Below are 71,303 nucleotides of genomic sequence, written 5' to 3'. Positions count from 1 at the left end.
AGACCTCCAAAGGCTGTCTGTCTATGTGTCAATAGCTCACCTAATAACCTTCTTATTCAGTGTTCCCCACTCCAAGCCTGAAACCTTTGAGAACCAGCCAGCTCCTGAGTCTGCATTTCTTCCCGCCCTCCTCTTCTAACACTTCCTGACCCCTCACCTTCCTTCTCTGTGACAATCAGGATGGTATCAGACATACCATGCATGCTAAGACAAACTATCTACCACTGAGATACATACCTGAGATACATACCCAGTCCCCCCTACCCTTCTTTTAGTAGTAGTGCTATTCTTCTGAGTCTGCTATTTCTTCTTTTTCTTCTTGGAGGAGGAGGCGGAGGAGAAGGAGAAGGATCCTTTCTTCTCTTCTCTTATCTTCTTCTTCTTCTTCTTCTTCTTCTCCTTTCTCCTACTCTTACTCCTTCCTCCTCCTCCTCCTTTTTCTTTGGTTTTTGGTTTTTCGAGTCAGGGTTTCTCTGTAGCTTTGGAGTCTTTCCTGGAACTCATTCTGTAGACCAGGCTGGCCTTGAACTCACAGAGATCCACCTGCCTCCCAAGTGCCAGGGATTAAAGGTGTGTGCCACCATTGCCTGACTTCCTTTTCTTCTTTTTAAGTTGACTACATCAGATCTTTTGTCACAACAGCAGAAAGTCAACTACCTCAAACTATATGAAAAATGTCTACTTGCCGACCTGAAGTTGAGAAGTAAGGGTGGCAATGATGTCACAGGGCTGGGGGTGGCTGTGTGGGGGGGTGGTCCACTGTTGAAAGCTGGAGGCAAAGCTGGCTGTGATGCTGTATATACCAGTAAGCTGCTATTTTGGAGGCTAAAGTAAGAAGACCATGAGTTTAAGGCCAGCCTTACATGCATAGACTCTGTCTCAAAACAACAACAACAACAACAACAACAACAACAACAACAAAAAAGCCAGAAACGGAAGGCAGATGTTGCTAGTTTTGGTGCTTCTTCCCTAGGTCAGCTGTTCTTAACCTGTGGGTCATGACCCCATTGGGGGCTGAGTGAACAACCCTTCACAGAGTTTGTTGCCTAAGACCATCGGAAAACACAGATATTTACATTATGATCGATAACTGTAGCAAAATTACAGTTAAGAAATAGCAATGGAAATAATTTTATGTGTGGGGGGCTCACCACAGCATGAGGAACTGCACTGAAGGATCAAAGCATCAGGGAGGTTGAGAACCGTTGCTCGAGAGGACTGTGATACTTCTGGCCAGGTGTTTGGAGAGGATCATCTTTACCAGTAAGGCAAGCATGCCTTCCTCACAGTAAGGGTAGAAAGTAGTAGCACCAAAATAAAACAGAGACCTTGCTCAATCAACAGAAGAGGACATATACTGTGCCAACAAAACTGTCAGGGATTTAGAATTTGGAGTTGAAAGGCCTCCCTACAAGAAAACTTTTAACAAGGAACAAGGAACTCGTGTCCCTTGCAAAATTTTTAAAGATTTATTTATTTATTTTTGTATATGAATGTTTTGTCTGCATGCATGTATGCACACCATATACAAATCTGGTACCCGGAAAGGTCAGAAGAGAGTGTCAGATCCCTTGGAACTGGGTTACAGATGGTTGTGGGTCACTGTGAGGATGCTGGGAACAGAACCCTGATCCTTTGCCAGAATCACAAGTGCGCTTAACTGGTGACTTCTGTCTCCAGGCCCTCCTTGCAACATTTTAAATTCTGTACATAGAAAAAACAAATACAGGTTAAATATTACCTGAAATTCACAAGATCAGGAGTGTTGCAGATTTTGGGACTTTCTGGGCTGGTGGCACAGCTGAGTTGGCTGAGTGTTTACCTGATGTGCACAAAGCCGAGTCTGATTCGTAGTACAGCACAAACAGTGTGGTGGTTTGGGCCTGCGACCCCAACACTTGTGAGGCTGAGGCAGGAGGACTGAGTGAGTTCTAGGCCAGCCTGGATTACAGAGAGACCCACCGTGAAAACAACAGCATCAACAGTGTGTTATCTTTAAGTACAGCATCATTTAGAGACCATTCCACTATTCTAAGTGGTGAATGAAGGGTGCATGTGGCCTCGGATGCTGTAGAATATAGGTCTCAGAGGGTGGCAAAGAGTAACATTTGAAAATGATGACTTGGGGCTGGAGAGATGGCTTGGTGGTTAAGAGCACCGACTACTCTTCCAGAGGACCTGGGTTCAATTCCCAGTACCCACATGGCAACTCACAACTGTCTGTAACTCCAGTTCCAGGGGATCTGAGAACTTCACACCAATGTATATAAAATAAAGTTAAATAAATCATAAAAAATTCTTTTAAAAATGATGACTTAATGGAGAAGTGGGTGGACTTACTACAATTCCGGAACTTGGCAGCTCTGTCAGCGCCTTCTGCGACACAACGACAGAACTCCTGGCAGAAAGAGTTCACGAGAATAAAGAATTGTCTGGGTCGTTTAGACTCTCAGTCCACCATGCGGAAGGGCAGGGTTGGAGTACAGGAAAGTTTTGCCCACACTGCACACAGGGAATCAGGGAGGATGCTGGAACCAGGACCCTGGTGTCTTCAAAGGCATGACCTACTTATGCCATGCAGGCCCCACATCCAAAATAGCATGTCCAGGACGAGGAGATGGTCCAGCCAGTAACACGCTTGGTGCATGAGCATAAGAACATGAGTGGATGCGCCCACGTAAAATTCTAGGAGCTGTGGTACATCTACATAAAAATCCAAGAAGCAATGTACCTATGATTCTACAGCTGGGGAGGGAGAAACAGGAGGGTCCCTGAGACTCGCTGGTCTCTTAACCCAGTCAACTGGTGAGCTCCAGGTTTAGTGAAGGGACCTTGTCATTGATGGAAAATAATAAATAAGTCGGAGGGCAGGCAAGATGGATCAGAGGGTAAGGGCACCTGCTTCATAAACCTGGAGACCTGAATTCAGTCCGAGGCTGTCAGGAGGGAAGGAGAGAACCTGACTCCCGAGAGGCTCCTCTAACCTCCACATGTGTCAGGGCACATACGCACTCCCAGTCTTGCACACAATAATACTAAACAAAGCATAAGCAAGTTAAAATAGAGTGCAGCTATTGAAGAAGACGCCATGTTGGCCTCTGGCTTCCACACTTCTGTCTGCCTCTGCACACTGGAAGTGGTTCAGACTTAAACCATCACTACACCCAAAAGGAACAAGAGGGGGTGAATGAAAACAACAGTTTATTCTATCAGCACAGCAAACAGAAGAATATTATCCATTATCAATGGAAGATATTCCATTATCAATTGGCCTGGCGCATGCTACAAAATGGGACCAAATAAGGGCCATAGCTCATAGGTTGCACTGTGGCTGAGAGCCCTGAGCTAAGGGCTTGGTGGTTTTTCACACTAAACAGTAACCAAACTTACTCTCTTCCAAGAAGAGAAAATGTCATAAAGTGACCATCCTATGTCACTTGATCTCTTTAATTGTCTAACTAGCCACTGGGACAGCTTTTGGTGGCAGAACTTGAAATTTGGCATGCTCTCAAAGCCCACGGAAGTGGTGGCTCAGGTTACAATCCAGAACTTGGGAGGTTTAGGAATGAGTCTCATTAGCTCAAAACCAACCCAGGCTCCAGGGTGAGACCATCCCCCCCCCCCAAAAAAAATTATAGGGCCAGGTGTGGTGGCATGTGTCTTTAATTCCAGCACTTGGGGAACAGATGCAGGTATATCTCTGGTAAGCCTGATCTACCCAGAGTTCCAGGTCAAACAGAGCTACACAGAGAGACCCTGACTCAAAAAAATTAAGTAAATAAATAAAATTACTCATTTCCCCCCACCACACTGGACATTCGCTATCAGCCACCAGAATTCCATTTCTCTGTTTGCTCCTTTGTAACAATTTAAATTTCCCTCCAAAAGACCATCTGGCATAGTGCAGCCTTTGACCGAATGACCAATTATCCACCTCTCCCTGACTCCCCAGTGACGCCTTGCTGTCTCAGTGACACCCTGCTGTCACACTCTGAGACGTCTTGACTCTCCAGTGCTGTGCCGGTGTCCTTCAATTGTCCCTTTGGTTTTGTGATGGCTAAAGAAGCTCCATCTTATGCTAGGCATCCATTGTGGCACCCACTCGTCATTTGTCTCAGACTCCAGTCCCTGGAAGGTAAGTTCCCAGCCACCTGATTCGGTGATTCCACCCAGAAACGTACAGCTGTGATTATCTACTTGTTAGGATACGACTAACTGCTTTTTTTGCTCCTGTAACTTGCTTACACAGATACCCGAAGATTGTTTTGGATTGCTTTAACCACTTAACTTGGCAGAACAGGCTAGTTTTTGCTTGCTTGCATAGATACTGAAAGTCATCTTGTGGTGTTCACAAATGTAATTTTGCTACTGTTATGAATCATAGTGTAGATATCTGTGTTTTCCGATGGTCTTAGGTGACCCCTGTGAAAGGGTCATTTGACCCCCAAAGAGGTCGTGACCTAACCACAGGTTGAGAACCTCTGCTCAAGGACAAGAGAGAAAACAAAACAGTCCGAGAAAGGATACTATATGCTTTAGAACAGTTAAAATATAAGCTTTCTGTACTTTAAGGTTTGTAAGCTCATTGGACACAGTTAAAAGTCTGTGAAACAAAAACCTGTAAAAAAAAAAAAAAAAAAAAAAAAAAAAAAAAAAAAAAAAAACCAAGAACAATATCAGGCGTGGTGGCACATGCCTTTGATCCCAGGACTCGGGAGGCAGAGAGGTGGGCAGATCTCATAGAGCTCAAGGACAGCCTGGTCTATATAGAGAGTTCCAGGACAGACCAAGGCTGTTACACAGAGGAAACCCTGTCACCAAAACAAAACAAAACAAAAAAACCACAAAGAAGGACAAAAACAAAACAACAAGATGCCAACATTTTCTGAGTTCCTGTACTTGTTTGGTTTTTATAGACTTATATTTAATGGCTTCTAGGTTACAGACACTTATATTACTATGCAACTTAATGACTTCATAAGAAAAAAGTACTTATTCAGCTTTCCAGGTCTCCATATGAAGACACAACTGGTTATAAAATAGAACCCTGTTGTTTTAACTTCGGCACAGCGGCTGCATCTTAATCTACTGACATTTCAGCCAGCAATTGCCATTCCATAGTTCCTGCAGGCACTGCTCTGTTGCTGCCGCCAAAGGTGGCTTTAATTAAATCTCTATTGTTTTATTTATAAATAAGACTCCAGATTTAAAGGCTGCGGTAAAAATCTGCTAGCTCAGAGAGGTTGAGTAGCAACTAGCTAACCTTCTCTCCTTGCTGGCAGCTCCCCAAGAGAGCACCCTTCCACCCTACCAAAACAACAACAACAGCAAAAAAAAGCTGCACCACCCAAAAATCCCTCCCTACTCCTTCTGGGTGTCTCTGTCTCTTCCAGATGCCCTCTGATACGCTATGATTACTTTCTGTCAACTAGTTACTAACTCAACCTCCTGACCCAAGGTTAATTTTATTTAATTAATGCAAATGCAAACTTAGGGTTCACAGTGTTATGGAATGTCCCCCATCAAAACCTTCTGTCTAAAATCTCTCAGCAATAATTCCAAATATGTCTGCTTTAAAATAACCCAAGCTGTACTTGTTAAAATTGATATTCCTCCAAAAAAAAGGAGATAAGCAAGGTCATTGGACCTTCACCTAAGCATCCAGTTACAACTCAATTAGGCCCTGATTGCACGAGGCCTCAAGGTTTTCTGGAGAAACTAGGGTACACAGGCTAAAAAATAAGGATGAGCTCCACCTTTGCAAAAATTGAAAAACTGTCATATATGCCGGGTAAAGACTCCAAATATTGTCTAACACCCCCTTAGGAAAACTGTCATATATGCTGGGTAAAGACTCCAAATATTGTCTAACACCCCCTTAGGAAAAAACTTTTACAACAAATGGTAAACTTATTTTTTATTGTTATGTCTCATGTTGTTTAATTTTTTAATCAGAAAGGCTTTATATAAAAATTAGGATGTCTAAATGAAATTGAAGATGCTGAGCTCTTTGACCTCTCCCTCTTTTTTTTGTTTCCTCATTCGAGGCCATGGATATTCAAATCCCTTGCTAAAATGTAAATTCTCTCTCTCTCTCTCTCTCTCTCTCTCTCTCTCTCTCTCTCTCTCTCTCTCTCTCTCTTCCCCCCTCTCTCTCTCTCTAGATTTATAAGACAATTGTGGGGGTGGGGTGGGGTGGAGGACTGGGTGGACCTATAAAATTCCAAGCATAAAAACTTAGCTTAAAACTTGTAACAACAACAACAACAAAAAAAAAACAACTTGTAACAAAAAAGGGCTGGAGAGATGGATCAGTGGTTAAAAGCATTGGCTGTTCTTCCAGAGGACCCTGGTTTAATTCCCATCACTCACATGACAGCTCACAGCCGTCTGTAACTCATGTTCCAGTGGATCCTGACTCCCTCATATAGACATACACACAGGTCAAATATCAGCATACCTGAAATTTAAATGAATAAATAAACAAATAAATAAATATTTAAGTCATGTGTTGGTGGCACATGCTTTTAATCTCAGCATTTGGGAGGCAGAGGCAGGTGCATCTCTTTGATTTCTAGGCCAGCTTGGTTTCCAGAGTGAATTCCATGACAGCCAGGGCTACTTAGAGAAACCCTGTCTCAAAAAAAAAAAAAATAACAAAAAAAGTGTAACAAAAAGGTTAATAATTAAAGATCTATATGTAGGTGGATGTTTCTCTCCTGCCCACCAGTTCCCAAATAACCACTCAGATGTTGAATATGAATTATAAATGCTTGGCCAAAAGCTCAGACTTATTACTAGCTAACTCTTACATTTTAAGTTAATCCATATTCCTATTTACACTTTGCCATGAGGCAGTACCTTTATTAGCATGGCACATTTATCTCCTGCTCCCTCTGCGTCTGGTTGGTGACTCCTGACTCCACCCTTCTCCTTCCCATCATCCTTAGTTTGAGTTTGGTTGTCTGCCTCTACTTCCTGCCTGATTACTGGCCAGTGTTTTGCTAAACCAATTCGAATGACAAATCTTTCCAGTATACAAGAAGATTATTTCACAGCATTTCCCCTTTTATCTAATTAAAAAGGAAAGTTTTAACTTTAATGTAGTAAGACTATATACAACAAAAACAGTTATCAAGTAAGAATTACAACATCCAGTCTATCTGTATTTGGCAAAACTAAAGAAAATACAGTATTATCTATCTGATCTTTGTGAGTCCAAAATTTTGCACCTAATTTATCTTTTATCATAATGACAGAAAATTGTAATTATCTAGTCTTCAACTCCATCAAAGACAGCAGAAAGGTGAAATGTTACCTCAGGACAAGAACATCAGGCTGCCTGGACAGTCACTCACACTTCCTCTTTGAAGTGCTCCCAGGGGTAGACATATCTCACTGTTGAGAAAAGTCCAAGTTCTTAAAACATTTTAAATGCTATATTCTGTAGGTCTTTGAAATATTTGAACGTTGCCTATCTATCTAAACTACATCTCTGTATGACCTTGAAAAACTGACTATAAGTTTGCTATTGTAATAAACTATTAATCTGTATTTAGTAATTATATATTACATTTTTAAATGGGCTGCATAAACAAAATACCCTAAACAAAAGTATAGATATGCCTTCAGTATAATAGAGATTCTAAAATAAATAGCTGGGTTTTTTTTTAGTTTATTTATTTATTATGTATACAACATTCTGCCTCCATGTATTCTAAGATAAATAGCTGGGTTTTTTTAGGTTTATTTATTTATTATGTATACAACATTCTGCCTCCATGTATGCCCGCCTGCCAGAAGAGGGCTCCAGATCTCATTACAGATGGTTGTGAGCCACCATGTAGTTGCTGGGAATTGAACTCAGGACCTTTGGAAGAGCAAGTGGTGCTCTTAACCACTGAGCCATCTCTCCAGCCCTAAATAGCTGTTTTTTTGTTTAAGTAAATTTGATAATCTATCCTTTTATTCTATTTCTAGATATCCCGCATTTTCTTTTTAGAACAAGATCTCTGAATCTAATCTTCTTTGTTTATCTTTTTTCCTGGTCATTACTAACAACAACTTGTAACCAACTCTCCTAAACAACGACTAACATTTATAAGCAATATTTTGAGGGTAGTTCTCTAGACTACTTCCTGTTGATTGGCGGTGCTGGCAGTCTTTGAGGGACCCTGAGAATATTTAGAATAATAGTTAAATCTTGGCTGGAGTAGCCTGTGAGGCTGGATCATCTCAGCAAGCAACCCTGAAGGTTTTTTGGATGTAGAACTCTGAGGAGACTGCAACAGAGGCATTTTAAGATGCCAGATCACCTGGGCCATCTGTTTTCATTGATGTCTGGTCTCCTTGCTCTGAAAATGCATAAACTTTTAAAGGTAACATACATATCTACATTAGTACAAGTATAGACTGTGCATTGTACACAAGTCAGCCAAAGATGATTTTTTTTGTTATGTGTTTGAGCAAGTAAAATATATATCATGTGTTTTGTAGTTCTTCTAGGTGTACTTTTTTATTTGTAGCCAGGATTTTCAGAAGGTCTTCCTCTATCAAACATGATTTTTTTTAACCCAGAATGAATATTTCTCATTTCCTGTGGAAATAAAAGCATAACCTCTACCCCAAAGTAATAGATCTTTTGACTTAAATTTGAAGTCAAGATAATTTTCAAATATATAGGTTGGTTTAATATAACAGTTTTCATAATCCAAGGTCTTTTAGCAGTCCAAAAGTTTAAAGACAACACAATAATATACATAATCCAGACTCTATTTTCCATCTTTATGTGGCTTATTGTATTTTTTCAACTCTATTTTTTAAGGACTTTCTCTACCATTTTTCTTTTCTCTCCCAAGCCTATATAGATTTTTAAACACACTGTAACCCATATAGAGGCTCCTTTTTGTTGGAGGAAGGGTCACTTGTCTGTCCCTGCTGCTCAGCCCTAAAATAACCACACAGAAACTGTATTAATTAAATCACAGCTTGGCCCATTAGCTCTAGCTTCTTACTGGCTAATTCTTTTTTTTTTTTTTTTACAGCTTGTAGGAACTTTATTTTCCTTCCACCTTTTTTCCCTTTGCTCAGGTGTCTGCAGAGGAGCTCAGGACCACTCAGTGGTGGCTCCAACCCACTCTGTGGCCTGCGCTGTGGGAGCTGCTGACCAATCCTCAGTGGCTGGCTGGGCACTCCAGTCTTCAGTAGGGAACTGCTGGATGGGCACCGAGGGCACCTGCACACCCTCAGACCAGTCAGCCACCTCTGGCTGAGCAGCAGTGAACTCAGGAACTGGTGCAGTCCATTCGCCCTGAAATTCCTCCTTGGTCACGGCCTTCTCAGCAGCAGCCTGTTCTTCCTTCTCAATCTCTTCTGGGTCTCTGTAGAAGTAAAGATCAGGCATAACCTCCCATGGGTGCTCATGGGAGATAGTGCCACGCATGCGGAGTACTTCCAGGGCCAGCATCCACCACATCAGGCACACTGAGTGAGCTCCCTTGTTGTTGCACGGGATGGCGATGTCCACGTAGCGCAGAGGTGAGTCTGTGTTACACAGGGCAATGGTGGGCAGGTTCACGTAAGACGCCTCTGTGAGGGGCTGGTGGTCAGCCCTGGGATCAGTCACCACTAGAAGTCGTGGCTCCCTGAAGGCTGCCTGGATCTGGTTAGTAAAGCTCCCTGGGGTGAAACGGCCAGCAATCGGAGTGGCTCCAGTGGCGGCAGCAAACTTCAGCACGGCTCTCTGCCCAGTGTTCCTGGAGGAGATGATGCTGACATCAGCAGGGTTCTCAATGGCAACAATAGCCCGAGCTGCAAGCAATAGCTTCTCCCAAGTCCTCTTCAGATTGATGATGTAGATGCCATCGCTTTTCCTTTTGTAGATGTACTGCTCCATCTGAAAGTCGAGGTTGGTGCCACCTAAGTGGGTGCCTGCAGCGAGGAACTTGAGGACATCCTCCTCCTTCATCTGCAGGACATCAAGGGCTCCGGACATTGTGTAAGTTTCCCTTTAAGTTACGTCGGGAACCAAGAACAACGCCGTATGGACCCGTCCCGGGGCAACGCGGAAAGCCTTATTGGCTAATTCTTACATATTAATTTAACCCATCTCCATTTATCTGTGATTGCCACGTGGCAGTGGCTTACCAGCAATGTTTGGCATGGCTGATTCTGGCAGCTCCATGGTGTCTCTGTGACTCCACCTTCCTCCTCCCATGCTATAGGCCAAGCTGGTTCTTTGTTCATTAACCAATAAAAGCAACAGAAGGACTTCCCACACCACCTTTTGTCTGAATGTCTCCTTACTTAGAGCATCTGTAACCTTTTCTGCCTACATGAGCAAAAACAATAACAACAAAACAAAACCCTGCTATGTAGCTTAGATCATGGTGTGTTGGTGACTGGATCATCTCCCTCAATTCCCTGAGAGACTAGTCTCATGGCTGAGGTATGTTTACTTACTGTTGTCTGGGGGACCAGTCTCCAGTAGCACAGGGCCTTGAAAGGAATCCATGAAGTTGGCAAGGCTAAATTTTTCTATCTGAGGCAGGTTAGGGAAAAGGGCACTCACAAATTCTCTTGAGGTTTTCCTTCTTTATTCTTATTCTTCTTTTTTCTCTTTTTATTTTCCCTCTTCTAGCTCATGTTATTTTACAGCTTTTTTTTTTTTTTTTTTTTTGGTTTTTTGAGACAGGGTTTCCCTGTAGTTTCCAGAGCCTGTCCTGGAACTAGCTCTTGTAGACCAGGCTGGCCTCGAACTCAGAGATCTGCCTGCCTCTTCCTCCCGAGTGCTGGGATTAAAGGCGTGCGCCACCACCACCTGGCTTATTTTACAGCTTTTATATCCTAATAGAATCTTCCAGGAAGTACAAGAGTCAAAACAGTTGCATTCCATTTCTCAAGTGAATGATTATAGGTAAAAACATGCTTTTCATCTCTCTAACATGATTAAGCATTTTATGTATTACAGATGAAAAACAAATTATCCCAAGAACCCACATACATTCATACCCAAGCAACTTGTTAACCACGTGGCAAGCAAGGTCTTTTTGTCAGGTCTTTTAATGGCAGGCTGCATTTTGCAGTTATGAAGAAATGACCAATTACTTTATTATCTTGAAAGGTAATCTTATAAGAAATCTTAAAGGAATCACAAACCTAAACTTTTATATATGAAAAAGAATCAGTCAGCCCTACTTTAAATCTTTAGGGTACATATCCATTCGCTAATAGCTTTTTTACATCAGGAGATTGAGCAAAGGAATGGGTATAAGAAATTAATCATTACCTTTGGTCATCAAGGAAAGTATGTCAGCCAGTAATAAATGGGCTGCTTTGTTCTTGTTCCCTTACCTTAAAGAGTTCTGCACTCAACTAAGTACCTTTCTAAGACTATTATTATTATTATTATTATTATTATTATTATTATTATTATTATTATTTTCTTGGGTTTTCCGCCTCAAAGTTATTTAACAAAAACATCATAGTCTAACTTTGTTGTTTTCAAAGCTTTGTTTCAACTGTGATACACTCCAAGACCTGTGAACACATCTCCCAACATTAAGGTTAAAAGAATTTAGACTAGCTAGACTATTGGGACTCAATGGTTAGTCATTAACTTGAGCTACAATCCATGCAGTTCCTTAGACTCACAGACTTTGGCTATGAAACATATACTTGTGTTTATTTTTATTCATCAAAACTTTATATAAGCTATCATTGTTATTATCAAATTAGACAGTATAGCTTAGGGAAAGGGCATCTTCTTGACGATCCACAGGTAAAAATGCCCAGTAGAATGGGATGTTTCTAAGAGTTAAACACACTATATTACAGGTAATAGAGATCTCCCCACATCCGATACTCACACCATGCTAGATACCAGAGAAAGAGAGCCGCAGCAAACATGTAAAGGCACAGCAGAAACAAAAGACACTCCAGGATCTGTAGTCCCATGGCCTTGCCTAACCGAGACTGGCCCATCAAAGGATTCCCTTCTGCTGGGCTGACACTGGGAACTTCAATTACAACTTGCTAAACTTCTGGCATGGGCCCACAACATTTACTGCCAGCTCTGGGAGCCATCTTCACCAATGCAGGAAGTTCCTGGATCCATGTTGTCACCAAGTAGCATGACACCTGCTGCTCATAAACCCCATTTAGGTATCTGGTAGCAGGACCTCTGAAAAGAGCCATATGATTTTGGCCACTAATGCTGAGTCAGGAAGCCGTTTCTTAAAGGAACAGGGCCTCTACCCACCACCAGCAAATAGAGCCACCCAAGAAAATGCTGCTGCCAAGAATCTGTGCTTGACTCTGTTCTTTGGTGTGTTTAGAATCCTTTTTGAAGCTTTCTTAGGTTTTACGTGGAAATTCTTGTCAAATGTTTAGGAGCCATACATATATAGGTGGATCCCACCAGTTCCCAGATAACCAATGCTCTGCCGATAGCTCAGGCTTTTTACTAGCTAACTCTTACATTTTAAGTTAACCCATATTCCTTATTTACACTCTGCCATGAGTCAGTACCTTTATTAGCATGGCACATTCATCTCCTGCTCCCTCTACATCTGGCTGGTGACTCCTGACTCAGCCCTTCTCCTTCCCATCATCCTTAGTTTGGTTGCCCACCTACACTTCCTGCCTGGCTATTGGCCATCAGCATTTTATTAAAACAATTCTAATGACAAATCTTTCCAGTGTACAAGAGGATTATTTCACAACATCCATACACAGGTAATCTTAATTTGCTATTGCATACTTATATGTAACTTAAAATCAATTCTTGTTGTCTCCTTTTTAAACTAAGGAGACAACAGCAGGCCTTCAAAAAATTTTAGATTAGGAGACATTTTTATATAATTTTTGTTCTAAAAATTTAAGTAAAAAACATTTTTAATAATAAAATATATTTGACAAATAAAGTTTATGAATTCCTAAGGTCTACTCAAGTTAACAATACCTGACTTAAAGATATATTTCTAGCTTCTTTGCCTTTGCTAATTTCAGTAAACTTTAGCTCTTTGGATAAACTGAAGAAACTATACATACAAGAAACTATAATATTGTGTAATGGTGCACTATAAAAGAATAAAAAAATAAGGTTTCCAATCTCTCTGTACTATATTTATAGTTTTATAAAATTTCCAGTCTCTCTGTGTGCTGCACTGACAATTTAACATTTTATTTTGATACTAAAAGAGTTTAGATTCAAAATTGTAATTTTTTTTTGGTTTTTCGAGACAGGGTTTCTCTGTGGCTTTAGAGCCTGTCCTGGAACTAGCTCTTGTAGACCAGGCTGGTCTCGAACTCACAGAGATCCGCCTGCCTCTGCCTCCCGAGTGCTGGGATTAAAGGCGTGCGCCACCATCACCCGGCTTCAAAATTGTAATTTTTAAGGCTAAAACCTAACAGGGTTAAAACTGTAAAATCCTAATCTTATAAACTATTAAAGATAATTAGGACATGCAAGTTAATATTCAGTCATCTTATAAGTGATCAAATTCTTTAATGAGCTCAAAACTATGATTGTAATCACGTTAAGTATAAATAAATGTAGTTCATTTTTTGGGACAAGCTTTATTTAGCCTTCTATGTATGTTTTCAAAATTAAGCCTACAGCAAGTAACTGAAAAACAAAGTTTATTTAAAATTAAGAATATTTAATAAATTAAATGTTGGCCATTGTATTGGTTGGTTTTGTGTGTCAACTTGACACAAGCTAGAGTCATAAGAGAGGAAGAAGAAGAAGAAGAAGAAGAAGAAGAAGAAGAAGAAGAAGAAGAAGAAGAAGAAGAAGAAGAAGAAGAAGAAGGAAAGAAAATGAAATTTATAAAGGTTATGGGGTCTATGAAAATGATTTAGAATGCAAGTAGTAAAGGTCTGAGGATAGAAAAGCTTAAATAAGTTGCAAGGGTCTAAGAAAGTAATTTACGGTATATGAAGATCTGAGGATATGAAAGAGGAAGTTGTGAGGATCTGAGAGGATGACCTAAGGATGTAAATACAAGTCACAAAAGTCTAAAAGAATGATTCAAGATTTATACAAATCAGTTAACAATGTTTCCAAATTTCTTTCCCTCTTGCTACGCTATTGTTATATTAGGATTTCAGAAGATCAGAGTTTTAACATAAATGGAGTTAAGATTTTCCCCTAAGCTCCAGAACTTCACCTTCTGTTCCTAGTCTATATTTGTCCCAGCAGATTTCCAATCAACTAAAGATTGCAAAGCGCTCCAAACACACCCGCCTGAAAGCCTGAAAGGTGGGCCTTCAAAACTAGCCAACCCGGACTTGCTGAACGTTGCCTGAGTGCCAGCTTTGGACCAGCATTCCAGATGCTCCAAAGCTACTTCACTAGCCCCAGATGGCCCACCAAAACCTGCACAGCACACCCAAAACCTGCCATGTTCCCTCCCGGCCTTTGTCTGCTGTCCCAGCGTTCCTGGGCCTGGCAACAATGTCCTATTTCAGCTGAGAAGCAGGTGCAGAAGAAACTGTATTGCCCCTTAGCATTGACAAAGTTGGAATGTTAGGTCCAAAGGAAACTAGTTCCCCTCTATCGAAGCAGCCATTTCCCTAGCACTGTCAAAAGACAGATGACTGTCTCTGGTGCTTATTCATATTACAAATACCTTTAAAAATCTGAGAATTAGAAAAAGGGTTACTCAAGATGGGGTTTGGGATCTGATTTAATAGCTGGCTTCATAGTTATCAAATTTTACCTGGATAAAGCAACTTTCTCTGTCTTGCTGCTTTGTGCATCTTAATGCTCATTTGTAATGTCAGTGTCAACACTACAGACACCTGGAACCCTAAATTAGATTCCCTGGCTTATTCTCCTGGAGTCAGTGGGGAATATAATGGCTACATATATATTTTTTCAACACAATTAAGGTATCAACCTTTGGCCTTACATAAATGTGAACCAATGATTTAATTAATATTATCTAGGACCAGTGAGGAATGTGGTGGCTAAAGAAGCTCCATCTTATGCTAGGCATCCATGGTGGTACCCACTCGTCATTTGTCTCAGACTCCAGTCCCTGGAAGGTAAGTTCCCAGTCACCTGATTCGGTGATTCCACCCAGAAACGTACAGCTGTGATTATCTACTTGTTAGGATACGACTAACTGCTTTTTTGCTCCTGTAACTTGCTTACACAGATACCCAAAGGTTGTTTTGAGTTGCTTAACCACTTAACTTGTCAGAACAGACTGGTTTTTACTTGCTTGTGTGATCCTAAAGGTCTTCTTGTGGTTTTCCCCTTTTAAAATTCCTCCCTTAGCTGTGGGGTGGTGGCACACACTTTAATCCCAGCACTTAGGAGGCAGAGGCAGGCAGATCTCTGAGTTCAAGGCCAGCCTGGTCTACAGAGCGAATCCAGGACAGCCAAGGCTACACAGAGGAACCCAGTTGAAAAAGAAAACAAAACAGCTCCCCCCAAATTCTTCCCTCAACCCCCTTTCAAGGTAATCTCAAATTTGGCTCAGAGACTGTTGTCCTTCTAGCAGCTAATCAATAGATCTTTTAATTATAATTGGGTTGAGTTTATGGTCTTTTCCCAGGGGTCACAAGCTCCATAAAAGTTTTGCATGGCAACCCGCATCCTTCCGATGAATTCCTCTCCTTTGAGTCAAAGTTAGCTTCTCTTCTGTGTATCTAATTGATTCCGAAATGGCATCTGTTCTTAGAGTTCCTATACGGAGACAGACATGGAAGAAATAGCTACGATATGGTTAGGAATGCTACAATCCAATGCAAATGAGTAGCAGGATATATAGCACACTAAATACCAGAATCTTGGGAGGTGTAGGAAAAGCAAGGAAATGAATATTGGATAGCGTGAACGTGTGTAAAATGCCTAGGTAGTACTTAAAGACAATGCAAATTTAGGAATCCACAAGGAGCTTGGCATGATGGGTGCATAAGATTCCAGGGGAACTGCAGCAAATGCAGAGCCTGTGGTTATTGGCGGGGTGTCAGTCATTTCATGTCAAAGAGTCTGGGTTTATGAAGAAGGAAGCTCTGGCAGGCATATATATAATGCTTCAGAAAGGTTGCTGTTGGACATGTATAAGAGGAACGGATAGGCAGAGGGTCACAGGCTCATCCAAAGTGTGGGCTGTGGCGCATGCCGTGTAAGCCCAGAACCTGAGAAGCAGCAGCAGTTTGAAGCCAGATCTGTCTCTATACCAAGTTTCAAGACAACCAGGATTATAGAGAGAGACCTATACAAATGTTGAAGGTTAGATTAGACAGACTGAGTTAAAATTCTGGCTACTTGCTCCCTGTGTGACCTCAAATGTTCTCTCTGTGGTGTCGTCATTCACAAAATGTGCTAACGAGTATCTGCCTCCTAGTGGGTTGTGGGGTGGACCGAGAGATCTTTGTAAACCCTTACAGATGTGAGTATCCAATGATGCCGTCTGTTAATGTTATGGTGGTATTAGAGTCTGGCCAATGGGATTACCACAGCAGGTCAAGTGAGAACTGAAAGAAACAGAAACCCAGGCACTAGAGGCTGAGTGTGGTGGCCCATACTTGTGAACCTAGCATTTGGGCAGTGGAGACAGGAGAATTGCTGTGAGCTCAAGCATAGACTGGGCCACAGTGTGAGACTTTGTTTAAATGGAGTAAAGACAGGCATTCTTTAAGTGCTTATAAACACAGGACGCCATATGATTTAGCCCCACAAGGACAACTTTGAGAGTTATATATTATATATTAACGATGATACTAGTACAGGCATACATTGAGGAATATGGTCACTCTTCATTATTAGCCTCACATGGGTTCAGCTTCTAGATGTCCTTTTACCAGCACCGGTAATGCCCAGCTTATTTAGTAGCAAATATGTCTGCCCTAGCTTCCTTTCTATTGCTGTGATAGATGCCATGACCAAAAGCAGTTAGGGAAGAACACGGTTTACTTCCATTTACACCTTATAGTCTATCATCAATGGAAGCCAAGGCAGGAACCGAAAGCAGAGGCCGTGGAGAAAGGCTACTGGCTTGCTCAGCCTACATTTTTACACAACCTGCTCAATAGACTGGGCCCTCCCACATTAATCATTAATCAATAAAATGCCCGACAGGAAAAAAAAGTGCACCATATGCCAATCTGATGGAGGCATTTTCTCCTTAGTGGTTCTGTGGTCCCATATGACTCTAGCTTGTGCCAAGATGACAGGAAACTAGCACAATGTCCAAAAGAAATTTGGGTTGCTTGTGTTTTTCATGGGGGGCGGGAGGAAGAAAGTCACTGATGTCAGTATCTCGTATAACCCAGTCTTGCCAGGATTTGCTCCTCAGATTAACCACGCCTTCCCGGGAAGGGGACAACCATGCTCTTCCTCCCGGCATCACACAAGATGTGAGATACAGGAAGGCAGGTCCTCCAACTTTTATTTAGGGACTGAGTGACATAAATGTCATGTAAACAGCAATGGCCTTCCTTCACCTTTACAACAGAGGCCAGTAGCTGCCCCACGCTGTATCCAAGGACAGGAAACTTACCCTCTTGTTCTCTGATGAGCTCAACATCACACACCAATCAGGGCACCAAACAGATGCCATAAATGCTTATTTGATGTTTTTCTGTCAGCTTAGCAACTGAACATGAATCTACCGATATTTTAATTAGTGTCTGCGGCCCCACGGCCCTGCATTCAGCACCCTGCCCACCATTTAGGCATCAGCCATGGCAGAACCTGGACCATATATAGTTGTAAACTAAGTCTCTGTTGTTCTATTTACCAGCAAAGACTTGGAAGTCAGATGTCGGGGTGAAAACCTGCTAGATCAGAGAAGCTGAGAAGCAACCAGCAGACCTTCCTTTTCAGCCAGAGACACTGCAAGAGACACATCTCTTCCCTTGTCCCAGAACCAAGGAAGCTCAAACTCACTAGGTTCCAGAAGGGAACAATCAAGGCGGTGAGAACTCCTTTGCTAGGGAGTCACCACTACCCTTCCCAGAAGCCACATCTCCGTTAGTAACCCTTGTTCATGGCCAGGGGCATGCGGTTGGGCTTTTGCCCTCACACAGGGAGATGAGAGAAATGAATCCTCCGTTTCTTTCTTGAAATGCATGAGGTCATCTCCTAGCTGGCTGCCATCATCCCAGGGTTTCTGCATACCAAAGTCCTGCCTCTGGGTCCCGTTAGAGCTCTCCTCAGAGATCATTTCCTTTGCGCTGGATAGCTCAGGTTGGTCTAGATGCTTTGGACTTGGGCAGGCCAGAGCTTACTTCGCATTTATTTTTCTGAGTAGTAAGCGGTGATTTCCAGCCAGCCCTGAGCCAGCTGCCCAGATGCTTCCCTCCCTCCCCCGCCAAAACACAACCTGCAACGACGAGGACTCCATTGGAGGTTTATTGGTGGAAGTAGAGGAGCGTCTTGGCATAAGCACCATCTCATCTCTCCCGTGGTTACTTGGCCCACTGTGGGAAGCAGCATTATACGAGGCAGGGCTGGCCGACACGCGTTCTGGTTAGGTGTTAGGGTCCCAAAAAGTTCTCTCCTAAGGAGCTGGCTACAGGAACCTGCAGGAAGCTCTCATTTGGGTTCTCTTGTTCCCAGAGGCTGTGGGTCAAAGTAGCTCTCATGGGCATATTAACTGAAGATGCCACCAGTGGGGGTGTCTTGCAGCTGTTGGACTTGTCGATTTCTATAGTAGTCTCAGGGTGTCTATGGGAGTCCAGAGAGTCCCAGGTTATAGAAAACAATAGAAAGGAAAGAAAACAGTGTTAGACTCCACTCAAGGGCTGGAACAAATACCTCAGCAGTAAAGAGCACTTGCTACGCTTTCAGAGGACTTAAGTTTGGTTCCTAGTATCTGCATGGCATCTTACAATTGTCTATGGCTCCAGTTCTAGGGGGTCTGATGTCCTCTTCTGGTTCCCACAGGCTCTACAGGTAAAACACTCTACAGGCAAAATACTCATACACATTAAAAAAAAATCTGCTTAAATAAACTGTTTTTTTATTTTTTTATTTTTATTTTATTTTATTTTTTATTTTTTGGCTTTTCGAGACAGGGTTTTTCTGTAGCTTTGGAGCCTGTCCTGGAACTAGCTCTTGTAGACCAGGCTGGTCTCGAACTCTGAGCAAACAAGCAAACAAGACCAAAGGGCCAGGACTGGGATGTAGCTCTGTGGGTTGTCTCTGACTGGTACACATGAAGCCCTGGGTTCGAACCCTAGCACTTGGGATGTGGAGGCAGGAGGATCAGGAGTTTGAGGTCACCCTTGTCTATATAGTGAGTCTGAGGCCATGGGGCAATAAGAAGCTCATGGGGGAGGGGAGGGGAGAGCAGAGGAGAAGAGGGGACTGGGACCAGGTTGAGGGAATCAAGAAGGTAATCTAAGGTACCAGACATTTTAACTTCCAAAGTGAGGCTGTTTTTGCAATCTAAAAGAACCAGATTTTCTTTTCTAAAAGGGCACCATGTTCTGTAGGGACTGTCCAGAAAAGCAGCTTTTAAAGCCATGCAACAAAAAAAACTCCTCCCAATGGAAAAAATCACAAATTAAAAAAAAAAAAACAAATTATGCGATGATGGCAGCATATGAGTTATATTTGCCATGCATGTGGGGGTTCAATCTGTGGCTGCTTGTAAGGGAATTAGTTGAAACTTGGAGCTAGGAGGAGTCTTTGGTCACTGCCCATTTTATACCAGAAGTAGAGAGGACAAAGGAGAGGCTCTCCCCAGGGGCCTCTGGGATTAGCGAGTCAGTAGCTAACTGACTCATTTACTAACTCACATTTCTTGGAATTAATTTACCCATTTTTCACTTCTATTGTGTATCTGCCATTTGAAAACAGAGGAGTTTATCCATAGAGTGAACATTCAGATGCCTGGCTGCCACAGAACCTGCTTTCAAGCACAGGCTTGGGTCCAGTGTTGTGTGGCTGCCTAGAATAAAAAGAACTCGAGCTGCCTGGACAGTGAGTGTCATAGGCCCCATGAGTCCAGGCTAGGGCGAGGACTCAGGCTAGGGCTGGAGCTAACAACACGGGACTCACCTGTCTCCCGTGAGCTGGTGTCTTTTTGAGAGCCCTAAGAGACTGCCGCTGGTCTGCTCAGCCGCCAGCAGCATTACAGTCTCACTGGTCTGGGAGGATGCTGGCACGCTGCTTTCAGGCTGTGTGGGGAAATCCAAGTCAGAGGGTCCTGCGGCTACGGGAGCATCCACGCTCTCCCTAGAAGGGCCTTGAAGGAGTCTGTGTGACTGACTTCAGTTTCAGGCCTATAAGCATTCATTCACAATACTGCCAGGCCAGTGATGGGGGCCGCTGGCAACAGCACACTTTCTCTGGTGTGCTGTGGAGGCTACGCTCTCCAGAGGGCACGAAGTGGACCTTAGAGCAGCTGATCTAAGGTGATTATCAAAACACCAAAACACACACCTTAGTGAAAGCAGCTTTAAGATCTCACATTCGGAGCAACCATCTGCCAGACTTTGCACCGGCACTTCTTCACTGGGCTGGGAAGTCCTCACACCCCAAGGGAGCTCAGTGTAGTGGTGTGTAGTTCAATCCTAGCAACTCAGGAGGCTGAGACAGGAGGCTAGCCCAAAGCGTGAGGGCAACCTGGGCTACCCTGTGAATTCCAGCCCAGTCTAAGCTATAGAGGGAGACCTGTGCCAGCGATAGCACACATGCACTAAATAAGTAAATACAAAAAGACAATAGCTCAGTGGTAGAGCAAGCGGAACACTTGTGAGTACGCGGAGGCCCTGCATCTACCCACAACAGGAGGGGAAGCTGTGGGAGCTGAGGCAGGAAGATCTTGAGTTTGAGGCCAGCCTGGGCTATGTAGCAGGATCCCATCTTTACAAAAATGCAGAAAGAATAAGTCTATCAAGACACATGTAACTATGTTCATATTTACCGAAAAGTAACTTTCATAGTAAGAGTCATTCAGAGATATTCCACCGTGGTCAGGAAATGATGTCTAAATGAGGGGAAGGGCCCATGAGAGGACATAATGTTTTAAAATGTCAATGGCATTGCATTCAGTAACATGCATTCTTGTCCCTAAGATCCACGGGGATCAGTTCCAGGATCTACCATCCAATATCCAAATCCACTATACTCAAGTTCCTTATTCCAAAGATGGAGTTTTGGCACATGCCTCACATAACACAACGCTATGCAAGTAGCTGCTCTCCTGTATTGTTCAGGGAACCACGGCAAGGGCACAATATTTTCTCCTGAATATTTCTGACCCAAGGTGTGGTGTGGATTCGTGGATGGGGGACCTGCACATATGAAAGGCCAAGTGTCCATTTGCATGTGTGAGCAGTCTGTGTGCAGGAGTAGGTACACGGAAACACGCCTCTCTGTTTCCTTCTCTGCAGACGCTGGGGGGGGGGGGGCGCCCCACTTACTGTTGTTGCAATGGAGGAGTTGGGTATCTTGGGCACCAGGCAGTGAGTGAACTGGATTCTCGGGTCTTTGGTGGTGATAGACAGACCTTTCTGCAAAATTTTCACCAAGCGGATCCAGAACTGAAACACGGCCTGTGGATGTTTCTCGTGGAGCCTCAGGTAGTAGATCTTCTCCGTCACTGTCCTAACCCGAAGGATGCGCTTGGTGTGGTCATAGATCTGGAGTTCCACATACTTCAGGGGAAGGATCCTGGGCGTGATCAGGAGGTTTGTGTGTTGGCACCTCCCGCGCTGCCTGGAGGGCGCTGGCACCTCCCGCTGCTGCCCGAAGGGCACTGGCACCTCCCGCGCTGCCTGGAGGGTGCTGGCACCTCCCGCTGCTGCCTGGAGGGCGCTGGCAGTACAGAGCTCCTGCTCTAAGGGTAGGGACTGATTCCCCTCCGATCATTTGCAGGCTCTTTGTCCCTTAGGAAAGACTTTGCATAACAGGGAGCGTATGCCTAAATCCCGCCACCTGGGAACTGAGGGCCTGAGCTACGTGACTTTGTCTCGAAAAATATTAAATAAAAATAATCTGCCCCACATCAGTCACCACTACTGTTACTGGTGCATACTGTCTCCGTTCTCATAAAACCCTTTCATGAGGGAAAGATAAACATCACTAAGTATGTATGCATTTGTAACAGCGGCTTGGAGAAGTTTGGTGACTGAAGGAAGAGGTGACTCAGAAGATTTTAAAAAAAAGCATTTGCTGGGCAAGCATCGAGGACTGAGTTTGAATCCCCAGCACTCACGTTTATAAGAAAAAAAATTCAGACATTGTCATGCGGGCCTATCACCTCAGGACTAGATGCCGAAAGAGGTGGATCTTGGGAGGTCACTGCCAGCCAGCCTAGCCAAGTCAGTGAGCCACAGCTTCAGTGAGAGACCACCTCATGGGAGTACAGCAGAATAGGACAGAGCAGGGCATCCAACAGGTCCTCTGGCCTTGCACTCTGACGCAAACATAAACATGCTTGTATCTATCCAACATCACACACATCTGCACACACACACATGCATGCACATACACGCACAGTGAGTTGGGCACAGTGGTCACCCTTGCACTTGGGAGGCTAAGGCAGGAGGATTAGGTGTTTAAAGTCACCCTCAGCTACCCAATGTGAATCAAGCATTAACTACAGGAGACCATGTCTCAAAAAACAAAACCCGAATTAAAAATCTCAAGATTTGTTTACACTGAAATCTTCGTAAGAGGGAAATAGAACAAAGATTTCTTAATTTCTAAGCCTTTCCCTCCATCTTTGATTCCTGGAATGAAACAAGTGAGAAAGGCGGATGTCTCATATATATTGAGGTTTTACTGAGGTTTTATGTTTTTCTGTTCTTTTCTATGATCCCCTGTCCTCATATCGCGAGTTCTGGGATGAAAGGTTTGTATCACTGTGCTCAGGTTATTCAATGCTGGGGGTCAAACCTAGGCCTCTGTGTGTGCCGGGCATACACTCTGCCAACTCAACTATGGTTTTCCTTTTTCTTTAAGGTTTAGTGTCTGTGTGTGTGTGTGTGTGTGTGTGTACGCCATATATATGTAGGTATCGTGCAGGTGGTTGTAAACTGTCTAACACAGCTGCTGGGAACTGAACTCAGGGCTTCAGGAAGAGCAGCAAGCCCCTTATGCACTGAGTCCTCGCTCCCTATGTCCCCCCCCCCTTTTCTGAGACAGGCTCATCATTCTGGGATTTGTGAGATCTTTTTTCAAACTTCAATATCTCATAGCCCTATTTGATTTGAATATCTCCATCTTTGGGCTGGCAAGATTGCTCCGAGGGTAAAGGTGCTGGTTATTAATTCTAATGACATGAGATCAATCCCCAAAACCCACATAGCAGGAGAGAAGCCTCTCCCAAAAGTTACACACACACACACACACACACACACACAGAGAGAGAGAGAGAGAGGCTCTAGGACAACCTGGTCTATATCATGAGTTCTAGGCAAGCCAGGGTTACATAGGGAGACCCCATCTAAAACAAACAAACAAAAACAAAAAAAACCCTGAAAAATAAAATAAAATAAAATGAAGCCAAGATTCTCAGACACTGAGCTGCTGGACAGGAGCTGTACTGCACCCCTGCTCCACAGCTCTGCACTTGTTGCAAAACCCACTAAGTAGACATGCATCACATCAACAGGTGGATGAACTCTGCGGAGCTTACGAAGAGCACTGCATTTTCTTCTGATCTGAAGCCCACCCGCACAGTATACATATACCTGTCAATCATCCCACAGCCCCGTCCCCTCTATCCAGCCTTTACCTGCTGAGTGTGATGACAGGGGCACCAGGTGTGCCACAGGTGGATAACGGACCGTGAGGCCAGGTGACATTGGCCATTAGGAGGATGTTGGGGAGTGGCAAGGAGGGCACGGAGGAGGTTACCCCGATGATCATGGTGGCAGATTTTTCATAGGCATCCATCCAGTTTCCTTGCTTAGTGACCTGGAAACCAAGTCCAGACACACGGGTTAAAAAGAGAGAGCAGGCAAGGAGACAAGGGGTGGAAGGACACAGACACCAGACAGGGCCACTTTGGCTAGACGGTGACCTTTCATAGGACTCTCCAGTCATAGTCTGTGGACAACAACCCTGTGAGGTACTGCTTTGTGTAGAGAAACACATCTAACTGAAAAGATACACTTGGGAATTGAGGCAGGAGAATCAGCACTCCAAGGTCCTTGGTTTCATATGGAGTTAGAAAGCAGCCTGGGGGTACATGTTGTTTGAGACTCTGTCTCAAAACAACAAACAGAAGGATATTTAGTAAGAATAAAAAGCTGAGTGGCATTGGAAATTTTACACTTCCCTCCCTGGACCAGAGAAACCAGCACAGCTTTCCTCTCTCTCTCTCTCTCTCTCTCTCTCTCCCTTCTTGGTTTTTCGAGACAGGGTTTCTCTGTGTAGCAGCTCTAGCTGTCCTGGAACTAGCTCTTGTAGACCAGGCTGACCTCGAACTCACAGAGATGGCCTGCCTCTGCTTCCCAAGTACTGGGATTAAAGGCGTGTGCCACCACCACCCAGCTAGCACAGCTTTCTAATGACCTGTAAGGGAAGAAAGTTCTACAGGAGAAAGAGAGTAGAGTGGGAAAGACCCAGGAAGCTCCAGTGGAGGAGGCTGGAGAATTTTTCCTCAGACAAGAGAGGGCAGCTTATTGCAGGACCTCAAACATCAGAACTTCCTTTGCTTCCCAAAATACATGGGGACAGTGGCAGGGCTGGGGCAGTGAACCACCTGCACAGGGGCATTGGCCCAGCTCACCCTAGAAGTGCTCAGAAGCTGTGACCATTAAGGAGCCATTGGTAACGTGGAGACACCTGTGTTTCCAAGGCCAGCGGCCTTCTCCAAGTGTTCTAGCCAGTTCTGGCAACTCTACATCCCATGTGGGAACTGGAGAGGAAGAGAAACCCCTAGGAGGGCAGAAATTTGATTCCTACCAGCCTAAGTAATACTTCAAGAAAAATGAATTCTGGCCGGGAAGTGGTGGCACGTGCCTTCAATCCCAGCACTCAGGAGGTGGGATAGGTGGATCTCTGTGGGTTCAAGGCCAGCCTAGTCTATAGAGCAAGTTCCAAGACAGCCAGGGCTACACAGAGAAACCCTGTCTCAAAAAAACAAAAACAAACAGAAACAAATCTGATTTTAAAGAGAGAAAAAGAAGTGACGTCTCTGAGACCCCATGCTCTGAAGTAGAATCTGTAGTCTTCGCAGAACAGAAGACAGTACCCACTGAGAATAAGTGCCAATAAATGCTGGAAACTAGTCCTGCTTTGGGGAGGCCATAGGGGGGCAGTGATGTAGAGAACAGAGGAGAGAGGAAGAAGTGGATCCAACAGAGGAGTGAATCATTCTAAGTAAAGGCAGGGCTCTGTTGGGTCACGTCGAGCCCATTCAGAGACAAGTCCTCTGCCAAGACCCCCGCACACACAGGGATGACCAGGAACCGCAAAGGTCTGGATCCCACATTACCGCTCTCTCACCCCAGGCTTGCTAGCTCGTCTCCCAGGAATACAGGTGTCCACCTGGGGCAACACAAGAAAATGGGATACCAGGAACCCTGAACGTAGTTTTCCCAAACTGGGACCATGTGGGAAGTAGCTCATTGCTGTGAGTCTCACATTTAATTCCTAGACCTGCCTGGAAAGGTTCCCACCATCTTCCCTACGGCTCCCTGGCTCGTTCCGTGGGTCCTGACATCAGAGCCTTGATTCTGCCTAGTCTCTCCACCTTAACTTGGGAACTTCCAAGTCCCTCTGCCTGCTCGTTTTCTTACCAGAACCTCAGCAATACCCACAGAGAGTGGCTGTGGGACCCCTGCTGTCTGGCACACCGTTTTCAACCGCCAAAGTCCAGAGAGAATGCCCTGGGTGTCTGTAATCATGCATTGCTGGTCCAAAGGGTCTTGGATAGAGCTTGCTTAGACAGTTACCACCCATCACGGTTGAACGGAGCTCCTTGTACACCGTGAGGCTCCTTTCAGGGCTAAAGAAACAGCTGCACCACGAGGAGTGTTTGCCACTCTTAGAGGATGTGGAGCTCAGTTCCCAGCATCCCAATCCTGCAGTTTACAATCACCGGGAACTCCAGCGCCAGGGGATCTGATGCCCTCTTCTGGCCTCCCAGGGCACTGCACTCATGTGTACAGATAGACACAAAAAAATTAAATAATAAATCTTTAAACAAACAAACCCTTTTTAAAAGATGCTTAAGTTGAGTGTAGTATCACATACCTTTAATTCCAGCACTCAAGAGGCAGAGGCTAGAGGATCTCTATGAGTTTGAGGCCAGCCAAGGCTACACAGTAAGACACATCTCTTATGACAAATGAACAGCAAAAACAAAACAAAACAAAACAAACAAACAAACAAACAACCTTCTTTCTTGTACCAAACCACTACTTAACTCTTTGCAGGACGTCTGCAGGAAGGTCCTCACACTACAGGCACAGAGGGAGGTGATCTTGGGACTTAGACCCTCTGGTTCCCTCTGGTCTCCCCACCTTCAGGACTCATCCCTGGGATGCAGGAGGTACCTGGATGAAGGTGCTTTCAAACACCACTGAGTCAGAGAACAAGTTGAATTCTGGAGAATGAATGAGTTGACAGAGAAGGCCATCTTCTACTCCAAGTTCCACTCCAGGGCCCGGGTCTCTGACCGCAGGAGGGAGGCCCCTAATTTTACTCATTGGTTCTTAAAAAGAATGGGCTGGGGAACATCTCTGGGGCTCCACACAGACCCAGCCCAACTCCAAGATGTTGTTGGGACCACTGCTCCCCCCACCTCCCCAGCTCCAGTTCCCCGCTTGCTTATGGTTGATCATGTCCACCAGAGATGGGAGGGCCTGTCAGCTCACAATGGCAGCAATGACATCAGAGCATGCGATGGCTAACAACAGGGAAGAGAGAGGAGGACCGGAGGAGGATGTCTAGGGCCGTGCGCTGACTGCAAACCAGAAGAAAAGTCCCAGATTCTAAACATTCACCCTTACCCCAAGCAGGGGGAGAATGACCTTCCCAAGTGTATGCCAAGCCTTTACCAAGAGGCGAGTCTTTCAGGCAAACTGGGGATAGGTCTCTGGGAAAGTCACAGGCTTTGATCCTCTCTCATCACTGGAAGCCTCATACAAAAGCTCTTTGTAAGTTCAAATTGTTTACCTAAAGTCAGGCGTTGGGGACTTGCAGGAGGGCTCAGCAGGTAGAAGGGCTTGCAGCCAAGCCTGAGGATCAGCATCTGATCCCTGAGATCCACAGGACAGAAGGGAAGAACTGATTCATCATGTCATCCTCTGGCCTCCACATGCAGCTTTGTGCAGATGTTCAAACACACACACACACACACACACACACACACACATATTTAAAGCAACTAAATGTGGTGAAGAAGAAAAAAAAAAAGCCAGGCTCTGACCTGCCCAGGATAATGGAAGGGTGGGAGAAAGGGAATGAATTTTCTTTACCCCATCTTATGGGGGAAATGAGATTTTAAAAAATAACAACCAGACTGTTACTTGTTTATAAAGTGTGAACAAAGGAGGAAGCAACGAGTTGATGGTGTGTCTGTTGAAGCCAGCTCAAAATGGGTCACCCAAAGAACTGGGTGGGACATGTGCCCCTGTAGTGTCAGGTACTTGGGAGGCTGAGGCAGGAGGACTGCTCAAACCCAGGGGTTTGAGGCTGGCTTAGATCTCATTCAGAAAACTTTAATGAAATATACAGACTATTTCACAAATCTGTCAGGGCCCATACTAGTCTCTTTCTTTTCAACCATACTGCTGAAGTAAACCCCAGAAAAACTTTTTTGGGTGATGCGGATTTCAAAGTATTTCATAAATAAACACTTTTCCTTTTCTTTTTATGAAATTATTGTGTAGATGGAGTGGCGGGCTGTGTCCCACCACCCGGCTAGCTTTACCCAAAATAATTACACGGAAACTGTATTCATTTAAACACTGCCTGGCAGATTAGTTTCAGCCTCTTATTGGCTAATTCTCACATCTTCCTTTAATCCATATTTAGTAATCTGTGTAGCACCACGAGGTGGTCGCTTACCAGGAAAGATCTTAACCTGCGTCTGTCTTGGAGAGGAGAAGCATGGCGACTGACTATGGCGACTGCCTGAAACGTCTGCCTTCTCTCTCCCAGAATTCTGTTCTGTCTACTCCGCCTACCTAATTTTCTGTCCTATTAAAGGGCCAAGGCAGTTTCTTTATTAACCAATGAAAGTGACACATAGACAGATGACCTTCCTCCATCATTATTGGCACAGGGTCTCACTATACAGCCCTGGCTGCCCTGGAACTGAGTGTGTAGATCAGTCTGGCTTCAGACTCAAAGAGCCGCCTACCTCTGCCTCCTAAATGCTAGGACTAAAGGCATATGCCACCACACATGGACATTGAACACATTTTAAAATAATGCATCATCAAAGAAATTGTAAAATGTCTAGACTGGGTGTGTCAGGAATTAGCAAAATGAAAACAACTTGTCCAAAAAGATGGGCGTTAGCAGTTGATTACAGAGTGGTGACTCACTCCTGTAATCTCAGCACCTAGGAAGCTCAGACAGGAGGATGGCCAGGAGTCTGCGGCCAGCCTGGGTTGCTTATTTGAGGGCAGCTTGTACTCAGAACGAAGTCTCAGAACGAAGACCAAACCAGATAGGCAGCACTGAGTGTACCTGAGCTCCGTTCAGTCAACAGATCGTGCTCTGAAAGGCCAGTTCACACGCACTTAGGGCGAAGTGGGTACCATGGTACAGACCCAGGAAGAAAAAAGAAGGAACTACTAGCAATCATGAAGAAACACACAATTCCTTATTAACCACGGGAAGAGAAACATACTACATTTGTGGATTTAGTTTCAAGATGCTTACCACACACACACACACACACACACACACACCACACATAAATTTTTATATCTTCATAAAGCTAAAGTGACCATCATATTTATAGCACATCTTTTCATCACTAAGGTGAGATTTGTCTATGTAATAAATATTTATTGAGCATCTACTATGTGCTAGGCAGTATTCTGGATGCTTGGGATACATCAATTAACAAGAGCTATTTTTTTTTTCTCCAGTACTGAGGACTATACTCAGAGCCTTGCTCTTGCTAGGCGAGTATTCGACCACAGAGGCAGACTCTTACCATTTATTTACTCCCATTTCTGTTTCTTTAAGATAGGGTCTTATTGTGTAGCCTTAGCTGTTCTAGAATTCACTATGTAGACCAGGCCGGCTTCACATCACAGAGATCTGTCTGCCTCTGTTGAATGCTGGGATTAAAGATGTGCACCACTACTTCTGGCCCCAAAAGCTTTTTTGCAATTTCAGACAGAAAAAAAAAATATTATAGAGTGCGCTGGAAGGTTCTATAGAAATAAAAGAACTAAGCCAGGTGGTGGTGGCTCACACCTTTAGTCCCAGCACTTGGGAGGCAGAGACAGGTGGATCTCCGTGAGTTCAAGGCCAGCCTGGTCAGTGGCACCTTTGTTGCAATGAAAACTCTCATGACCCAACTTCAGCCATATTTTATCCCCTTTATTTCCATGTCTTCCTTCCTTTGCCCTTTTCTTTTATTCCTTTCTGTGGTTTTGAGTGTGTGACAAGTGACTGTATCTGTGTGTGTTTTCCTATGTGGGGTGTAGCTGTGAACATGGCATTTGCGGAGAGGACAGCCCTCAAGGTATTGGCCCTTACCTTTCACCTTGAGACCAGGTGTCTGTGCACTGTGTACCCCAGGTCAGGTAGGCCAGCCAGCTTCTTTCAGCTCTCCTGGGCCTCGGCATCGCAGAAGCTCCCGCTACTCCTGCTATGGGCTTTTATATGTGTTCTGGGTTCAGGATTCAGGTTGTCAGCTTGCCAGGTCAAGCATGACACTGAGCTTATTTGAACTGTCTATTCATAGAACAGCCTCATGCTGTTCTAAAGGATGAAGTTTTACAGAACTGATAAGATCAATTTGAAAATGTTTTTTTCCTTCTTCCTTCTACCCGCCCCCTTCCTTCCCTTTCTAGTGAATATGGCGCAACAATCCCTTTCTCCTCAGCATCCACTAGATGGCAACAGAGCCCAGTCCGCCAGTTAACATTTAAAACTTGCTAGCGTTTCCTGTGCCTTGGCGGCTCGGCACGTCTTTGCTCACGTGTTCCTACCGCTCAGACGTACTTCCCAAACTCAGCAGGCCCCCAACTCTTCATTTCAGCTTGTCCCAGTACACGCTTGTAACCCCACTACTCAAGATGCGGCAGAGGCGCCGGGAACACAATTTATGGCCTACTTTAACTACATAGACAAGACTGCCTTGTGAGATGGTTCTCTCCCCACATGGTGCGCGCGCGCGCGCGCACACACACACACACACACACACACACACACACATCACACACACGAAACTACAAGGGAAAACAAATCAGAAGACGCTCTTCGTTAACACCTACCTCCAAATAGCTTCCTGTACCTCTGTCCTATATTTGTCACAGAATTATCATCTGAGTTGGGTTTTTTGTTTGTTTGTTTGTTTGTTTGTTTGTTTTAACCTGCTTTTCCCTCTAGTGTCTTATTCGCTATTGGAGGAGGTCAGTGAGGACAGGGTCAGAATTCCGGAGGTGCTGTATGGACTGTGTCCGTCCAGCTGAGCAGCTATATTGCTGTAACAACGCCACCCCTACCCTCAACCTCTTAGCACAGTAAAGGCTGGTTTCCCTCTCTCCAGGGGTCAGTTGAGGCTCTTCTCTGTGGCATCCTCATTCCAGGGCTTACACCAACGGAGAAGTTCCATACCGGCCAATCCTAGTTCCCCAAACACGGTAGGGGGACAGGGCAGGAGATTGGGGGGGAGGTGAGGAATCAGTCCTTACGTGTTCTAAATCTACTCAGAATTAGGCAGAATTAGTTATATGACCTCGTTCAGCCACCAGGGGTCAGGAGTGAGCTTCTAAGCAGGAGTGGTAGCGTTCACTTGTAATCCCAGCGCAAGAGGCTGAGGCAAGATTGCAGTACCTTTGAGTCCATTCCGGACCCCACAGTGCGAGTGTCTCAAAACAAACAAAGGAATGCGGGAATATTTGGAGACTACAATGACTACCACTAGTGGCCTTCCTGGTAGGCAGGCCATTACCAAATTCACATCTCTCCTGCAGGTAAGACACCCTTACTTTTTGTTTTGTTTTGTTTTTATTGAACTATACATTTTTTTTCTCCACTCCCCTCCCTTCCTATGAGTATAGTCCTCAGTACTGAAAAAAAGAACAGCTTTTGTTAATTGGCTCCAGGCTCCTGCCACGAGCTTTTGCCAAGGCTTCCCTCAATGGGGGACTGCCAGCTGTCCTTTCTCCCTAAGTTGCTTTTGGTTATGGTCTTTATCACAGTAACAGAAAGGAAGTTAGAACACTAGGAAGCACTCTGCTGGCTGAGCTACATGCCTAGGCCCTAACTTCTCTCTCTCTTTTTTTTATTGTTTTTGTTGAGCTACACTTTTTTCTCCACTCCCTTTCTTTCCTATCCCCTTCTGCCCTCTCCCGTGACCCCAGGCTTCTAATTTACTCAGGAAATCTTGCCTTTTTCACCTCCCTATACAGATCTTCTTTGTTGTCTAGGTTCCCTGGGGTTGTGGCCTGTAGGCTGCGTTTTCTTTGCTTTATGTCTAAAAGTCACTTATGAGCAAATACATATGATATTTGTCTTTCTGAGTTACCTCACTCAATATGATCCATCTATTTGCCTGTAAATTCCAAGATGTCATTATTTTTTTACCTCTGTGTAGCACTCCATTGTGTAAACGTACTACATTTTCTTTATCCATTCTTCAGTTGAGGGGCATCTAGGTTCTTTCCAGGTTCTGGCTATGATAAATAATGCTGCTATGAATATAGTTGAGCACATGTCCTTGTGGTATGAGTGAGTGTCTTTTGGATATATACCCAACAGCGGTATTGCTGGGTCTTGAGGTAGATTGTTTCCTAATTTTCTGAGAAATCACCATACTGATTTCCAAAGCAGTTGTACAAGTTTGCACTCCCACCAGCAATGGATGAGTGTTTCCCTTACCCCACATCCTCTCCAGCATAAGCTGTCATCAGTGTTTTTGATCTTGGCCAATCTGACAGGTGTAAGATGGAATCTCAAAGTTGTTTTAATTTGCATTTCTCTGACAGCTCAGGATGTTGAGCATTTCCCTAAGTAAGACACCCTTATTCTTCCCTCAATGGGAAAAAAATAAAATAAAATTTTTACCTACAATTCAAACTTAACAAGTTCTGAGTGGGGCACAAATTTTTCTGCCAGTGTGGCTGAGCTATCTATGTGACATGCTTCCACACATCTAACACATGGTAACAGGAGGAGGCCTGGCTAATAGCAGTCAGGCAGATGAGGAGGAATGGGAGTGAGGCACAACAGCCTGAGATGGTGGACTACCAACCAGCCAGAGTGGTGTGGACACCTTCCTCTGGAGGAAGGGGGAGCACTGTTTAGGCAACTGTTTCCTTTTGGGAGCTCAGGTCTTGCTACAATATAACCTAATATATCCTTGACTGACACAAAAATTGGAATTAGCTGGGCATAGTGGTGCAGACCTGTAATCTCACCAATTAGGAGACTAAGGCAGGAGGGTTGCCAAGAGTTCAAAGTCAGTACAGACTATGTAGCAAAACCCTGTCTCTAAATTAGTGTGCATGTGTGCACACAAACAAAGCCAACAAACACAGATATGTGTGACATTAGCTTACATGGAGGGCAGGTGCATGCCACCATGCTGGGTTTCCAGTTATATTTTTTACTTGTACAACTATTAATTTATTGGGGGGGGCACATTTGTGAACATCAAAGAACAACTTACAGAAGTGGGTTCTCACCTTCCACCATGTGGATCCTGGGGGTCAAATTTGGGTCATCAGGCTAGGCAGCAAGAACTTACCCACTGAGCTATCTTGCCAGACTTCCAATAACATTTTCTTTTCACTTACATTTCTGGGAGGGTGTGCCAGCATGCCACAACGTGTGTGTAGACTTCAAAGAACAACCTGTGGGAATCAGTTCTCTCTCTCCACTCTAGGTTTCAGAGATCAAATTCAGGTCATCCTACATCTTGATAAGTGCTTTACCTGCTAAGACCTCCCACCATCCCTCCAAACGCAATGACAGTACTGCACTAATGAAATCAGCTGTAACCTCATCTGTGTCAAGGGCATCAGATCTCAGTACTGATGTGGGAGGGTCTTCTGTTTGAGTTGATTTCATTGGTTAATAAAGAAACAGCCTTGGCCCATTTGATAGGCCAGCCCTTAGGTGGGTGGAGCAGACAGAACAGAATGCTGGGAAGAAGGGAAGTTAGTCAATCGTCATGCCTCTCCTCTCTGAGACAGTCGCCAGGAAGCCAGCCACCAGGTCAGACATGCTGAATCTTTCCCGATAAGCCACCACTTTGTGGTGCTACACAGATTATTAGAAATGGGTTAATCAAGATGTGAGAAATAGAGGCTGGAACTAATTGGCCAGGCAGTATTTAAATCAATACAGTTTGTGTGTTGTTATTTTGGGGCATAAGCTAGCCAGGCGGCCGAGGGCCGGGCGGGATGAAAAGCAGGCTTGCTCACCTCATCACTACGCAGTACAGATGGTTGTGAGCCACCATGTAGTTGCTGGGAATTGAACTCAGGACCTCTGGAAGAGCAGCCAGTGCTCTTAACCTCTGAGCCATCTCTCCAGCCCCCATGACAACATATCTTAAACCTCAGCAATTAAATCACAAGTTTGAAGGCCAGCCTGGGGTCGAAAGCAAGACCCAATAAAGAAATCGCTTCTTGAACCTTTGGCTAAAAAAAATGCACTATGTACCTAGAGGGAGTTTGGCAATACACTGACTACCACACAGCATAGATAAAATGAATCCTATGCCGTGCTTATCTGTCAGTTGTATTAAGAGCACCCAGAAAGCAGGGCTGGTTGAACAGGATGCTGTGTTCCATTCCTTTCTTGGGGCAAAAGGAAATCAAATTCATAAAGTAGTGTATGTACAGAGATGACAGAAGTGATAAAGTAGCTTGAGGCAAAGCGAACACTTTCACATGCAGCACGTGGGATGGAGTGGCAGAATGGGGGAAGGAACCCTCTCTGCCTGTCACCATATCACACACCCTTAATCCCAGCACTTGAGGCAGATGGGGCTCTGTAAATGAGAAGAGACTGGGTCACTTCAGCTACACAGAGGTCTAGGCCAGACGGGGCTAAGTGATGAGACTGTTCCAAAACAAAACAAAATACGCTCTTCCACAGTTCTATAGAGGTGAAGCAGCTCGAATCTGGGCGAGGGCAGAAACATCACCTGCAGTGTAGCTAAAATCCCAGATCCTTGAGGCTAGGGTGGAAGGATCCTAAATCCAAGGCCAGTCTGGGTCCCTTCATGAGCTCCCACAGCACATACTGAACACGGGCACTTGCAGACAGTAGCTGACTTTAGCTGACAGCAAACAGAGTTAAACAGCCGCACGGGTGAAAAAGACAATGAAGAGGACAGAATAGCCAAGAACTGCAGGAATGCTTGTCTGCTTTTAGACTCAAGGAAAGGCTAGGACAGGGCATTTTTTTCTTAGAGATGGATCAGTCCCAAGAAGACCAAACGGTCCTTGGGGGAATTAATGCAACAACTCTGCCTTGAAGACAAGTCTCTTACATAAAATGGCATGCCATCTACAGAGGAGCCAAGTATATCCTAACATATGCTTACCTCTGAGTTACTTACAGTACCTAACATGATATAAAAGTACTATATTGCTGCTCTATTTTATTGTTTAGGGAAAAATAAAAAATGTCTTATCGTGGATAAAAATAGTTCATCATGGGCATAATTAAAAAAAATATTTTGGGGGCTGGAAAGATGGCTTGGTGGTTAAGGGCACTGACGGTTCTTCCAGAAAACCAGGTTCAAAATCCCAGCACCCACATGCAACTCAACACTGTCTGTAGCCCCAAGATCTGACACTCACACACATACCTGCAGGCAAAATACAAATGTATATAAAAGTAGATAAATATATAAAAAATATTTTCCAGGGCTGATTTAGTTGCAGTGGTATAGTGCTTATCTTCTAGTACATACAAAGTCCTACGTTCAATCCTGAGCACTAGTAATCAAAAACTCAACTGGTTGAGTCCCCGCATGCGGTTATGAAGGACCAATTATGATAGCCTATGCTCATATACCTAACTGGCTGATACAGGGCTAACCTGAAAGGCCCTGTCCCCGAGTATGTTTAAACAAAATTTGTTTGTGCTCAGTCTTGCTACCAGCCTTGGCTGTCCTTGGAACTTTTGGCAATCCTCCTGCCTCAGCTTCCTAAGTGCTGAGGACCTTAGGCATATTACAGTTCCTAAACAAATCTCTGAGCACTTTCTTGCTCCTAAATTTGAAAACACTAAGTTTAAGCCATCCCATCATTTAGAAGGTGAAGGCAGGGAGATAAGAAGATCAAGACCAGCCTTAGCTATAGGAGATGATTTCAAAAATAAAAATGGCCAGGTGTGGTCGTGGCGCACACCTTTAATCCCAGCACTAAGGAGGCAGAAGCAGACATCTCTCTGTGAGGACAGCCTGGTCTACATAGGGACCTCCAGGATAGCCAGGGCTGCACAGTGAGACCTCATCTCATAAACAAATAGATAGATAGATAGATAGATAGATAGATAGATAGATAGATAGATAGATAGATGATAGACAGACAGACAGACAGACAGACAGACAGACAAGGTTTACTTGAAGATCTAGGATTTAAACTTTTCCTTACTAATTTCCAGGGCAGACATGTCAACATGACACATAGTGGAAACACACAGCCACATTTATTGCATTAGAAAAATTCATTTAAGCCACACAGTGGCCGGATCTCCCACACCCTGAGCGGGTCTGATCATCCCACAGCCCTCTTTAGACATCATTTACAAATGCATGCGGACTACATTGGAGGAAGAACTTAGTGTACAACTGAGACCTGGACGCTGGATATTCCAACCTCTCTCCCTTTATAGCCAGCCCATAATCCCTTAACTGCTGTCCAAACAGCTCTCATGGAAGAGACTCAGTATCAAACCAACCAGAAGATACTTAGGTCCAAGAGTCCTTCAGGACAGAGGACTAAAAAAACCTGACTCTCCCAACAGCTGAAGCTGGTACACCTTCATCTGAGAGTCACACTGCAGAGGACAGCAAAGCATTCAGCAAACGTCGGGAGAGTGAGATTCCATCCCACAGCCGGCCGGACAACCCACACACACTTCTACATTAAATAGGCCCCTTTCCAGGCCCAGTGACAGTTCTTTGGAGACACCGACGCTGCCGCTTCGGAAATGGAACACTTTGGTTGGACATGCTGAAGTTAGTGTGCCACAGTCTGGCTGAAGCTTGGTTTTACTGTACTCCTCCAGATGGATGGTCTGGAAGGCCTTTGGGAGGCTCTGTGTTGGCTAGCTGACCTCTGGCGATCCAGGGGCTCCCAGGCACTGGGCTCTCCAGTAAGCTCCCGACAGATTCCATCAGTCTAACAAAGATGGATAGCAGGGTCAATATGACCCCCAGCAGATAGAGGTTCAACATGTACTTCATGGCTGCAATGCCCAGCTCCCTTGTAGGGGAGTAGAATTGCCTTCTGCTTCTAGATCCTGTGAAGAGAAAAGGAAGAGTCCATAATCTAGTATCTGGGAATGTGTATACATCCTTCAACCCTTGTTTTCACTGGAGCAACAAAGGCCCTGCCAGCCAGGGAGCCAGCGAGCCTGCATGTTTGCTTACACCAGCGTCTCCAAGTATATTTGCACTACAAACGCCACGGCTGAAGAACAAATCACACTCTGGAATATTTTCAAGAACACTGTATAGAACTGCTTGTCTGTCCTTCTTCTCACTCCCTTCAGAAGCCTGCTATGTAGCCCAGGCTAGCCTCATATTTGAAGCAATCCTCTTGTCCGTGCCTCTCAAGTGCTGGGATAACAGGTACAGTCCACACATCCAGCTACCTTTACTTCTCTTGAAGACCATTCCTACCAAGAGCAATGTACAAACCCTATGTTACAGTGCCGGTACTTACCTTTATATAAGGGGCAGATGGAAATATAAGAAAATCATGCTGGAGAGATGGGGCTCAGCCATTAGCACTGGCCCATCTTGCAGAGGACTGGGGTTCGAGTCCCAGCACCCACATGGCAGCTCACAATCATCTGTAACTCCAGACCCAGGGAATCTGACACCATCTCTGGCCCCTACAGGCATCATACCCCACGATGCATAACAAACATGAAGACAAAACACGGAGGCGAAACGCCCATCCATACATAAGATACAAAAGATAATGCTGGATGTGACCAGTGGTGTGTGCCCGGGGCTACACAGTGAGTTAAAACCTAGCAGGGCGCCGCGTGGTGGTCGCGCATGCCTTTAATCCCAGCACTCTGGAGGCAGAGGCAGTCGGATCTCTAAGGCCAACCTGGTCTACAGAGAGAATTCTAAAGAGAAACACTGTCTTGGGAAAAATAAAAGAGGCTCAAACTATAACTCAAGTGGTATAGAGAGCTTTCCCAGGCTGTTTGGAGCACCACAAGAATAAAAAGAACACGCCCTAAATAAGGCAACCTGTACAGTTAGTCTCTTCTGAATCACCCATCTGATTATAAACTTCTTGAATGTCACTATAAATATAAATGATAAGGGTGGCAAAGGCCTGTAATCCCAGCTGTGAAGGGGCTGAGGCAGAAGGAATGCATGTTTAAGGTCTGCCCCAGCTACAGAGAGAATCAGAAGCTACTGTCGTGAAGCCTTGTCTCAAGTAAACCATAAGAGCTGGCAACATAGCCTTAGCATACGCGAAACTCTAAACAGCAATCAAAAAATAACTGAAAGTTAAATCAAGTTAATTTGTCCAAGCATACTTAAATGCTTTCAAGTAGCTTAGGCATTCTGGAAGGTACTCTGGGCCACGCGATCGTCCTCCAGACAAGAGCACAGACTTCCGAGGGGCAGTTACGACACAACACTCGTAATACATAATACATTAGAAAAGGGAAAATAAGGGTGTTTCGGGCACACGTGATGGGCGAGCATTGGTGGCTCAAGGGGTTCATAGATTGGGTCAGGCCAAGAGAGCCTAGGGACGCTCTGGAGGCACAGTCCTGAAGAGAGTCCAGGCAGCCCGATCGATGGGACAAGGGATCCAGGACTCGCCCTCCGGTCTGGAGGGTCCTGGGCCAGTTACCTCAGGAGGAAGAGTCAGGAGACGGCTGCTCGCTGTCACAGCAGGTCGTGCAGGCTCAAGGAGGAAGGTCCTTGGAGTCGCAGCGTGGAAGCTCCACGCAGTCACTGCTCGGGCTACGAATAAGTAGCAGAGGAAACGACACCTCGAAGCCCCGCCCACCAATGGCCGAGGTCCCGCCCTCGGGAGCCGCGCATGCGTACCGAAGCCGCACGCACGCTTCTCCGGGGCACGTCCGCTGCTCGCCCTGCCCCTGCCTCAGCTGGACGGGTTGTCGCGGAGTCCGCAGAGAGTCGCGGCGAGGACGCGGCTTGCGGTTGACTCACTGCTATCCGGAATGCGTCTGGCGTGAGGATCAACCCCGCCGGCCTTCTAGAAAACCAGAAGCCAAAGGGCGCCTTCACGCCACCCTCCCCGCCACCATACTTGAAGTGACACCACGTGGGGGCATGTAGAGAGTGAAGGCCCGGCAGGGGTTCTTTTTTAAAGCTGGTTCTTACTGCGTTTCCCGGGCTGGCCTCGAACCCTCCCGAGTGAAAGTGAACTATTCTCCTGGCGTTAAGGCGTTTGATTGCTCAGTGGATCCGGTCCCCAGTGAGGGCATTGACCCCTAGATGCTTTTTGTTTTCATTCATTTAAAATAAACGACTTGCTTTAAAAGTTGCCTTCTAGCTTGAACTAGAGAGGGAGGAAGTGATGGTCTAGGTTTCAGACCTGGAAACTGATCTATCTGTCTGCCTTACTTACCCGCCAGCCCCGACCAAGACAATGCAGACATTTTGTCTCCAAAGGGGAATCTCAGAAAAGATTTCCTGGGGAAGCCGAAGAGTGGGAAAAGAACCCCCGCCCCCGCGCGCGCGCCCCTAGAATTACGGACAGTTCTAACAGTGAACATCCATACATGGAAGGTTGTGGGTGGCCCTATGCCTTCCCGGGGTGAAGGGTGGACTGGGATCGGAGGCAGGGATCGAGAGGATCCCCGATCTCTAGGATCGGCGAGGCAGTGTACCGGGCAAGAACCAACTCTGTGTGTGGGAGAAGCCCTCACCTCTGAGCTAACCGGAGTCGAAGGGAGGAAGCAAACTCTTGCCGTGACCTTTCCCCTACTTTTCAGGATGTCTAGTCAGTCGCAGAGGGGGCGGGGATGCCCGGAAGAAGAGAAACGTGCTGGCCGGCAGACAGAGGTCCGTGGAATCGGTTTTCCTTGAGCAAGCCAAATCAGTTTTGGTTCATCGTTATCCATAGCGTCTGAAAGATGGGAGGTTTTTCCCCTGCCTCCTTTGGTTTTTGATACTTACTGTGTGATAAAGTTCTCTCTCTCTCTCTCTCTCTCTCTCTCTCTCTCTCTCTCTCTCTCTCTCTCTCTCTCTCTCTCTCTCTCTCTCTCTCTCTCTCTCTCTCTCTCTCTCTCTCTCTCTCTCTTGCTGGCCGTAAATGTTCCATCTCATCTTCAGTCTTCCAAACGTTGTGATCAGAGGCGCAGGCCACCCATGCCTGCGGAGAACGTTATTTGTTTTTAAAAGAGTAGTTAAGGACATCTTCAGATAAACAAAAACAGAGAAACACCACAGGCCTTTACAAGGGAAACTTCTGATGTATTTAAAGAAGAAAATGAAGGTCAAAAGGAAATGAGCTGCCAAAAGAAAGTGGCCAAATGTTTAGAAAACACATGTGTCTATCTAAATAAATTATGGTTAGTCAAAGCTATTTTTAATAATAATGATTAGTGTGGGAAAGTAAAATTAGATGAACTGAGAAAACCCTGGTAAACATTTAAGATGGGAACAGGAAACTGGGTGTGGGGTTGAGTATCTACAACCCTAGCCTGGGAGAGGTGAGGCTAGAGGCCCAGTTCACGGCAGCTTCAACTGTATCACAAGCTCAAAGCCAGCCTTCTGCTGCTGGAGCCCTCTGTCTTGGTTAATCTTGATCATCAGCTTGATAGACTTTATAATCGCCAGGGAAACAACTCCTGGGAAGGTCAGTAAGGTGTTTCTAGATTAGGTTGATTTTAGCAGGGGTCCTGGACTGAAAGAAAGGAGAACAGAGCTTCAGCATCCCTGAAAAGTTACCAGCTGCCTCATGGGCCTGCTGCCAGCCTTTCCCATCTGGGCTTGATAGACTGAGAACCTCAAATTCTACACCAAAATAATCCCTTCCACGTTGCCTTTGTCAGGATACTTTATTACAGTAATAGAAAAGTAACTATGACACTCTATTTTACAATGGCTTTTGTCAGGGTACTTTATTACGGTAATAGAAAAGGAACTACTAGATTGTATTCTTAGTGGGCGTGGGGGGAGGCCTCAGGGAAGAGAGATAGAATTGAGCCAGTCTTTGTATTTGGGTGGAAAGTCATTAGACTTTTTGTGTCTTCTAATTTAAATACTCAACAGGCTCAGTGGTTTTTAATCCCATCACTTGGGAGGCAGAGGCAGGCAGACATCTGTGAGTCTGAGGCCAACCTGGTCTACATAGCAAGGTCCAGGATAGTCAAAACTACATAGAGACTCTGTCTCCAACAAAAGAAAAAAATACAAGGGATAGATGTCCTTCCTGCCCCCATCCTGAAATTTTCAGTTTTCAAACCATTCAGTAGGACAGAGTAAGGCTTCAGCTGTGTGCACTCTTGTAGCTCCTGCAACCGGAGAGGCTGAGGCAGGCTGTCACTTGAAGCTGAGTGTGAAGCTAGGTGTTGTGGGTCACATCCTAATTCCAACCCTTCTGAGACTAAGATAATGTAGAGAGTTTGGGACCAACTGGAATGGTCAGGGGTTGGGGGAGGAAGAAAAGAAGGAAGAAAATAAAAGACAAAAGCTCCCCAAAACTAAACAAAGCAACTCCCCCAAGAGTTTCTGCCCTAAAAGGGAGGACGTGCGACCCAGAATGTAAAGATCTCTTACTGCTGGATCCTCAGTGTCAGACATGCTCAACCAATACTGGATAAGTGGGCGGATGGATGCTTGGTTCACTCTCTTCTACACCCTAAACGCCATTCCTCACAGCAGCTTCCAAAACAGCCCTTATAGGTCAGCACCAGAAGCCCTCTCCATCTCCCTGCTTGGCTTCACTTTGTCTTCAGAGAGCCCAGCGACACCAAACCCATCACACATTTATTTGTCAGTTAATTTCTCCCACAAGGTTGTCGCTCTGTGAGAATGAGGATTTGTGTTGTTCTGAAAATTGCTTCATACCTAAACCCAGAACAATGCTGGGCATATAAAGCAGGTGCTTATATTGTTTGTTAAATGACTCATTTTGTGTAAATGAGATATTTGCCTGACTTTTTGGAAGTAAAAGTACAGCTGCTGAAATACTGAATACGTTTGTTTTGTTTTATATGGAATTTGTTGTTGCTATTGAGGTTTGTGTTGTTGTCATTTGCGGGTTTTTTGTTTTGTTTTAGGACAGAATCTCACTCTATAGCCCAGACCAGTCTGAAATTCCTTGAACTCCTATCAACCCTCCTGCCTCAGCCTCCAAACACTGGGGTTAGAGGTGTGACCAGTACTCCAACTGCATCAGAATTAGTCAAACCTTTTTACAGTGATCCTCTCTGGGTATTACGATGATAATTTACCTTCCAAATTTTCCCCTCCTGGTATTTGTTACAGTTATGATCTCAGAAAAAAATTAAAATTACTAATATATTGTAAGTTGCTGCCTTAGCTCTTTATCCGCCCCCCCCCCCCCCCCCCCCCCGTGATGTTCTGGGTTTTGGACCAAGGCTTTGCACAGGCTGGGCAGACATTCTCCCTCTGAGCTCCGCCCTTGTGCCTGCCTGAAGTTTTGACCCAGTTTTTCCACCCCAACTCATGTGTTGTTTTTCCTTCACTGCATGAAACGGCGAGATGCTAGTGGGAGTGAGAGGCAGGGCCATGGCAAGGTGTGCAGAACCAGGGGAAAGGGGACCCAGAGGAGTCGCTGAAAGACGGGCAGAGGGCACCCAATACAAACAGTGACTTCTCAGCCTATGTGGGTCGGTCGCCTCACTCCAGAATCTGGTGCTGTTGTAACCCAGCACGGGGCTGAGGTGAGCCATTCCTCCAGTCCTCAGTTTCTTCATCAGAACTTGCTGTAAGCTCAGGGGCAGCCCCTAGCACAATAGGCCCCTGTTCCCCAGTGCAGTGGCGGAGGGAGTCTAGGGTTTGAAACTGCGCAGGGATCTGGCGAAGTGGCTCAGCGGGTATAGCGCTGTCACAAAACCTGATGACCCGTATTCAGTCCTTGGGACACACTGCTTCCCTCAAGTTGCCCTCTGACTCCCATGTGCTCACTGTGGCACGCATGTGGCCCTGCAACACACATACACACATAATTTAAAAAAATAAAAATGTAATTTAGATCATCTGCAATGGTGCATCTGCATCTTTGTCTTTCCAGGAGGCCAAGGCAGGAGGATCTTGCTTTTGGAGCCAATTTGGCTACCTAGTTAGATATTGTTGAGGAAATATCTAAATGGAAAAAAAGGAAGGATCTTGTTTGTTTGATTTTGTGTATGTGTGTGCAAGCACATGTGCTTGAGCAGGGGCCAGGAGTTGTTATTGTGGGATTTTTGTTTGTTTTTGACAGGGTCTCGCTGTATATCCTGGCTAGGCTGGAACTCACTATGTAATCAGGTTGACCGCAACTCTTAGACATCTGTCTGCCGCCTCCGCCTCTTGAATGCTAAGGTTAAACATGTGTGCCACTTTGCCTGGTAAACACGGTGTCTTTTTCAACTGTCTCCACTATATTTTTTATTTAATGTTCATGATTGTGTTACCTGCATGTATGTCTATACATCACATGTGCATCTATTGACCTCAGAGGCCAGAAGAAGACATCAGTTCCTCTAGCACTAGAGTTGCCAGTACCAAGTACTGGGAATCAAACCCGTCCTCTGGAAGAGCAGCCAGTGTTCTTAACTGCTGAACCATCTCACCAACTCAGAATTTTATCTTCTGTCTTTGCAAAGGCAATCTCATATAGCACACTCAGGTCAACCTCAAATTCATTGTGCAACTGAGGCTGGCTTTGAACTCCTGATCTTCCTGCCTCCATTCTAAGTGCTAGGATTGCAGGTGTGAACCACTATGCCTGGCTGACTTCAAAAACTTCATAGCAGTAAAATTAAAGCTTAATAATTAATCAGTATCTATAAAATCTTACTTGTCAACTAGACAATTGAAATTCAAAGTCAAGCACGGTGGTGCACCCTGTAATCCCAGCATTTAGGATTCAGAGGCAAGCCTGCTGAGAGTTCGGGTTAAAGGCAGCCTACTGGACCCTGTCTGTAAAACAAACAAAACAAAAAAGAAAAGAAAGTAAACCATTTCTTCCAGATACCTCCTCTCTTTTTCTCCTCTTCCTCCCAGACAGTCTCCTGTGTAGCCCAGACTGACTTCAAGCTTTCTATGTGGCTGAGGCTGTCCTTGAACTCAGGATCCTCCTGTTTCCACTCCTGAATGCCAGGATCACGGGCATTAGCCACTCTGAACATCATTTTTATTTCTTTCATTTCTGAATCCTCCTCTGTAGCCCAAACTGTCCCGCAACCATGTGGCACAGATTGGCTTTGGACTTCTGCTTCAGCTACCTGAGTGCTGAGATTACAGGCAAGCACCGCCATACACAGCTGTGCCAAAGTTTGGAGAGTGAGACTTGGATTTGGTAAGTTTAGAGTCTCCAGCGTTTCCAGGGTTCTACTTTGAAAGGTGCTGTCACCTCTTGGTATCCATGGGAAGTTGGTTTCAGGACACTGCAGATACCGGAAACTGCACGTTCTCAAGTCCCTTATGTAAAATGCCGTGGGGTTTGCATGTGACATTTGCACATCCTTCTGAATACTTTCATTTAGATTAGTTATGAGACCTGTCCTCTACATAGATTACACCCGTATCATAGAATGCAAGGAGAATGCTATTAGTAATAGTAGCTATACTGGATTGCTTTTAGGGAATAATATCAGGGGTTAGGAGGAAGTCCATACTTGGTCACTATAGAAAATTTCTTTGTAAATATTTTCAATCCAAGGTTGCCTGAATCAAGGTTACAGAAGGCTGATGATACTATAAAAAGAAGAAAAAGAAATTAATGGATGTTTGAAAACAATAGATTAATGAACAGCTTAGGAGAAATTCAGGAGTCCCATTCTGTGGAGGCTCCTGTACAAGGTAGGTAATGAGCACCAAAAGAATTTACTCAGACAGAAGAGAGCTCCCTGTGAGCTGCCTCAAAGCACTCCCAGTCAGCAACCGCAGATGAACGTATGTGTAGACCTTTGTGTAGCTTGGGGCTTCTTGCCCCAGTCACCAAGGTGAAACTGGAGCTTTCCTCTCGGCCTCTTACCTTGGCACCCACAGTGAGCCCTGAGCGTGGGAAGCCTAGGCAGCTGCCAGGGGACCAGGCCCGGAGTGAGCTACACTGCTTGGCAAACGGGTGTGGAGATACTGGAGAAAGTGAACGTCTCGCTGTCAAATCTGAGCGGTGGACGATGTGGGTGGAAGTCCTGGGGTGCAGCGGGGATTTCCTGTTTTCCGGGCTGTTTCATTCATAATTACCTCACCCTGTCCTCTTCACACACATATGTCCCGTATTGAAACACACTTGGACTCGATTGCATTCTCTCTTTTCCTAGCTGGCTGGCGACTCTCTCCCAGACAGATGCCCAGACGTTCTCTCCTGCCAGCTGGCCCACTCTGTGACTCTGCTCCAAGTTGGCTAGTGGAGGATGGAGGGTTGTCCTGCTGCCTCTTGACCCAGCCAAGAAGGGCAGAAGCTGCTGCCGGGAGAGGCAGAGAGAGGAGAGAAGGGCCAGAGAGATGCCTAAGCCAGCCAAGCGCTTGCTCCACAAAGCTCGATGAACGGAATTCAATCCCCAGACCTCACATAAGGATGCAAGGAGACAATCAACTCTAATGTTGTCCTCTAACCTCCGTATGCACACTGTAGCACGCCCCTACCCCCACCATACACAATAACTATTTTTTAAATTAAAGGACAGTTTGGGGTTTAGCTCAATGGTAGGAGACAAACACAAAGCCCTGGTAGGGTCCTCAGCTGGGGGTGTGGGGAGAATTCTCTGACTCTTTTTTTCCCCTTTCCTGACTGACCTTACTTTATTCTTGCCTTAGTAGAGGACTCTCCGTAGACATTTCCTGATCGATAGTCTAATGAAAGTGCTGTAGTCCTTCCTAAGTGCTGTCTGTCCGTTCCCCTTCCCCGGGGAACCTGAAAGGCAGACAGTACTGTATGGTGTTTCTGGCTCTCGGTCCTCCCTAGCGCCCATCCATGATTCTTTTGTGCCACTGAGTCATTCAGTGTTCTTGTCTCACAGCTGAGGAGTGTGTTTTATCAAGAGAGCCTTTTTACTGCTTTTAAAAGTCATTAGTTTGAGGCCAGCCTGGTCTACAGAGTGAGTTCCAGGACAGGCTCCAAAGCTACAGAGAAACCCTGTCTCGAAAAACAAAACACACACACACACACAAAAAAAAAACAAAACAAAAAGTTATTGCAGAACTAGAGAATATATAACAGGGGTAGAGTCACTTGCTCAGGGTGTGTGAACTCTGGGCTCCATCTCTAGAACTGGGGAGGGGGAGGGAAGGAGGAAGGGAAGGCAAGGGAAAAAGAAGAGAAGGATTGCTCTGAGATATTGAAGATTTATTATTACTACCACTGGTAATTATTATTTTAGACAAGTATTACTCTATATCCCTGGCTGACCTGGAATTCGCTGTGTAAAAAAGACTGGCCTTGAGCTCACAGAGACCTACCAGCCTCTGCCTTTTGAGGGCTGGTATTAAGACCACCACACCCAGCTAGGATTTTAGAATAGATTATCTCAGTCTGTCCTGAGGATGATCAGTTTCTTCTCATTTTACTGATGGACAACAGTCCTACCCCAAATTTCACCATTTTACCTTATGCGTGTAACTCAATTGTTTTAAATGTCACAGATTGGTTCAGCTATTACTATGACTTTCAGAAACAGTAATAAGGAAGGTGAAATGTCACCTTCCTAAAAGAAACCGCACACTTATGTCATTCCCTACGTCCCTCCCCCTTCCCCCTACCCCCGCCTCTGTCAACCACTACGGAATCTTTCTAGATATTTAGGATTGCATGTTCTGACAATTTGCCAACCTCGTACCTAGACTGAACCTGCCCATCCCACCTAAGTCACCAAATTCCAGCTCAGCCACCCCCTCCACCCAACCTGCAGCATTGAGCAAACCAAGTCTCTTCAAAGCCCTGAGACCCCAGCTTGAAAATCTGGCTGAGAAAAAAAAAAAGAACTAACATTCCTTTTGACTGATTAAATTATGTCAAGATGTGGTTTTATGCAGAGGAATTTTCTTCTCCCAGCTTCTGGAATAAATGCACATTGTCCCTCGAATCTTCTCTGCACAGCAGAAGTCAAGGGAAGAAAGCAGAGTGTGTAGCATCTTCTGTGATCTTGGCACCATACTTCAGAAGCTAAGGTAGGAGTTAGAGGCCAGCCTGGGCTACAGAGCGAGTGAGAGTAAGTAGGAGACTCTGCCCCAAACAAAACAAAACAACAAAAATCAGCTTTTTAGAAACTCAGGACGGGAACCCTTTGGAGAATAATGACCTTTTGTTTGATGGATAATGGACCTATCCAGCCCAGAAGGTTCTGGGTTTGTATGTTAGGACAAGTGTGTGCGCTGCAAACCTTTGTACCGTCATGGTTCAGAGCTGTTGACATTCTCGTTGTCTTTGTGACTCTTTGTGCCCTGGAATGTCCCGGCTAGGTCAAATGGCTTTTCCAGCTCACCGTACAGGTCTGAGTCAATAGCATATGACTGTCAGTGGCTTTTGCACCGGAGACCAAATATAACCTGTCACCGTGGTCGATTTAGGTTCCAGGCTGGGGTTAGCTCAGTAGTGCGGTTTCTACCTTGTTATGTTCAAAGTTCTGGGTTTCCTGATCACTTCTACTTTTCCTCAGCCAGACAAGAAGGCAAGTCCCCACTTTCATCTTCCCCAAACCCCAACACACCTTCCTCTTAAAGGGGTTCACTGTGAAAAGTCATGAGGGCCTCCTGCCGATGAGACTTAATTTATGAGGCCCTTTGGAGGACAAGACAGAATTCAAAATCTTTCCAATATCTAAAAGCAAGTCAAGGACCGGTAGCCAAGTGTAATAACCAATCCCATAGCAGCCAGTCCCCAGGGTCACACCACTGACTAGGTGCCAGAAAGGGCAAAAAAATTGTCAGTATCATCAGAGCCAAAGGCTTGTACTCAGCCTGCTCTTGGCATGCTAGAGTCAGAGAGACAAAGGAGCCTGCTCTGGAGAGAAGGTTACTTCCCTGGTCCTTTCTCCTCAGCATTGTGAATTTTGTTTTCCAGGAGGACTTACTGTCCACCCCTTTTTTATTTTTTGAGACAGGGTTTCTCTGTAGCTATGGAGCCAGTCTTGGAACTAACTCTTGTAGACCAGGCTGACCTCGAACTCACAGAGATCCACCTACCTCTGTCTCCCGAGTGCTGGGATTAAAGGCATGCACTACCACTGCCCAGCTACACACTGCTGCTTTCAAAGCAGGGAGGTCTCTGTGAGAGCGTCCTGATTTCTCCATTGTAGTCCTTAAGTAGGGACATGTGACTATTTCATCAAGCCATGCAGCTGTGCCTCTCCTGACCTCCTCCTCATAACCTAGTTCTGCAGGTAAGCTCTCTTGACACAGGGCAGGTGGACACACTTAATGAAGTGCAAGGCTTACAGGCCTGAGCTACCATGCCTGACTTAATGAAGTGCTGGGGGCTTCATTAAGTGCTTCATTAAGTGCTGGGACCCATCCTTCTGCTTCCCTTTCTTTCCCATCATTCATATATATATATATATATATATATATATATATATTCTGTATGTATGTATGCCTGCAGGTCAGAAGAGGGCACCAGACCTCATTACAGATGGTTGTGAGCCACCATGTGGTTGCTGGGAATTGAACTCAGGACCTTTGGAAGAGCAGGCAGTGCTCTTAACCACTGAGCCATCTCTCCAGCACCCCTCTTTCCCATCTTTATTTACTTTAGTTTCCTTCCCAGTCCTTTCCCTGAGAGCCACCCTTTTCACTGGGTAGTCTTTGTAATGACCCTGCCTCCTGAACGGAACATCTAAAAAGAAAATCCAAGCCTGGCGTGGGCATGCTGACATCTTCTGTAATCCCAGCTGTACAGAGGTTGAGGCTGGACAATTTCAAGTTCAAGGCCAGCCTGGCCTACATGGGAAGATCCTGTCACAAACAAGCAAATGAAACAGTCTCGGCATTGAAGGCTGGCCTAACACATTTGACTAACGATCTTAATGACTTTATCCTATAGAGTTTGGCATGCATGCCAGAGTCATCTGGTGACCAATGTTAGTTACAAACAAGATGGCAGAAGCTTTGTCAAATTGGATCGATCACTACACAACTGGGGAAGACATTTGGAGACTGAGCTGTTTGCCCTGTGGGACTCTGCCTCCTGTGTCTTTCCAGTTGTTTACAGATCTAGAGGCTTGATAGCATCGTTACCCTTGGGTGATAAAACTGTGTATCTTATCATTGAAATTGATACATGATTCACTTATACATAATAAAATATTTTTTAAAAAACGGTTACATATTGTTATAACTCAGAATTAGTAAGACATGAGAAATTGACACATTATTTAAATTTTTTTAAATTTATTTATTGTATGTGTATGATTATTTTGCCTATATGTGTATATGTGCACCACGTCCATGCCTAGTGCCTTGAAGATCAGAAGATATCAGATCACCTGGAACTATGGGTATTATGGAATTATGGGTGGTTATGTGCCACCAGTTGGGTGCTAGGAACCAAACCTGGGTCCTGGGTCCTCTCTAAGACCAACAAGTGCTCTCTTAACAGAGCCATGTCTCTAGTCCCAGATACACACACACACACACACACACACACACACACACACACACACACACTTGTTAACTGCCGTATATTCCAATGAGAAATCAACCTGCCAGGCATGTACTAATTGCTCACTGTTTGTCTGGTTTTCTTGTATCCAAAAGTCCACTTGGGTGTTCAAAAGATGACAATGGATAGCAGGGGTGGGGAGCCTAGAATCAGAACTGGGGCAACTAGTTAGGGGATTACACAGGTATGAGTCACCCACTTTTACCCTCCCTACAAGAAGATAGCCATTAGCAATACTGAGGTTCCCAGTGAATCAGTGTGTTGTTGAAAGCAGGGGTTTCCAGATAACCTGACTTGGGTGAAGCTCAGCTCCTTACTTCCTGCATGGGTGACCCTTCCTTCCTGAGACTCAGTTTCTCTTCATGAGGATGACAGTGTTACCCTGGAAATGACTTGTTTTAAGATTTTATTTTCTTTCTTCCTCTTCCTCTTCTTCTTCTTCCTCTTCTTCTTCTTTGGGTTTTCCAAAGTAGGGTTTCTCTGTGTAACAGCCCTGGCTGTCCTAGAATTCACTCTGTAGTGTAGGCTGTCTTCGAACTCACAGAGATCCTCCTACCTTTGCCTTCCAAGTGCTGGAATTAAAGGCATGTACCACTACCACTCAATTTTAAGATTTCCTTTTTTTGTTTGTTTGTTTTTTGTCTTTTGTTTTTTCAAGACAGAGTTTCGGGCTGGAGAGATGGCTCAGAGGTTGGGAGCACTGGCTGCACTTCCAGAGGTCCTGAGTTCGATTCCCAGCAACCACATGGTGGCTCGCAACCATCTGTGCTGAGAACTGGCACCCTCTTCTGGAGTGTGGGCATACATCGAGACAAAATTTTGTATAAAAAAAAAAAAAAACTTTAAAAAAAAAAAAAAAAAAAAAAAAAAAAAAAAAAGACAGAGTTTCCCTGTAGCTTTAGAACCTGTCCTGGAACTAGCTCTTGTAGACCAGGCTGGCCTTGAACTCAGAGATCCGCCTGCCTCTGCCTCCCAAGTGCTGGAATTAAAGGCATGCACTACCAGTGCCCGGTTTAAGTTTGATTTTTATATATAGATTAACTACTAACCTCATTTCTTAATTATACATTGCATTTTTAAATGAACTACATAAGCACAATACCCCAAACAAGAGTAGAAACATATACATAGTATAACAAAATAACTTTAAATTTGTTTCAATATACTAAAATCCATGCCAATGCAAAATATCTGAAATTAAAAGTTGTTTTTTATCCTATATTCCTATATTCCCCTAAGTGATGGAGGAGTGTCTATGTGTTATTTTCATTGGTTAATAAAGAAACTGCCTTGGCCCCTTTACTAGGACAGAAAATTAGGTAGGTGGAGTAGACAGAACAGAATTCTGGGAGAGAGAAGGCAGACACTTCAGGCAGTCGCCATAGTCAGTCGCCATAGTCAGTCGCCATGGCTCTCCTCTCCAAGGTGGATGCAGGTTAAGATCTCTCCTGGTAAGCCACCCCTTGTGATGCTACACAGATTATTAAATATGGGTTAGTCAAAATGTGAGAGTTAGCCAAGAAGAGGCTGAAACTAATGGGCCAGGCAGTGTTTAAATGAATACAGTTTCCGTGTAATTATTTCGGGTGTAAAGCTAGCTGGGTGGTGGGACACAGCCCCACTGCTCCTTCTACACCTAAGTGATAACAAAGATTCATAACCCACCAAATAACCCACCCACACTCCAACTCTTGGGAATATGAGTATCATGCTTTCCAGACTGCTTCCTGTTTTCTGCTCGCAAAAGCATCTTTAGGGGTCCCTGAGAACATTGAGGTAATAGCCAAGTCCTGGGAAGATCAGCGGTAACCTTTGTTGATGTATTATATCCCCTGTCAATATTCAGGAGGTCTCCCTTGACCAAACCTGATCCATATTAACCCTGAAGGAGTCCACAGCCTCTCATTTCCTGTGAAACCAAAAGCAAAACCTCTTCTCCAAAGCATTGTTAACTTCCATTTGACAAACACATTTTCTGTCTTCCATTTTAAAGTAAAGGCATTCTTAAAATATGACTGGTTTATTTCATCAGTCCCTCTTTCAACCCCATGTCTCTTGGCATCTGCTGTTTGCTTATAAGCATTCAAAAATTCAAAGTCAACACAGTACTGTTTAGGATCCAGGCTCCCTGTGTATTTCTGTCATTACATGTGTCCTTTTATATCACTGTTACTCTCTTTAAAGACTATTATTTCTAAACCATTTCCTTCTTTCTATGTCTGTCTATACCCATATTCTTTCTTTCTTAAGCCTATGCACATTGAAAAACAATTTTCAGTGGAACCTGTTTGGAGTTTTATTCCATCTGAACCTCTTTTGCTGTGTATCTTTTAGCCTTTTTGGACTGGGTGAGCAAACGTAAACTGCTAAGCTGCTATCCTTCGTGAAGCTCTATGGGTTGGCTCCACCTGCTTCTCAGGTTGTGAAAGCCAAGCCTAAAGCTAGTGATCCGGTTGGAGTTGTGTTTGACCAGGAACCGCATCCACCTCGCTGCTCCAAACACTGGAACGCTAGTGCCCTGTACGGTGGCAGGCATTTTTAACTTAGTTTTTTGTTTTTATTTCGAGTGAAAAAAGGCTAAGTGCTCTGCAGTACAGCAGGGTTTCTTAAAGGAGCTGTATCCTTTTTTTTTTTAAAGCTTTCTCAGGCCTACATAGGTGGATATTGGAGCCCCATTCTGGGAGCCAAAATGTTGTTGTTGTTGCTGTTTTTCTTCTCTCTTTTTTCTCTTTTGGCTTTTTTGGGTGCCTGCCACCCAGCTTCCAAATAAACACATGGAGGCTTATCTTTCTTATGACTGCCCAGTCTTAGCCTATTTCTAGCCAGCTTTTCTTTTTTTCAATTTTTCGAGACAGGATTTCTCTGTGTAACAGAGCTCTGACCATCCTGGAACTCTCTCTGAAGACGAGGCTGGCCTCCAACTCACAGAGATCGACCTGCCTCTGCCTCCCGAGTGCTGGGATTAAAGGTGTGCACCACCACCACCCAGCTCCCCTTTAATTTTATTTTATGTGTGTACACGTGTGTATGTTGGGGAGGCAGGTGGGGTTGGGGTGTTGTGCAGGTAAGTGTCCTGCCCACGAGGCCAGAAAAGGCCATCAGATTAGCTAGAGTTAGAGTCGCAGGTGGCTGTTACCCTCTCAAAGTGTGTGTGCTGGGAACCGAACCCAGTTCCTCTGGAAGAGCAGTACGTGTCCCCACTGCTGAACCATCTCACTAGCTCCACCCCACTCCCTCCACCATCCCGGATACAGCCTTGTTATGTGCACTGGCCCTAAACTTGCTATATAGCCCAGTTTGGCCTTGCACTTGAGAGGATCATCCAGTCTCAGTCTCCTTGAGACAGGCGAGCATCAGAAACAGTTCAGCAACCTCGGGCTCTGATTGCTTTGGGTTGTACTCTCTGCCAGGCTTCTAAGAATACACTTATTAGTTCTGCTTCCTTTACCTGTACCTGCTGTTCACACACATCCCTCACCAAACAACACACCTTGTAGCCTCGGACTCTGCCTGCTCAGTCCTCACATACAGCTTTCAATGAACAATGAAGTAATTTTCTCTGCCTCATGTATTCCGTATGATAAATGGAAAGGCTCACCAAGCCTGAGCTGTTCTGCATGCATGAGCGGTTAGGCCAAAGTATGACCTCAAGTGAACTTGTAGGGAGAATCCCATGTCATCCTATGCTTGTGGATAATTTGATATGCATATGATTAAAATCAGATGCATTATAGGAAGGGACATATGAAGTAGAACAATTATTGTATGACCAAATCTATCCATCAGAGAATGGCCCAAACTATACCCCTAAGCAACCAAACTCCCCCTTCTCTTAACCCAGAAAAGGAACCCAGAAGTGATGCTGGGGGCCCTTTTGTGTCTTCACTCATGTGACCCACTGTCAGTTTTGATAGTCTGTCCTTTTATAATCTGCAATATTATTTCACTTTTTAAAAAGTTACCTTGCGCCAGGCAGTGGTGGCGCACGCCTTTAATCCCAGCACTCGGGAGGCAGAGGTAGGCAGATCTCTGTGAGTTCGAGGCCAGCATGGTCTACAAGAGCTAGTTCCAGCACAACCAGGGCAGTTACACAGAGAAATCCTGTCTTGAAAAAAAGAAGTTCTCTTGCAACTTTGCAAATCTGTGTGAGCGCTTCCTCTTATCATTTAAACTAGAGTCTGAGAACTTGGGAATACCTAGCCTAGACTCTGGCCGTCTGCTTCATCATGACTATTGGATTCCAGTCCTACACCACCATATCTCATCATCAATTTTTTTGAGATTTATTTCCTTTATTTTTTTTGTGTATGCGTGTTTTGTTTGCATGTATGTGTATGTGCTACATGCCTGCCTGATGCCTGAAGTATAGAAGAAGGTATCGGATCTTCTGGAGCAAGAGCAGAAAATGCTCTTAACCACTGGGCCCTCTCTCCAGCCTCTGAAGAATCGTATTCTTTGTAAGATTTCCTTCCCTTCACTGTCATGTACCACGACTCTGCTTTCTCAATTGATTTCAGCCACCAAGTCACCAACTATATTTGCTCTACCCATTTTCTTTAATTATCGAATATTCAAAGCAAAAACTCAAACCATTCAGTTTGAAATCATTGTCTTTACGGCATGCCTGTCATTGACCTTACCAGCCACAATGGATGACTCCAGCTCACTGGACCTCTTGGAGGTGTTCTCTTTGTTCAGTTTCTATTAACCCTTGGATGGTGATGGCTTTCATTTGGCCACCTTTGTTCATTTCACTTATTACTCTCTATGTCTGCCTGGAATTAAGTTTGTAATAGCCTGGCATACCAGCACACACAAGCCAGAACATACATGCTTTGGAGTCTGACACTTTTTACTCTACTAATTTTACCTTTTGTCTATCCAATCTGCCATTTACCTGAAGTTTGGTCCGCTTCAGGTCTGAGCTCTTCTTTCCGTCTCTCTCCCAGAGAGGTAGCTGTTGCTTTGGCTCCTCTTCTCTCCTTTTCCCTTACCCCTCCATAAGGCACTAAATAAATATCCAACCTCACTCTGCATGGTGTGCCTATCCATGTCTCAGTCTCTCACCCGCCGCAGCCACTCAGCATTTCTGCTGCTGCTCCTTGGGGAACCGCAGCATTTGATTTAAACCATAACATTGGTGCCTGAGACTCAGGAGGCTCTTCTGCTCCTCTCCTGTTGGGATCCAGAACCGAGTCTTTTTCCCACAACCACCACGTGTTCCATCTGCCTGAGTGCTGACCTCTACACACACTAGCAGCTTCAGTGGTGAATTTTCCCCTTCCAGCCCCCAACCACAGCCATCACAGCTATGGCTGAACCCTTCACTGCTTTCCATAGCTAAAATGTGACTGGACAACCCTGGGTCAGTCCTCCTGTGCTAGCACTGCACACATTGTGTGGGGTACATTCGACTGGGGGCCCAGGGTCCCTTGGATTTTTCTTTCTCCTTTATTTTTCTTTTCTTTTCTTTTGGACTACTTGTGAGTGCCCCCCCCCTGTGAAAAGACTGCTCAGAGTGGCCTCAAGCCTCTCTGGCTTTCGAGTCATCCATACTGAAGCCAGTCAGGTTTTAACACCCCGCTTGTAAAGAGAGGACGTTCTTCTGCACTGCCTGAGATGTTCACCGCCGTTTTTGTGGGTTTTTGCATTTTCAGCTATGGTATAAACACTCATTCTGGCAATGTTCCACAGGCTCCACTTTTCCTCAAACTGTCCTTGCCACCACTACTGCTGCCAACAAGATTGGTCAGATTCACAAGACAGCTGTTTTCAATTCCAGCCTTTTGCTCTCCACTGTGGCTTATGGCATGGCCACTCGGCAACAGGGCAGATCACACCTCTAGGTCTTTCTCCCATACAACATGTGACCACTGCCATTTTGACTGAGGTCAGGTGACTTCACCACCATCTTAACTGAGAGCCAGGTCAGGTGACCAAGTCCCGCCATCTTTACTGAGGTATACCCTGCCTGGTCCCCCCCGTTTACTTGTTTTTGTCTCTAATTTCCTCTTTATGTCTCTGTTGCATGTGTGTTTTACACAATGGCATGCCTTTGGTAGGGCCCACCAAGAGCATCCACTTTGCCCAATTCCTGTTCACTCTGTGTGTGTTCATACACGTAACTTAATCACACCTATGTTTACTGTTAAATGTTATAATTGTCTGTTCACTGTATCTCATTCCAGACTACAAACCATTCAGTCTCATATTTTAAACTGGTATGTACTTTTAAGTCTTTTACAGAGGTAGACGGATCTCTGTGAGTTCAAGTCCAGCCTGGTCTACAGAGCGAATTCCTGGACAGGCTCTAAAGCTACAGAGAAACCCTATCTCGAAAAACAAAAAACAAACAAACAAACAAAAAAACCCAGCAATGATTGCTTCTGTGTCACCTGAAATGCAGTGCCCCATGAGGAGTGGGAAAAACAAACATACAAAAACACACAAGCAGGCAATTCCTAGTGTTCAACCCCACCCCCCAAGCCCTTTATGAGCCCACATGCTTCAGAAGATGAGGGTCAGGCAGTCAAATTCCTGTGCTGTTAGATACCTAAAACGGGGCTTTGGAGAGCCGGGTATGGCTGCGCAGGCCTAGATCCCAACACTTTCCAGGCAAGGGCAGGAGGACTGATAATTACAAGCCCCAGAATAGGTATATAGTGAGCTCAAGGTCAGCCTGGGATATAAGGTCAGTACTTGTATGAAAAACTATATTTTTAGACCTTTGATTCATATAGATTATATCATCCTGGAGAGTGTTTGAAGCCAGGTGTGGTGGCGAATGTCTTTAATCCCGGCACTCAAGAGACAGAGACAGGTGGATGTCTCTGAGTTTCATGCCAGACTGGGCTACAAAGTGAGATGCTGTCTCAATAAAAATCAAAGAGATGTTTGAGGACAGGAAGTCAGTACTAAATCTTCCAAGTAGTCAGGGAGAGAGGTATTAGAGACACTCATGACAGTCACCTTATACCTAGTTCTCCTACATGGTGAGGTCTTGTGGGACACGGTGCCTGACACACGCAGAACAAATGCTGAACACATTGTGAGTCAATCTGTCATGAGACAACTCCTGAATTCCTGTGGTAAGCTTCCCTTCATGTTGATGTTACCCATTCCCAGCCCAGGGTTGGGGATAGAGTCATTCAGAACACTGATGCAGGGAAGCAAGTGGTGGCTCGCCAGTGCAAGCCCGCTCCGGAGGCTGAGGCTGAGCATCACCAGGGCTTTGAAGGCAGCCTTGGCTACAGCGTGAGAGCCTGTTTCAAACCAAGAGCAGGTGGTTGGTGAGATGGGGCAGCAGGAAAAGGCACCTGCCAACCTGAGTTTGATCCCCAGTACTTACAACGTAGAGAATGAGAACACCCCCAAACTCGTGCTGTGGCGTACGTGTGCCCCCCACACAATAAATGAATAAAATGCAATAATAATATTAATAATAACAATAACCAAAAAGGAGTCTGGCTCAATGACTAAAGGCACTAATTATTGTGTCTGACCACTTGACTTCCATCTCTGGACTCCAGAAAGAGAGAACGGTCTCCCAAAAGTTGTTCCGTGACCTCCACACACACTGTGGCATGCACTCGCACTTGTGCAAATGAATACACACACACACACACACACACACACACTTAGTTTCCACACCCTCATGGTGGCTCACAATCACCTGTGATTCCAGGGGTTCCAACTCCATCTTCTGGCCTCTGGAGGCACCAGGCATACAAGTGGTGCACAGACAAACATGCATGCATCTACCTCCATAAAATAAAAAATAAAATTAAAAGAGAGCATTTTGTTTTGTCTTTTATTTTCATTGTAATAACCTAAGAAATGGGCACAGAATCGGTCATTACACATTTTACAAATGAACAAAATCAAAATCAATTTTTTGAAATTTTTTGATTTTTGATCAATTTTTTTATTTTTTTTGAAATGGTCAGTACCCCTGAGAAAAGACAGCCATCTCTTGTAAATGCCCAAATCAGGTGTGTCATCCTTTATGTTTTTAACTGTCTGCTTCTGTTTCTCCCACTGTATGTGGTAACTGGATTGCCCATCTCCTCTGCTCTAGCCTTCCTGCTGGGAAGAATCCCCTGTCCACAATAAGCAGTTTCTCCTCTTGGAAAGCAGCACTCTCCTGTAAATGCCTAGAGTCTAGGAAGCAGGGAGATTTCAGCAGGACCCTGACCTGCCTGGCTCTAGTCCAGGTGCCTCAGCCTCTGCCTCGGGAACTGCATAGCCCTCAGGGTACAAGAGCAGGTGGGTCCCGGAGCTCAGTGCTGCCTGCTGAGCAGTGCTCTCCCGGAAGGGCTGACTCAGAAGGAAACAGCCTTGAACAGCTGGTCACCGGTTGCCTCCTCTTTACTCCCCAGTGAGACGCAGGGAGGAGTTGGACCGCACAGCAAGCAGAGTCCTACGGTGGGGGCAGAGAGAGGTGACTTCGTGGTGAGGAGGTCATTTGCAGGTAATTTGAATGCACCTGGTCTAAAAACCATCCTCTTCTCGGGCCAGGAAGTAGGCTATAGGGTTCCCTTAAATACTGCCCTCGATAGGGAAGACCCTCCAGGAGACTCACAATTCGGGGAGACAGCCGCTCCACTTTCCCCAAACAGCCACACCTCCTCCTCAAAGCTGGCAAGACCCTTAGAGTCCAGTCTACCCCCAGGCCAACAAGGAGGCAGTCTGTGTGACAAGTATCTGTTTGCAGGGTAGGGACCTGTGGCTGCAAGAGCTAAATGAGTGGGCAGGAAGCAGGTGAAAGGTCTCTGTCTAGTTTAGCCTCCACCTGAACCCATGAGGTCATCAAGCTTGGGCTAGGCAAGCAGGGCCGCAGTGACTGAGTCTTTCCCAAAAGCTGGCGCACCAGGGTGGGGGTGGGGGTTGGTGGTGCAGAGGTCTTGCCCTGGTCACAAGTGAGTGAAGGACCTAGTGTCCAGCTCCCAGACTTCTCTGAAGTGTCCCTGAGTGTCCCCAGGGGCTGGGGTGTAACCCCCGCTTGGCGGGTCAGCTATTCAGGGTCCTCTGAAGGGGCGCTAACCTGCAAGACATGGGCTGAAGAAGAGGAAGGAAACCAAGCAAGATTCTATTGTCAAGGTCTCCGTTTATTGGGGTGAAAGTTACAGCCTATATACCCTAGAATGGGGTGGAGGTAGGTAGGAAGGAACTCTGCTGGGGTAACTGAAGGTCATTAGCCAGCACCTGGAATAAGCCGAAGCATGTGATCCATTAACATTGGAGTAAGGGGTGGGTTCCCTTAACCGATAGCTCTCAAGATAGTAGGGATGAGGGGTGGGATCTCTGTAAACATCCTTAGGGCAATGACCTCTGCTATCCCTGTAAGGACCGTGGTCCCTGACAAATCTATCCTTTAGGAAAATGGTCCCTGACACTGGGGCTGGCAATTTCTGTCTTCACAAATTTTACTTTTATTTTTATGGACTCTCCCCCGTTCATTTCTTTATTTTGTTTGGGGCGTGAGGGCGCCATGGCTCCCGTGTGGAGCTCAAAGGCCTGCTTGCTGGAGATGGTTCTCTTCTTGCTTTATGTGTGTTACGAGCTGGGGGACTTCAGCTCCAGGTTCTTTTCGAGTAATATCTATGAGGACTCTGTGCCCTTCTCCCCAGAGAGTGATGAGTGACCAGACCAAGCAAGAGAATTGTTTTTATAATGATTCTTTACTAGCAACTTCAATATCCAATGCATCAATGGGGTTTACAATCTTAATAGGCATGGGGTTTGATAATGGGCAACACACAGGCAATTCAATATCACAATTATTAATCCTATTAATCCTAATACATAAAACCAATTCATAACCTTAATCTAACTTATCACTTATTCATAAAACACTTCTTAACCTTAATACAACTTATCCATTACTTATCTATAAAACACTTCTTAACTTATCTATTAACATTTCCTAATCTTATTAATTATCCATAAGATATCTCTTAACATTTCACACACTAAACCTATGTATTAATATGTCTATGCTCTTCTCTTAACATCTCATACACACATGAAATAGCATCATACGACCCGGTATTCCCTGGCTTAAAAAGGGCTTTTTCAATTTCTTCGGGCTGGGTGGCGTAGACCAACTCTTGACCCCGTAGTCTGCCCTCGGGAGATAAGGTTCCGATATCCCATTCCAGGCTGGTATCGGGTCGTCTGTGGCCTGGTGCTAGTCTCAGAATGTAGGGCCTTGGACTCGGCTTTTCGGGTGACCAAGTCTCGGGAGACAAGGCTCTTATTTCACCATTCTCAAAGACGAAGCTCTGCTCTCCAGATGGCAAAGCGTTCTGAAAGGCAGAATATCTTGTCTGTTCTCGGGAGACAGACCTTCAATGTCCACTCTAAGGAAATGAGGCTTTGCATTCGGGAGGCAAGGCATTAAATGTCTGTTTTCGGGAGATGAAGCTCTGTACTCGGGAGACAGAGCATTAAATGTTTAGGCAAGGCATTTAATATTTCTGCTTTTCGGGAGGCAGGTTAGGAGGATCTCTCTTTCCACGAAGGCCTGATGCCAGAGCCATTGTGAGAAGTGAGATGACCGTCCTGCTTCAGCCCTCTCTTTTAAGTCAGTTTGAAACTGCCCCTCGTTTGATCCTTCCGATAACCAGATGTCCTGGGTTATCAGTATCGACTGACCACAGAAGGGTGGGGGTCCCTCTTGTGTGGCAAGATTATTTCGTTACCACGGTTGCTGGGTGCAGCCCCCTCATCTGGCAGGGCCAGATGGGTGTGGCAGCCTTCAAGCAGGCAAATGTTCTCTTAATATTTCACCTTAGTAATTTTCCACACCACACACAAGAAGAAATGCTTTTACATTACACCAAGTTGTATTCATTCTTACTCCATAAATTTCCTGCTCTATCTACACTACAGATTCCCCTTTATTTATTCATTCAGAGAAATCTGTTTCCATGCTCATTACAATGTGACCCTGGGAAGCGTGCTCAGGTGGCCAGGATTTCTTCTCAGGCACCTTTTCTCTCTCAGCCATTCCATTGACTGAGGTCTGTTTGTTTCAACTCAGGGTCTCTCTCTCTCTCTCTCTCTCTCTCTCTCTCTCTCTCTCTCTCTCTCTCTCTCTCTCTCTCTCTCTCTCTCTCTCTCTCTCTCTCCACAGCCCTGGTTGACCTGGAACTCACTCTGTAGACCAGGCTGGCCTCAAACTCACAGCGATCCTCCTGCATCTGCCTCCCAAGTGCTGAGATTAAAGGCTCGGGCCACAACTCCTGGCTTGTTTGTTTGTTTGTTTGTTTGTTTTTTGGTTTTTCGAGACAGGGTTTCTCTGTGGCTTTGGAGCCTGTCCTGGAACTAGCTCTTTGTTTGTTTTAACGAGATTCTTGTGTAGTCCTGGCTGGTCTAGAACCTGTTACAAGGACCAGGCTAACCTCAAACTTGAGGTGTTTCTCTTGCTTCCGCCTCCAGAGTGCTGGGATTTTAGACACGCACTACCACAGCAGGCTATCAGTTTTGCTTTTCAACAGGCTTTTGTTTTTGTTTCACGAAAGGGTTTGTTTTGGCATTACAGTTGCACAAGGATAGAGTCCATCACAGTGGAGAAGGGCGTGAAAAAGTCAGAGAAAGCATGGCAGCAGGAATGGGCTGAAAAGGTTTTCATCCATGCAGGAAGTAGAGCTTAGGTTTTCAAAGGCGGTGATGTGGATACTTTGTATTAGGAAATTTGAGGTCATGTATTAAGGGAATGAGCGACAGGCCTGACCTGGGATGTCATGTTCTGATGTCATATCACCACGTGGACCTTCGATAGCAAGGCTTTCTAACCCTTCCCACAGCAACCTCCTTATCTTTCACAATCTGGACATCCAAATGTTTAGACAGAACTAGCCAAATCCTGTCCTTTGGTGTGGTCAGAGTTCTCGGGGCTGTACTTCAGGTACAAAGCGAATATCATCTTGCCATCTCTCTCTACTCCCAAGCTACTGATGGGACCAGTGAGATATCACCAGAATTCTCAGACACCTGAGCTATGTGGGCTAACCTCTAACCCACCACTACCTTTGGTGGCTGAAGGGTTGATTTGAGCCCCACCCAAGACTGGGATTTTCTCGAGAGGGCCTCTGGAATCCAGAGCGCATAGTTGTAACGACATTTGACCACTCCGACTCAAATAGAACTGCCTTCTAGATAGGACGGTGGCTGGGATCACCGACTGCTGAGAAGGTGTGTCTGGGTGTGTCAGGAGCAGAGAATTGTGACGCTCGGATTGTCCTGAAGTGCAGGTGCCCTTAAACAGACACTACACAAAAGCAAAAGCTCGTGACACATGAGGAATTTGGTTGCTAAGTTTTGAGGTCTTTGTTTGCTAGGCTTGGTGTTGCATACCTATAATGCCAGTATTGAGAAGTTGAGGCAGGGAGGTTGGAACTAGTTCAAGGACGGGCTCAAAAAACCCTGGAAACACGGCCATTTTAAAAGAAAAGAGCCAAGCCATTGAAATAAATAAAAGAAATTAAATAAAAATTTTTCACTAAATCTGTACTTTAAAGCCCCATCATAACCATGACCAACACCTTGCAAATGTAAAGGATACCCGAGACCCATACAGCCATGCACTTCCGTCTCTGTCTGGCTTCTGTGCTGTCCTGTTCTTCCTCAGTGCAAGGCCTCTCACCACCTCTCACTAACTCCTCTCTCTCTCTCTCTCTCTCTCTCTCTCTCTCTCTCTCGTTTTAAATTGTGTGTGTGTGCACGCATGCACACACACGCATGCATGCATGCATGCACAAATGCATGTGCCTCTGCAGGCCCTGAAAGCCAGGGGAGGGAGGATGTCTTTCCCTATCACTTCCCCCATTATTCCTTTGAGACAGGATCTCTCTCTAAACCTCAAGTTTCTCCAGTGAGGTTGGCTTCTAGTGACAAGCCCTACATACCCTCCTCCTCTCTCCCTACAGAGCTGGGATGAAAAGCATGGCCTGGAGCCATCTCCCTCGCTGCCCGCGTGCTGGGATCTGAACTCAGAGCCTCACGTTCGCATAGGAAGTGCTCTTACCACTGGCCCATCTCCTCAGCCTCCTACTTTTTGATTTTTTGAGTCAGGGTCTCATGTAGCCCAGGCTAGCCGTGAAGGATGTATGTGGCCAAAGGTCACCTTAAACATCTCATCCTCCTGCCTCCTCTTTCCAAGTGCTGGAGTTAGAGGCGTTTGCTATACACCCCAGTTTATAAGGTGCACACTAGGCAAGCACTCTATCAGTTGAGTGACAGCGTCATTTCCAAATCACCATTTCTCCTCTAGCAATGCTTTCATGTTGCTTCATTTTGTGGCTTTTTGTTGTTTTTAAGTTACATTTATTTACACACATGTGTGTGTGTGTGTGTGTGTGTGTGTGTGTGTGCGCGCGCGCGCGCGCATTACAGAGAACTCACGGAGGTCAGAGGACAGCATCACTTTGGGATTCAATTCTTCCTTCTATCATGTGGGACCTGAGCATAGGATAGACCTCCGGCCGTCAGGCTTGTCAACAAGCACCTTTAGTCACTGGGTCATTTCACCCACCCCCTCTTCCCCTCTTTTGTTATTAAAGACAGGGTCTTACTCTGAGGCCTCAGTCTCTCAAATTCTGGGGCTACAGGCATGAGCCTTCCCTCCTCATCTGAACTTCAGAATAAATATCAAATGCATGTCGTTCTTCCCGGGAAGTCCTTGCTGACCCTGACCAGGGGTTGACTGTTCCCCCATGTGTTAGTATGCATCCCAAGGGATGTGCAATTGTCTGCTTCCTGCCTGGAGTCCTTCTTGAGACCACACGCCTAGAGGGCAGTGGTTGGGTCTTGCTGCACGCTTGCTCTCCTGCCCAGCACACAGGTTGAGGCAAGAGGATCATCTACAGGGTTCAGGCCAACCTGGGTCACGGAGTAAGACTGTCTTTAATAACAAAAGAGGGGTGTGTGTGTGAGGTGTACTATAGCGCCATCTACTGTAGAAACGGTGAACTGCTGTAGAATAGTTCACATAGAAGCCGGCTGGAATTCACTGTTGGTGGCTTGGAGGGCTTTAATCAACAGTTTGGAAGTCTTTGTTCTTTTTTGTCTTCCCTCCCTTGCTCCCTCGATCCTCCCCTCCCTCTCCCTCCCTCCCTCCCTCCCTCCCTCCCTCCCTCCCTCCCTCCCTCCCTCCCTCCCTCCCTCCCTCCCTCCCTCCCTCCCTTCCTTCCTCCCTCCCTCTTTCCCTCCCTTCCTTCCTCCCTCCCTCTTTCCCTCCCTTCCTTCCTCCCTCCCTCTTTCCCTCCCTTCCTTCCTTTCTTTCCTTCTTTTTTTGAGACAAAGTCTGTTATAACCCAGGCTGACATTGATGACCCAGCTACACAGGCTTAGGCAGAAAGAATAAAAGCCCAGTGGTGTTTTAAGTTCAGAATTCTAAGTTTCTCCCCCATTCCCTGCCGTGTAGCCTTGTACGAATCACTTGCTCTTTCAGCCTACATCTTCCATGTAGAATGAGAGTAACAATCTGTGTCCTGTCTTCATCCGTAGGATTGTCGGACTGTTTTGAAATTCTGAATGTGAAACAATTATTTTATCGTCATTAGTTTAAACTGTTTGTTGTGTTTTATTATTTTCAGTGTGTGAGTGTTTTGCCTGCACGTATGTCCATGAGTCATGTATGTGCAGGAGTTACGGGTGGTTGTGAGTCACCACGAGGGTCCTGGGAATCAAGCCTGCGTTCTCTGGAAGAGCAGTCAGTGCTCATGACTGCTGAGCCAGCTCTCCAGTTCCCATTTTAATCAACTTTAAGAAAGTTTTGAGACCTGGTCTTACGATGTAACCCCTTGCTTGGCCTGGAACTCAATATTTAGATCAGGCTGGCCTTGAACTCGTGTAGATCTGCCTGCCTCTGTTTCCTAAGAGCTAGGATCAATGGCTTGTGTGTATCACCACACCAAGTCTATTTATTTGTTTTATGTGTATGGGTACATATGATACAGGTATAGAGGTCAATCACTTGGGTGAAAAGTTCTCTTCTTTCATAAAGTGAGACCCAGGAATCAAGTTTAGGTCATCAGGCTTGGTGGCAAATGCCTTAACCCACTAGGTCATTATTATTATTATTGCTGGCCCTTATTATTATTATTGTGGTCTTTTTGGGAGGGAGGACAGGGGCTTACTCTAGTTTGAATGCAAGTCAATTCTTCTGTCTGAGTATTGGAGTTTACAATCATGTACCAACACACTATGGTTTTTTTTTTTTAGTTTTTTCTTTCTAATTTTTTAAAATATTTATTTATTTATTTATTATGTATACAATATTCTGTATATGTGTGTATGTCTGCACACCAGAAGAGGGCACCAGACCTCATTACAGATGGTTGTGAGCCACCATGTGGTTGCCGGGAATTGAACTCAGGACCTTTGGAAGAGCAGGCAATGCTCTTAACCTCTGAGCCATCTCTCCAGCCCTTTTTTTATTTTTTTAGTTTTTTGAGACAGGGTTTCTCCATGTAACATCCCTGACTGTCCTCGAACTCACAGAGAGATTCACCTGCCTCTGCCTCCTGAGTGCTGGGATTAAAAACGTGTGCCCCCACTGCTTTATCTTGTTCCTAAATATTTTATTAGCATGTATTAGTTATATAATAGTATACTAACATTTTTATACTTGTACATAATGAACTTTGATTGTATTAATCTCCATGCTCTCTTGTTTTCCCTCACTTGCTGATCACCATGCTACTCCCTACCTACTGAGTGTGTGTGCGTGCGGTGTGTGTGTGTGTGTTTGTGTGTGTGGGGGGGAGAGAGATCTTAGGCTGCCTACAGGAGCATGGATGAGAGGTTATTTGCAGGAGCGTGAACTCTTTACTAGCGAATACATCACTGGAAAAAAATGTCTTTCAGCCAGGCGTGGTGGGGCTAGTGCCTGTTAGTATTCAGGCAGCTGAATGATGGCCTGCTGTTGATGTCCTGATAGGATCCGTCCACAGCTGCAGCCACTAAGAGCACCACCTGTGTTCGTTCCCCATGTTCCCTTTTAAAAGGTGGGTCTGTCGCCTCCTCTCTCTCTCTCTCTCTCTCTCCTTCTCTCTCTCTTCCCCTCCCCCTCCCCCTCTCCCCCTCCCCGTCTCTCCCCTTCTTCCTCTTCCTCTTCCTCTTCTGCTACTCTTATCCCCAGGGACCTGTCTCCGCCCTCCTCTGTCCCCCCTCCATGTCCCCTTCTCTGCCCCCTTCTTTGCCCCTTCTCTCTCTTCTTCCTTCACATAAACCTCCTATGTGAGTCTTGTTGCATGGAATGACTTCTCTTGCGGTGGTTTTTGATATATATTATATATATACATATAATATATATATACACACCTTTAATTCCAGCACTTGGGAAGCAGAAGCAGGCAGATATCTCATGTGAGCTTGAGGCCAACCTGGTCTATAGAGCAAGCTCCAGGACAGCCAAGGGTACACAGAGAAACCCTGTCTCAAAAAAAAAAAAAAAAAAAAACCACAACAACCAACTTAATAAAAAGACAGTTGGTGGGTACATCATGTCCACTTAGCAACTCTTTTCCACTGGGGACTGTGACCTCCCTAGATACAAGCATGGTCAGATTATAATACCAGATATGAATTCTTGTCTTTGGAGCAGACCTCAAGTTCAATCAGAAAGCAGTTGGTTAACCCCCTAAAAGGCTTGCCGCTGTTGAAGCAGTGGGCTGATCTTGCAAAGTCCATAGCTGAATAAGCCTGTTGGTGGCAATTCCCCCCTCAACAGCCTGCCTAGCGCCTTGCATTATGAAGGCTAGCCAGCAGCGCAGAAGCCTCCTGCTCAGCCCCACCTTCTCTATGTCCCATAATGAGAGCACACAGCATCTTCAGCAATAAGGTCCCACTGTCCGGCTCTGGTGGGAAACAGCAATGGTGACAGCCTGCAGTGCTTTGAGGGCCTCCGGAGGCTCCCTGAGCAACAACTCATAGGGAGGTAGCGCACCCCTGGTGCTAGGATGTTCAGTTAATAACTCAGGGCTCACGGGAGCAGGTTTGCCCATCAGCACCTCTGTTCAAACTCTTTTTTTTTTTTTTTTTAAAAAAAGCTTTGTTTTAAATTAATGAAGCAAGTATCAAGTTTACAGCTTTTTTTGTTTGCTTGTTTTGTTTTTTGAGACAGGGTTTCTCTGCATAACAGCCCTGGCTGCCCTGGAACTCGCTTTGTAGACCAGGCTGACCTCGAATCCACGAGACCCACCTGCCTCTGCCTCCCAAGTGCTGGCATTAAAGGCGTGCTCCACACCTACCTACCGGCTTTCTTATAGCTTTTTAATAATCCTCAGTTGTGGCTGACCCTCCTTCTCCCATCTCCTTGCTCCCCTCCCTATTTAAACCTTTCCACCCCAGTGTCTCCCTCCCATTTTCTTATTACTTGTATTCTACTGCTCTGCTTTCTCCCACCCTTGAGAGCCTCGTTCCTCCCTCCCACGGATGCCTTGAAACTGTTCTTTAAACTGCACCATATGAGGCTTTGATGGGATCACATAGACCATGTGGTCTAGCCACACAAACTGAAACTCAGGTTTTCAAATGCCCAGGACTCCTGAGGCCCACTGTCCTGTGGTGCTGTAAACCACAGAGCCCACTTGCTCACAGCTGTGCAGAGGGAGAGGCTGGGATTCCCCCAGAGCCTCCACCCCCCTCGTGGATAACTAACCAAGAGCCTGTTTACGTAAGGAGTTGCTGCAGTACTGGGAATTTCCAGAAGGGGGCAGCCTAGTCTCAGCCCCAGCCACGCTTTGCATATGGCGACCTAAACCAATTTGTTTCCTGCCCTCCCTTATCCTCTTAATCTCCACCACCTTCCTCCTCCTTGCTTCTTTCTCCTCTTCCTCCTTTTCTTTCTTCGAGACAGATTCTTCCATGTGGCCCAGGCTGGCTTTGAACTTTTTATTTTCAATATTCTATTTAAAAACAAAACATTTTATGTGTGTGTTTGTCACCGTTCCATGCATGTCTGGTGCCCTCTGAGGCAAGAAGGCGGCACTGGATTCCCTGGAAGTGGAGTTACAGACAACGATGAGCAGCTGTCATGGGGGTGGGAATCAAATGCCTGCGCTTCAGAGGAGCATCAAATGCTCTTTAAAACACACGCGCGCGCGCATGCGCGTGCACACATATATTCATGTATGTGTGTGCTTTCGTTTGCATGCCTCGGGGCACAGGTGGAGGACAGCTTGCACAAGTAAGTTCTCTCCTTTCACCATGTGGGTCCCGGGGGTGGAACTTCGGTCATCAGGCCTGGTGGCAAGTGTCTTTACCTGCAGAGCTAGCTCACCTCCCCAGCGTCAAGGACTCTTAGCTATTGAGCCACGCCTCTTTGCAGTCTAGTGCATCAAGTTATGCTCATCCCAGTTAAAAGTGGATCCTGAATGGTTACATTATACAAGCAGTGAGTTTTTTAAACTTGTGACAATGCACAGAAGGGGAATTCTACTAATTGTGAGAAAATCCTCACTGAACCTTGAGAGAGCCACAGGCATTTAAAAATCCATGCACCTGGGCTGGAGAGATGGCTCAGTGGTTAAGAGCATTGCCTACTCTTCCAAAGGTCCTGAGTTCAATTCCCAGCAACCACATGGTGGCTCACAACCATCTGTAATGAGGTCTGGTGCCCTCTTCTGGACTTCAGGCATACACACAGACAGAACATTGTATACATAATAAATTTAAAAAAAAAAAATCCGTGCACCTTCGGCTGATGATTCTAACCAGTTCAGTCTGTGAGGAACCGGCATGTTTTAGCCTGCTCATCCTGTAGCTGGATTGCTTCTCCTTGTTCTGTATTACAGTACCATTGCAGGGAGATTTCTTCTTTTTATTTTAACCATCAGTGACTCATTGGACAATAGGAAGGGTCTCCCTGTTGTTTCTTTGTGGAATTCTCATACGGAGCCGTCATTACTTCACTTGCATTAGTGAAGGGGTCAAAGGAGGGAGGTTCTGTACGTGTGTTCTGAATGGATGGACAATACAATTCCTTTTCCTTAGTGGAAACGGCCTGTGGAAAATGGCTCCTGGGGGAGCAGGGGCTGGGGCAGGGCGGGGTAGGAAGGACACAGCACTGAGCCTGGGACAGTGAGGAAGCAGGGGGAGGCAGTGGAATACTTGAAAGTGGCTCAGTTGTTGGATGGCCTGGAGCCCTTCAAAACTTAAGTTAATTTTTAAATTTCATTTGTGTTTGGGGGGGCTTCATGTGTGAAGGTCAGAGTCCAATCTGTAGGCGTGGATTCTGTCCTCCACCATGTGAGTCTCAGAGATCGAACTCAGATCCTCAGACTTGGCAGCAGGCACCTTTACCAATTAAGCTAGTTTGCCAGCATGGGTCTTGAACTTCTGATCTTCCTGCCTCTGTCTCCCAAATGTTGCCATTATAGGTATTTATCGCAATGTCAGACTGTTTCTTCTGAAAGTTAAAACATCCCTGCTTTTATTTTATTTTCTAGAATTTACAAATTGTTGTTTTTATTGGCATGGGTGGGGATGTGTGGCATGTTGCGTGTGTGGAGGCCAAAGGACAGCTTGGTGGAGCTGGTTCTCTCCTTCCACCAAACTCAGGTTGCCAGGCTAGCTCAGCAAGCCTTACACTTGCTGAGCCATCTTGTGCCAAGTGTTTCCTTGACAGATTGCTATTCCCTGCAGCGTGTTAACAACGGTCTCTGTCACCTTCATTTCCCTGAAGAAATGCCTCAGAATGCCTCTTCATTGTCACACAGCTGATAACGGGGAGAACCAAGGGCTTTGGCCAGACGTTCTGTCTTCTAAGTTCAGGACATTCCGTTCACTACCCAGCTGCTGACTGAGAGACTCTCTTAGATCTAGTTCAAGGGCTCTAGAAAGACCTTAGGTACCTACAGCACTCTGTGGCACCCCACATGATCTACCTTCTAGCTTCTTGACATGCTGAATTAATGGGAACTATATTTGCAAACCACATGGGCTCTTCCTGAATTCAGGGAAAGGGGCATCTGCAGGGTAGCTGTAGGGATACTACATCCACGCAATGCTTTCTATGGCAGCTGGACAGAGGGAATGGCAAATCTTAAACAACACTCATTCTTGAAATAATACTGTCTTAGTCACTGTTCTATTGTTGGGAACAGACACCATGACCAAAGCAACTCTTCTAAAGAAGAGGATTTAATTGGGAGCTTGCCTACAGTTTCAGAGGCTTAGTGTATTATCTTGGTGGGGAGGGACACGGTGGCATGCAGGCAGACATTGTGTTGGAGTGGTTGCTGAGACCTTTACACCCTGATTCACAGGCACGGAATGGAGAAGTGCTGGGCCTGGTGTGGGCTTTTTGAAACCCTCAAAGCCCACTCCCAGTGACACACTTCTTCCAACAAGACCACACCTCCTTATCCTTTCAAGCCTCCTCAAATAGTGCCTCTCCCTGGTGACTAAGCATTCGGATGTATGAGCCTATGGGGACCATACTTAACCAAATCACCACAAATTCTATTATCTTAGGGTTTCTGTTGCTGTGATGAGACCCCATGACCATGACACAGCTCTTATAACGGAAGACATTTAATTGAGGTGACTTAACAGCTACAGGGGTGTAGTCCATTATCATCATGGCGGGACAAGGCAGCGAGCAGGCAGACATGGTGCTGGAGCTCAGAGTTCTACATCTTGCACAGAAACAGGAGATGGTCTGTCTCCCTGGGTGTAGCTTGAGCACAGGAGGCATCAAAGCCCACCCTTTTAGTGACATACTTCCTCCAACAAGGCCACAGCTCCCATTAATGCTACCCCCTTTGGGGGTATTTTCTTTCAAACCTCCACAAATATTCGTCATTTGAATTCCTTTTCCCTTAGCATTACCCATCTCTTTAGATAATCAGCATGCAAGACATCAAAACTCTTCATCAGGCTGGGTTTGGTGGTAAACACCTGTAAAGCTGGCACTCAGGAGGCAGAGCCAGGAGGATTGCTTTATGTTAAAGGCCAGCCTTGACTGCAGTGGGGAATTTCAAGCCCGTGAGAGCTACTTGTCAAGACCCTGTATCAAAACAAGCAGACAACCAACCGAGACTATCTACTGTGCTTCACCCCCCCCCCTTTCTGCCTTCTGGTCTATGATGAGACTGCACTCGTTGGCCCTTGTTCTAGTAAGATGGAAGTGAGAGCTTCAGAGTGCTTTTCTCCAATGTAGGATGGGCACACCCCATAAACGAAGAAGAAGCCGAAGCCGTTGAGAGCCTGATTTTATTGCTCTCTGGACAGTACAGCCCAAGGCACACATCAAATGCTATTCACCAGCTCCCTGCACTGTGCTGAGTGTAACTGGAGCCTGCACTTTAGTTTCCCGGCCACCCAGACCCAAATAATCACAAAGAAACTAGATTAATTGCAACACTGTTTGGCCAATGACTCAGGTGTATTTCTAGCCAGCTCCTATATCTTAAATTAACCCATTTCTATTAGTCTATGTATTGCCACAAGGCTGTGGCTTATCAGTAATGTTCTGGTATCTATCTCCTTTGCCTGATATATGGTGTCTCTCTGAATCCACCATTTTTTTCTTCCAGAATTCAGTTCAGTTTTCCCACCTCGTTCTATTCTGCCCTGCCATAGGTCAATGCAGCTTCTTTATTAACCAATGGTAATAAAGCATACTCACAGCATGCAGAGGGGAATCTCACATCAGCTGAGCAAAGGTGGGGCAATGGGTCATCTAAGAAACTCTGTGGTAGAAGGAGAGTGGGTTTTTGGAGACAGATAAACCACAATTAAACAGCAACTCTGTCACTATCTGTATGGTGTTTAGTAAAAGCTTTTGTTTATGTTTTGAGACAGTCTGACCTTGCTATGTAGGCTGGCCTCAAACTCATGACAATCTTCCTGCCTCCAGTCCCCAAGTTTTGGGATACAAGAGTGAGCCACCATGCTCAGCTGATTTTCAAACCCTCTTCATACTATCTGCCTGGATGGCAAAATCCGAAAGAGCAACCTGGTAATATGAAATGGGAGAGAAGAGGAGGAGCTGCTGGAGCCCGAGACTCAGAAACAATGCACAGCCTCTATAAATCATCGGGAAATGGCTTAGCACTTTTCTATATTGTAGTGATGAGACAAGCAGGCCTGCTTTTCATCCCGCCCGGATCCCACATGGCTAGCTTTACACCCGAAATAACAACACACAAACT

General features: G+C 45.4%; 3 protein-coding genes across 3 annotated transcripts; all 3 read right to left on the bottom strand.

Annotated features, from left to right (window-relative positions):
- Nucleotides 1-9,027: 9,027 nt before the first annotated feature.
- Nucleotides 9,028-10,052, bottom strand: LOC119807652 (40S ribosomal protein SA-like). The gene has a single exon (XM_038319740.2). The coding sequence runs from the start codon at nt 9,992-9,994 to the stop codon at nt 9,107-9,109; it is 888 nt and encodes a 295-aa protein (XP_038175668.1). The 5' UTR covers nt 9,995-10,052; the 3' UTR covers nt 9,028-9,106.
- An 8,443-nt stretch (nt 10,053-18,495) lies between these two features.
- Fam71f2 (family with sequence similarity 71 member F2) lies at nt 18,496-26,631 on the bottom strand. The gene is made up of 5 exons (XM_038320924.1): nt 26,479-26,631; nt 23,709-23,890; nt 21,391-21,640; nt 20,024-20,142; nt 18,496-18,685 (listed from the first exon to the last, which is right to left on the bottom strand). Exons 1-5 carry the CDS (start codon nt 26,629-26,631, stop codon nt 18,496-18,498), a joined length of 894 nt encoding a protein of 297 aa, XP_038176852.1.
- A 9,132-nt stretch (nt 26,632-35,763) lies between these two features.
- Nucleotides 35,764-38,334, bottom strand: Hilpda (hypoxia inducible lipid droplet associated). The gene is made up of 2 exons (XM_038319875.1): nt 38,188-38,334; nt 35,764-36,601 (listed from the first exon to the last, which is right to left on the bottom strand). Exon 2 carries the CDS (start codon nt 36,543-36,545, stop codon nt 36,351-36,353), a length of 195 nt encoding a protein of 64 aa, XP_038175803.1. The 5' UTR covers nt 36,546-36,601; nt 38,188-38,334; the 3' UTR covers nt 35,764-36,350.
- Nucleotides 38,335-71,303: the final 32,969 nt, after the last annotated feature.

This window comes from Arvicola amphibius, chromosome 2, assembly GCF_903992535.2.
Source record: "Arvicola amphibius chromosome 2, mArvAmp1.2, whole genome shotgun sequence".
Lineage (NCBI taxonomy): Eukaryota > Metazoa > Chordata > Mammalia > Rodentia > Cricetidae > Arvicola > Arvicola amphibius.
This window is presented reverse-complemented; position numbering and strand designations above follow the sequence as displayed.

Excerpts from the sequence above, each read along its gene's own strand:
- LOC119807652 (XM_038319740.2), bottom strand. The coding sequence starts at position 9,994 with ATGTCCGGAGCCCTTGATGTCCTGCAGATGAAGGAGGAGGATGTCCTC.
- Fam71f2 (XM_038320924.1), bottom strand. The coding sequence starts at position 26,631 with ATGAGTAAAATTAGGGGCCTCCCTCCTGCGGTCAGAGACCCGGGCCCT. Across the intron at positions 20,143-21,390 it reads ACTCCTCCATTGCAACAACA|CCTGAAAGCAGCGTGCCAGC; the intron begins GTAAGTGGGGCG and ends TTCCCCACACAG. Across the intron at positions 18,686-20,023 it reads CACCAGCTCACGGGAGACAG|ACACCCTGAGACTACTATAG; the intron begins GTGAGTCCCGTG and ends GGACTCCCATAG.
- Hilpda (XM_038319875.1), bottom strand. The coding sequence starts at position 36,545 with ATGAAGTACATGTTGAACCTCTATCTGCTGGGGGTCATATTGACCCTG.